This window comes from Rhopilema esculentum, unplaced genomic scaffold, assembly GCF_057945365.1.
Source record: "Rhopilema esculentum isolate cy_ngs unplaced genomic scaffold, ASM5794536v1 HiC_scaffold_31, whole genome shotgun sequence".
NCBI classification, from domain to species: Eukaryota; Metazoa; Cnidaria; class Scyphozoa; order Rhizostomeae; family Rhizostomatidae; genus Rhopilema; species Rhopilema esculentum.
The window spans coordinates 497,939-570,027 of NW_028300842.1; the positions used below are offsets into that span (position 1 = coordinate 497,939).

The following is a 72,089-nucleotide window of genomic DNA, read 5'->3' on the forward strand; positions in this document are numbered from 1 at the left end:
GGATGGACCTGGGCATGTTATTTCTAATTGAATTTCAAGTAAATTGACATTTCTATTGAAGAAAGATAAAAACATATAAATTCTAGTTTGCTGCCTCTTGAAACATGTATCTTAAAACTTTAATCAGCATTTTCTCAGAATAGTAATTTTGGAGTTTAGTGCAAAGAAATATTTTACCTCCTGATTATAACAAAACATGTCTATACACCACAAGAAAGCTCATACTTCAGAGAGAGGGCGTTATTTTTTACATTAGATAACTATTTGTCTTTATGATTGGCCTTGAAAAGGAGAGATGTATAGCCAAAAAAGTGAGATTTTGAAAAATGTGTTACAAAAAAGTACAAAATTAGAAAATTAAAATTTAAAGACCTTTGTGCAATCCTTTGATGTATCATTTTGGCTTATATGTTTAACAACAACTAAGAATAGCTTTCAATAAGCAAGGAATGTTTTTCCCTATTTGCAATAGCAGCTATAAGTTATTTTAAGAATTTTATTACATTTTTGTAAAAAGGGCAAAAAGTTACCTCAAGTCCCCAAATATTAACAGTGTAGCACTACAACAAAGATTTTAGAATTTGGATCACCTACTTTAATCATTTTTCAGACAAGGGATGAAAACTTAGGTCAAATTTATTTAGATTAAAAAGAAAGAAACAGGAATTGCAAGGAGCAGCAGAAAAGGGAAATTACTCTGGGACTTGCAATAATATAGGTAGTTGTTTAATATTGTTTTCTTTTAAATTGTTATTGTCATTGTAATTATCTTCTATTTGATTGTTAATTTGTCTTTCTTATTAATGTCTTCTATCTTTGTTAATCTGCATAGGCATAAAGACTTGTCATGGTTGTTGCTAGTTGATTAGATAATTGTCGCATTTGTTCCTGACCAATCGACTTGCCTGTAATGTTTGACTTCAATAGACCTGTTTTTTAACTAGATGTTTGGAAACAGATTCCAATATCTTGGAATAGTGCAGGGATCCGAGGAATAAAACGATGTCAAAATCAGATGTTTTATGTTGCCATTGAGTAATTGCCACAAAATGTGGAGCTTGCCACAAAAGATTGATCAAACAAACATTATCTAGCAAATGAAAATCTAAAGGTCTATTGTTTACCTTTCTTTCATTTTAGCCTGCCTATAATCAAGAGGAGTATAGTGAACTCGACAGTGGCCAAACCCTAGAGCAGATGAGTTTATCAAGGGATATCAGACCAGAATTGGTAGACCACAATTTGATTTCCTGGCTTGAGGCCGCTACTTATGAATTTTCGGCCATTATTAATTTTGCCTTCTGTTTTCTTCACCACAACACACAAGATTTTTGCTTGCAAGTTAGCAGCCAATAATATTCAACATGAACAGCAATTTCATCAATTCTGTTAATACGTTAAAAACTTTCATGAATAAGTCATCAATGAGTTCAAAGTAGAGGTACTTGATACTAAATGTATACACATTGAAACCTTTTAGAATCATTTCCAGTTTAAAGTATTTGCTAATTTTCTAATAAAGTTGAACTGTATTACTAATAAAGTATGCTCCAACTGATTCTTTTTATTGACATTCTCTTTTCAGGATGATGCCCTCACTCATGTTAGCTGTAACTGCACAGGGTCATGCAAGCGAAACTGCCAATGTAAAGTTGCTGCTGTCCACTACAAAGAAAATGTCTGCAGGTGTCCATTGCAGAAGTGTTCCCATCGACCCGAACAAAATGCAACAAACAGCAATGCAAATCAGGTGCAGGAAATAGTTTAATAATGCAACACATGTTTTATACACTTTTTTGGATACCTATATATTTGGGAGGGCAAATCTCTAAACTCTATGTCTAGAACTTTGATTTATTCTTCTATATTCATTACAGTGAATTTATTATTGAAATATACCCTCCATTGTACATTTATTAGACTTAATTTAATGAATCATTTGTGTCAAAAGGTAATGGTTTTAACATTTAGTATAACAAATCCTTATATTAATGTAGCAATTACTAGCAAAGAGAAGAAAACGACCTTACGAGCTGCAAGAGGAACACCAAGAAAGAGCAGAATCTGCTTATAATGAAGCAAAGGTATATAAAGGTATGTATAAAGGTATTTACAAAGCACAGAGACTTTATTTGTATATTCTGCTTTTTAAGCTGTTTCTCTAGTAAATTTTGACATCTTTTTCACCGTTTTAGCGATGTTCAAATAAGATGTACCTCTTAGTCAGCAGATTTTTTAAGCTGTCCTGAGCTTTTATGCTAACGGAAGAATGCCTCAGATAATATAGCCAAAAAAAGTTATTGACAAAAACCAAAGGAGTAAATAATGAGTAAAATGATGCAAAATGTTGCATAACTGAATTTTTTGAAGAAATTTGCTTTTCATCTATCTATGATTGTCTGCTCCTCAGGTTATGCCAGGGCTTACATTTTGAACGAAATAATAGATTCGAAAAGGACACTTAGCTTAAAGTATCTTTTACAGGAACAATGAAGCCGGTTAGAGAAGGATGATGTAATAAATCGCCTTTGTCTCATGGCCAAAATGTCCCCTCTACTTTGGAAGCGTGTCAGTGAAATGTCTGCCCAAATCGACATGTCCACTGTTTCTGAAGAGAGTCCTTTGTGGTGTGTCTGTGATGGATGCAGGGAGGTGCCTCTAGAAAAAGAGAGAGTTCGTTGTAAGAACAAAGAGTATGGGCACCAAAATCCACTCTTTGAGCACCATTTCTTGTTCGAGCCTACCCTAGAGTTGGCAATGCAGACCATCTCCATTACCCTTTTGACAGAAGCAACAATGCCTGTTGGCGGTTTACAGCTTACCACCAGTACTGTCTCTGGGCCTGGGGTAGGCTAGGAAAGCATAATAGGAAAGTGATTCGCTCCTGCTGTGTTTGGATGATAAGGGATAAATTTCCTGATCAAAATTCAAGCTACACTGGATTTTTTGATGTAGAGTTTAATCTGTAATTTTTCAGAATACATCAAATTACCTGCATTAAATTTCAAATTGTTTCATATTTGCACGTTTCACGTGTGGTGCAACAAGGTCAGTTGTGGGAGGGGCTGGCTTTGAAGCAATGTTTCTTGCCAATGCCTTGGTAGCTCTCCTTGCCACACCTGAATTCCTGTCCATATGTCGTCTCTACATGATTTTTGCTTGCAACTCTAAATAAGATTTTATGAATGTATAACAACTCAATACTACTTAACAAAAACTGAAATAGAAACTTTATTCCAATGATCCACCTATAGTATTCATCATTCAATTGTACATGACAACAATGTGTATTACAACAAAACCAGCAAAATTTGTTTTATCAACCAAGAAATAACTGTTATAAAAATCATGTATGCTGGATACTACCTTCCATATACAAATATGACTTAGGAACAGGAACTGGAACTGCATGCCACATCTTTGTCCTTTCACCCCATTTTCTAGCAAAAACTTGGGTACTATGTTTTCGCTTCAACTACGGTCTGTTTAGGTGTGCATTATAATCTAGGTATGCCAGCTCACATCTGGTAACAAAAGCATCATTCTTGTAACCAATTCGCTTACAACAGTACTCCAAGATCACATTGTGGAAAACCTATATGCATAAAAATAGTTTACACAAAATTTGCTGGCAGCATTGGATTAATGGTACAACATAAAACACATGGCAACTGCTTTAGCCTACCTCCAGTAATAAAGAATCTGCACTTAATTGATATTCTCTTCACTTCTACGGAAAAATGTTTATAAACACTTACGTCCAACATACCAGTATGCTTGTTCTGAACATGAATTTAATAAGATGCTATCCATGACTATCTCTCTAAGAGCTGACAAAGTATTACTGCCAGGCTCTAGCCACTTCTTCCCATTCAATGGTTCAATTATGTTGTCATGATCACAGTCCTGGTGGTCATCCCCAATGTGATGTAAGAGTCTGGTCCAAAGAAGGCGAAGTTTCACTTCATTGCTGTCACAATTGCCACAACAGTACCAGAAATGGTTCCTTATTGCTGAAATCCATGGCAAAAGCTCTTGATGGGCCTTCTTCTTTGCAACCTTTGAGAATGCATAAAAAATGTGATAGCTCTATCGTGACAATTATGCCATCATCACTGCAAAGACTACATGCACATTAGTGTATCCAGATAGAAAAATAAATTCTTTAAAGAAATCTCATACAATAGTTTCATTAAAATAAAGTTCAAAACTTTTTGCAAGATCCTAATTTGTCAACCCCTGTGTCAAATACCCCCACAAATAGTAAGATAGAAAAAAGCCCTGGTTTTTCAGTTGTTAGCCACATAGCTGCAAGATATGTTTTAGTCAAAAAACAGATCAAAAATTTACCTCAAACAGCTTAGAGGTAACTCTATTTGTTTTGTGCCAGACATCTTTACTGTGGAATATTCCTTTCAATGATGCATGTTTTGCTGAAAAGAGGCAACAAACAAAAAGGTCAGATCAGGACAATTTGAATAGACCCATAGCAAGAAAAAAGAATAGTTTACTTCATATTCTAACTGTAAGGTGATAATATTACCATAAAGGGTGTCTGAAATTACCCATTAGAGATGCAATGGTAGTATGTCCATCTGTGCACATTTCTTTGACTAATGGTCCTAGTATGTTTTTAAAAATGCATGCATCTAATCCAATGCATGCCTTTTAAAAACATATGGGCTTCCAGTGCTAGAGACTTTAAATTTACCTGAAAAAGACAATGAAATGTTAAACATGAGGTTTTAGGTTATTTGTTAGCATGAGTTGGCCTCAATGGGTCCAGCAAGCGACCACCTCTGTACTGTATTAAACACCTAAATTATGTATGATAAGCAAAGTCTCTGAAAAAATATGACACAGCTAAAAGATTAAGATTCTGCTTCTGATACTTCTGGAACTTCTTGTACTTCTAACGGGTACAATTTTTTCAGTGGTCGTTTAATATTAATGTTTCTGCCAGCGCTGTCCATGGTGACGAGTTCGGCTCCACATACTCCACCATCTTGACCGATAATAAGACGCATAATTTTTCCGAGTGCCCAGCTTTATCGGGGGATCTTGTCTTTGTGTATAATCACAATATCTCCGACTTGCGTGATTCTCTTCAACGATCCCTTTTTCAAACACGCGTGTTCATGCAATGCGGGTAAATATTCTTGTTTCCATCGAGCGAAAAAATGTTCCAATAATGTATTGAGATATTTGAGTCATTTTGTTAAGTGTTTCGGGCCCGATAGTTCCACGTCTTGCAAAATACTAGGCTTATCCAACAACCTGCGACCGACCACTAGACAAGAGGGGGTAAGCGGGGCCTCCCCAATATCGCTGCTAACAAACGTAAGAGGTCTCGAATTAAGCACACCTTCGGTCTCTATTAACACAGTTTCCAGTTCTTCGAACATGAGAAGAGCGTTACCGAGTGTTTTCTGCAAACAGCGTTTCGTTAGCTTCACCAAAATTTCGAAAAAACCGCCATACCAGCTCGCACATGGCAAGTTAAACTTCCAAGTAATATCACGACTTAAAATGTATCTCTGTACCATTTTATCAACAAATGTTTTACCGTTATCCGACTGTACACGCGTAGGTAAACAGGGGCGACCGTTTTAATACGCGTATAAATGAGTTTGCCGGTAAGTCAACGGCGAGTTCGAGATGAATTGCGCGAGTACTGGCACACGTAAACAGGGCAATGTAGCATTTATGTGTTTCATTTGAACCAGAGCAGATATTTTTGACGTACAACGGGCCCACGAAATCGACTGCAATGTTCGAAAATGCGACATCATCGCAAACTCGAAAACCCAGCAACGGCGGGGGCCCAAGGTATCGTAACATTTTTCCATTAACCTTTTGCATTGAAGGCATTTTGACAACAACGTTTTCACAGTCTGGCGACACTTACAAATCCAATACTTGGTTCGTATTTGTGTAAGAGTTTCGTTTGTATCATTATTCTTTACGATAAGGTGGTTTTTGCGAATGACCAGTTCCGTAAAATAGTGTTTTCTCGGTAAGAGCACAGGAAATTTTGTCGAAAATGGAATAGGTGCGTTATCTAGCCTACCACTTACACGGTAGACCTCTTGTTCATCTTTTATAACTTTCAAGTGGCGTTTCGTTTCAGAAAATTTCTTATCTAGTTCGAACGACTTTTGAATTGTACAATGCCATAATACCTTCGCACGGTCGAGGTCTTCAGAATCTATAATATCATCACCGCTACTCGCTATATCACCTCCCAAACGCTTTATAAACTTCAACACAATAGCAGTAATGCACAGGAGCTTGTCGTAACTGTTGTATCGCTTGCAATCAATTAACGCTGCAAGACTTTATTCTTTGTTTTCTGTCGAAACTGCGAGGATATTTCGTTCTATTGTTTCATCTTGAGTTACCAAAAGAATTTCATTTGACAAAGGCTCGAAAAATCTGGGCCAATTTTCAGGTGGCTCTAGTAGAAAAGCCGGACCACCAAACTATAGCTCGTTATTAATTAATTTCAAAGCAGAGCACCCTCTAGATGCATTGTTTCGTGTTTCAAAGGTGCAACCCTTGTTTTTGCGGCGACTAATCTTACAAATACTTGATCATCGAATGTGAGAAAGCGAATATAAACACAGGCTCCCAACGCAATTATGCTGCCATCTCCAAAGCCGTGAATTTCATTAGCTTTAACGTCATTCGGATTAATGCTTTTCATCAAAGACCTATCAAACTCTATAGATGAAACACTTGCTATTTCCTGAACAATCTGTTGAAATCGGATCGATATTTTAATTGGTAAACAATCGTCCCAGCCAATTTTAATTTTGCAAATCTCTTGAAATAATTGTTTTAACAACACGCAAGTAGGAGCGGCGATACCCAGCGGATCATGAAACGGCGCGATTGTACTAATAACGATGCGCTTCGTAACCCTTTCCTCCGCGGCGACATGAGCGAAAAAGATGAGGTTTAGAGCTAATTTATCTTTGTTCTGATCCCATGGAATACCCGAAACTTTTACGTTTTCATCTCGAATAACATGAGGTGGGGCTTTTTCCCTGTTTTCAAATGAAATGGCACCTTCATTTCCCGAAAGGTTTGCTTGATTTGACCGTTTTTCTTGTGTTTCTATTTTCCGCAAAATTTCACTATTATTTGAGGCAAATTTTCGAAAGTTAAATCCTCTGGCGATAAAACATTGTTTCAGTTTTTGATACATTCCAAAACATTCTTCCTCAGATGAGTAGGAAGACGCAAGATCATCAACGTAGATGGACGAAATGACATTTTCGATAAAAGTAGGATCAGAACTCATGGTTGAATTCAAATGATGTCTTAGCGTGGCATTTAAGATGTATGGCAAACAATTTAAACCAAATACCAATCCAGTAAATCGCAACGTGATTATTTCGGGACTTTCTGCATTACAGTCTTTTAACCAAAAAAAGCGTAAAAAGTCCCGCTGTTCTGGATCTATCGTGATGTTCAGAAATGCCTTCTGTATATACGAAATTAATGCTACATTGTGAGCGTGAAATCAAAGTAAAATATCGAACAACAATGGCACTAAATTAGGGCCTGACTCTAAACATTCGTTAAGACTGATTTCACCCGCTGCTTTAAAACTTGCGACGTAAACAATCCTCAATTTGGTTGTTTTCCTTTCTTCGCAAATTACTTCCCTATGTGGAATATAATGAACTGTACCTAACAGTTAAAGTTCCTCGTTAACAACTTCCACGATACTGGAATTGAGTTGTTCTTTTATTACATTATCGTATTGCAACAAAGTTTCGGGAGATTTATTCAAACGATTAACTAACGAATTCAATCTTCGTTTTGACACTTGAAAATTATCTGGAATTGTTGGGTGATCGGCTTTGAATGGTATGGAGACTTCAGAATGGAATGATATCTACCATCAATGAATTTAATTTTATTATCCAGTAACCCGTTTTCGATTTGTGAATCAGAAGAATTTTCCTTAATTCCCAATGTTTCGTGATCTCAAATTTTATGCAATTCTTGCTTCAATTCTTCATTAACTCCACTCGAAACAGTCTCTACTTTTAGCACGTGCGAAATAGTAATGTTAGAATAGAAAGCGCTCGAATTGTGCACAGGCACTGGGCCACTAAGAACGTACCCAAAACGAGTGAGAGTGGCAACAGGTCCAAACCCATACTCCACCCGTACAACGGAATCTAGCATGAAGGACCAGAAAAAATCATCTCCAATTCGCAGATTTATTTCTGTGTCTTCTAGGCCAGTATTTTGATCAGCTAGTTTCAGATTGCGTAAATGGGGGTAATACTCCTGAGCGAATTGAATGACTTGACTTGATAGGGGGCTGCAAATTACCTCTACCACATATGCGTAAATGTAAACATTTAGGTTATCGTCCCCTCGTACAGCTAATTGAACTACGTCACATTCCTTGAGAGTTCCTTGTTGATTTCCGAATTCTTTTATTAAGACGTTTTCGGTTTTAATCGTGGGAAGTTGAAGGCTATATCTTAGCGATATTGTAATGTATGTTCTCTGCGAACCAGCGTCTAAAATCAATCGAATTTTACGTGTGTTTACTTCGTTATCTACACTAAAAACACTTGATTGTGCTGTTTGTAACAGTACCGAATTTTTAGTCGGGTCTTGCGAAAGATATAATGTACTTACGTGTTCCGTTGTGTTGACACGCGGCGCTGTATCACCCCTTGACGCTTTGCTCGAGAAGACTTCTCGTTGATGTTACGCACGGAGTTCGAACTACAAATAGCGGCATGATGACTTTCTCCGCAATGAAAACATTTGCCCGTACTATGGCAATTTCGGCTCAAATGACCACTTCTTAAACACACGAAACATCTTTTCTTTTCGCGAAGGATATTTTTTCTCATTGTCGGAACCGTAACCGTGGCGCAACTTGCAGAAAAATGCTTTTTGTTGCAAAAAATGTCTTGCGTAGGATAAACATTTGAAACCAGCGTTGACTGATATCCTTGAGTTGCGGACGTTTTGAAATTTCTGAGCTTTTGTTCTTGCGTGTTTGTCGTTGAAGGTCTGCTTTTCGGTGCAAATGCACATTTTTCTCGTAGATTCAATTCATCACCAAACACACCCAGTAATTCATCCAATTCCCAACTATCAGGTAATTTTTGACCTAAAATGATGCGAAGACCTTGTGGAATTTTCGACATTATTATTGGTGATAATACTGTTACAAAACTGTGCGTATAAATTCCTATACCGCGCAAACTTTCGGCTTCCGTTTTATTGTATAAAGTACGTAATTTTCGTATGTGTTCGATCAACGATATTCTCGGTAAGTCCATCAAATTTTCAATATGTCTCGAAATTATGATCTGTTTATTACCAAAGCGCTTTTCTAATAATTCCAATGCTTCAACATAATTATAGGTAACCCCGCGATCGTTTCAGCGGCGTCTCCAGACAGTGAATTTTGGAGATATTTCATTTTCTCTACGTTGGCCAGCGAATTGTTCGCATTGATACTCGATTTAAAAGAATCCCAGAATGAAATCCATTGAGTTGGGTCTCCATTGAAGGACGTCAACGATAATTTTGGGAGTTTTACTTTCTGTGCAGGCAATTCTTCGCTGCGGTGTCGTCCTTGTAAGGGGGGCTGGTGTGGCTTGTCTTTTCAACAGTCGGTCAATTTGACACATTATTTCCTCAATTTCTTCGTCCAATTCAGCGTTTTCAACTATGAACTTTTCAATATCTTCATTTTCGGTTAGTAACTCTAGAATTTCGTTGTTAAGATTCTTTATATCTTCTTGTTTCTTCTGGATTGTAGTTTGAAATGACTTCAACTTGATCGCGGTCTCTTCGTCTACGTTTGTTCTGGGCGGCGTTAGAAGATCGCGTGTTTTCTTGATAGTGTTCTTCACAACAAGTTTATGTCCATTTTTTATTCTTACCTTCTTTTTTACGTCTTTAGCCATACCTTTCCCGGGTCACGGCACCAAATGTTGAATGTTTGACTATCTTGCAGACACCACTACAAGGCACAAACTGTAGAAGCTTATATCTGTAAGTAGTATACGAGGCTCAGCGTAATATGACCAAAGACGTCTAACATTAAAAACAAGGTTATAGTTAGTGTGATTATATATATCGTAAAATAAACTAAATGAATGGCTTACACAAGTCGATAGTATAATGTATAATTCGTAATCGCTATAAAAAACCGTTCTTTGAGTTCAAATGCGGCCACAACACTGCGTGACCGCTCCGTGTATCTTAGACTCTTGACTCCTTGCTCTCGACTGACCACAGGGGTCCGAAGTTATAACAAAAAGATAACAAAATCCAACATGGGGGAAGCATTATCACCTGAGCTGGCAATTAACTAGACTAACTTTTCTGACTCAACTTTTTGTGTAGACTACGAATCCGGATGTTGCTTTGGCGTTTAGGGGGGCGTTTTCTAGATATAGGAGTCAAAGCCCAAAAACACGCAATGTGACCTAATTTGACTGTATTTAATTATTGCACTTTAGAAAATGTTTAATTTTATCAAAAATTGGTTTCTTGATCAATGCTCTTTCAAATTTGGCCTTTTTCGGCATTGATGGGGGGGGGGGGCAATTACAGGGAAGGGGAATTTCACTATTACTGTATTCTTAGAGCGTTTAGTTTAAATTCGCTTTTTTCTTCTGATTTCTTTGCTTGCAAACAATAGCTCCACAATGTCCTCAGGATAGTAGAGTAGGGCTCCGTGAACCAATCAATTAACAGATCTTCTAACCAGCCGTGATTGGCAGGTTCTTCTTTGTTGATTGTGCTTTGTAAAGCTTGTCTTTATACTCTTGCTACAAAGTTTGCATGCTTTAAGTGTTTTTCGAGGCTGCTTTTACATGGGGGCAGCAGTGACCGACCAGTTACTTTGTTTTCCTTTTGAAAGGTCCACCAGAATATAGCATATCTTGCTTCATTCACTGACAGTAATCGTTTCTCTCCATACAGTGTGCAAACAAACCTTTCTAAGCCGAGTAACAAATGACCACTTGCACAATTTTTCTTGCCAAACTCTGAGAATATTTTTCGGAATTCTTTATCGCCTCGAAAAAGCGCTTCCAAAATGCAGGCTTTCCTTTTGCAAGAAGAATGAGATGTAGAAATTTCCTGAAAATGCGTGCAGGCCAAGGAGAGCTTGATTCCGCAATAAACATAGTGCAAAAGCATTTAGATCCAGAAGTCTCCTGTATTTTCTTCTTCTATACTCCATAAAGACATGCAAGTTGTTAGCCTCCTTGGCTAAAAGGATAACAAGAATATCATCATCTCCAGAGCGCACAATGCAAACTGTCTCCTGTCCCTTTTCATCCGTAGGACATGGTGAAATAGGTAGCAGATTTTGGTACCTGCGTTCCCATGGTTTGTGTTTGACTTTCCCACCCGAGTTACCCCTTTGCTCTCAATTTTAACATAAGAATTTTTTCTTGCAAAGTATATTGAGACTACTTATTGTTGCGCTAGAAATTCTCTGACGAAGGGGCTTGACCTTTCGATAGGGGGGCTAGGCAATTGGAGAGAAAGCATGGAATCCCAATTGCAAAAAGACGCACAATCGTTAAGATTATAACAGGACATGAATGTAACAGACAAAAAAGAACAGCTACTTAGAGCTTAATTAATATTCTTTTGTTGGGAACTCGCATTTATAACAAAATATCCCTAAAAAGACAAAGACGTATGTTGAGAAAGTTCTTTGAAGGTCTTTTTCCATGATTTTTTCACAACGCTGTAAACTTTTCTGAGTAATAAAAAAAGACTTCATGTAATCATTAAACAGAATAGGAACCATTACATGAAAGTTAGTACCTGAGACGGCACCATGGTTGCCGCAAAAGGTGGGAGAAATGTTCAAACCTTGATGCTTCCAGTTTTCTGGAAAATTCACTCACTAGAGACATTTTTACTACTTTACAATACAGTCTTATTCTAAAAATAAATATCCGTAGGTGGAAAGCTATTTGACGGTTTTAATCGATTTTCTGGTAGTCATTCTCATCATTCGCACATCCAAGGCTGAAAAATTGTAATGTGGAGTTTAGCTCCCAGTGGTTTCAGTTTGCAAATTAACGTTTGAAATATTAACATTCCAAGGAGCGAAGAGGAACAAATCAAAATGAAAATGAAAACAAATATATCATCGACTATTATTGATTTTTTTAACTAACGCCACCACCAAGTTAGCTGAGTAAGCACCAAAAATGCTGAATCTGCTGAGTTAAGAACAGATTCAGAACTCTTGGGGGGGAGGGGTGTTATCCATGTGTCTCAATGTGTCCATACATCAAAGTATTCGATTTTTGTAACTTTTATGACTGTGCTCCAGATAATTCTATGTTGAAGATAAAAATAACTTACAGAAATTTGTTCATTTCTTTACTCCGAAGATTTTTCAAGTTCTCACAATTTTTTTTCCAGATTAATTTTTGGCACCAGGTTTTTTGGCACTATGACTGGTTTTAATGCAGTATGTAGTAGCATCCTCTTGGCTGTTTGGCGTCTGTATCTTCAGTTGTTGCAAGGGCAAGAGGATTAGCTCTACTGTGGTTTTTTTTTCGCTCAAAATTAAAAAGGTACCTTCTTGATTTATCTTAAACTAATCTTCAATTAAACTCATATGATCTATCCCATAGAGGTTCATCTGGTTCTTGGTTAATATGTACTGCCTTTGTTTTTAAAATAATTGTTGGTTCTTTGTTTTTTAGGGGGGGGGGCTCTCTCTCGATTAGTTAACCTACTTAGAGAGCTCCTCCTCAATCAGTCAATCTTAAATTCAATCATGTAAAGTAATTTTTTTTAAATTGTTAGTTTTTAGTATGTAATGTGTCTTAGTTGTAGAGTTATGTGTATGAATTGTATTCGGGATTGATTAATAATGAATGAAATGAAATGAAATAAGTTAGAGCTTTGTCTATATCAACTGATCTCTTTTCTTTAAACGATGTTGAACAAGAAGTTTTCAAAACTTCTTATATTTCAAGAACATACGTAATTTGAAACTATTATCACTGTCTTTTTGTTTTCGTAAGATTACTACATCACCAGATAATAACAAAAATTACCAATTTTTTTAAAGTGTGAAAGTGGAAAACAGTCAAATTAGGTCAAATCACGTGTTTTTGGGCTTTGACCCCCCATATCTAGAAAATGCCCGCCTAAAGGCCAAAGCAACATCTGGATTCGTAATCTATATAAAAAGTTGAGTTAGAAAAAGTTAGTCTGGTTAATTGCCAGCTCAAGTGATAATGCTCCCCCTCTCACCTCTGGTCTATAGATATTCCGATATTTTTTTTCTGTAATGGTGTCACAATTGGAAATTACTGGCCTACCCTCAACCCCACTTAATCCCTTCTAAATCTTAGACAAATGGAAAATCTGCCTGGTTTCCCTCACAAAAAAAATTAGTCACTTCCTTTACCCTGGGTCCTCCACCCTTTACTCATTAATCCTTTAATTAACGGCCTTACCCAATTCTATTGTCGGGTCAACCTCAATCTTTTCATAAACGTGCCTATTGCCTAATTACCGGTTAACCTTTATTATATAGTCTCCCTGTACCAAACCAAAACCGCTAATCTCTTGTCCGCCTCCTTGATAACGATGCTCCTATCGCATTCAAGATTATTTAATGTATTGAGTTCAGAAGAGGAAATGTTACTGTGATACTTACCTTCTGTCTGGACAAACAGCATCTTCTTTTCCAGTTGAGAAAGATAGGATTCCACCAAAGAAACAGTATTTGAAGTCCAGCTGGACTTTGAATTAAAGACTATGTTTTTGATTCAGTGATGTCAAAATAAGCTGTTTTCAGCTTGTAGATGGGTGAATGGTAATTCTTTGAGGGTCATTCGTGCAGTTTGGCTTAGTCTTGTTGGAAGTAGCTTACACCCTTGAGAATTTTTCTTGTTTTCAGAAGTTGACAGTCCATTTCCAAGATGGCTGCTTTCAGAAACAGTGCAATGACCATCAAATTGCTTGGTGCATCAACATATATAACGCTGAAGATGTATTTTTCTGCCCCTATGATCACTAACTGTCAGTGGCTATTCAAATAATTCCATCATTGGGCAGAATTCAAAAATATATTTCTAAGCTGTAAAGCTTGTTATTGTTAGAAATTTTGCGGGAGATGTTCTGATTTTCAACCAATTCCGTTGTGCAATCTTCAATCTTCAATAGTTAACTCCTAAAGGCTATCCAACCAATCTGGAGAAAATGTTGCATTTGGTTTTGGTTCAACAAATCATAAATTAGGGATAACAAAGGCTAACAAAAGAGTAAAAATTGTCTCGAATAAGTCTATACTAGGGTCCATGTGTTGGTGGAGGCCACCTTTACCCACTGGCGTGGACTGTCACTGATACTTTGAATTTCTCTTCTCTCACGCAATTCATAATTTCTGGCGGTAGGCTATTCCAAATCCGAATCGTTCTTACGAAGAATTGATTTTTGAAAGCTTCAGAGTGGAGGCATTGGATTGTTTGATATTTGAGCGGATTTCTGGTTGAGGAAAGGACAATTTCTGGAAACGAGATGTTGAGCAAGTTGTTTCGAATTTTATTGAAGATTTGAAGGTCATGGATGCAGTGTTGGTGCACTAAAGAACAATGCTGAAATTTTAACAATGTTACAGTTCTAATTAACTTAAAATACAACATAAGGTTGACACAAGAAAATGTTTTGAATGGTATAGTTTCCTACTCAATGACCGATGCAAAAACGTTTGCCTATCATCCCACTTGAAAAATTGTGCATAAAAGTCACCACATTGTTGTTTGGATGCTAGGAAATTTCAGGATTGTTATTTAAAGGCCAATCTCTACTGACGCTTTTTTTCAGCTTTCTACTGGAAAATTCGCTTGATGAATAGTGGAAGTAGTTTCAACTTTTCGTTAAGCAAAATTAATCAAGGAAAACATAAGACAATAGAACATCATGATTTTCGCAATAGGCCTATGCAATATGTCGTTCTTACACTAACTGGAATTTAGTAGAAGCGAACCTGATTTGCAGTTACGTTCTTTACTGGGTAGAATAGGCAACAATTCTTTTTCACAGGGAAAAACAATTTACAAATGCTGACATCAGGTTGGTTGGTGTCAACCAAGAAGAATTAGAGCTGGAAACTTTTATCGATGATGCACAAGATCAGAGCAATGATGCAGATTCTATCCGGGAGAGACCTTAAATGTTGTTTGCATCCTGCCCCCAGTCACCAGGAATAACACCATTTGGACTATCTTGATCCACAAATGAATCTGGACAGTAACAATCAACACAAACCATAAGAAAGTTATGTAGGGACACTACAGCTTTTGTTACTGCAACAACTTTTTCTACTTTTGCAGTAATAGGATGGTGAAATACACAAAATCTACTGGCAGCAATTCCAAAGGGGTTATTTTATTATTCTTCTTGCAAGACTGAGACGGTAATTAAAGACTTTTTTGTCCAAGGAAAGATTGGTAAAGGGATACGGCTTCATCATATATCGCTTCAGTTTAAATGCATGGTTAGCGACAAAAATGAGTGGAAAAACACGGTTGGAATTGGAAATTGTTTCATCTTTGAGAATTGAAAGTAATTTATTTTCAATGGCATATCCCAGTTTGCTGTTCGTTTACACACTGCCATCACTCTGACGGCCACTATCACAGATGACAACTAGAGTAATTGTGTACCTTGCGTCACAAACACCCATAAGTACAATGCTGTGGGTCTTTTGTAGTTATAATAGTTGGAGCCCTCTCTTGGTAGGGCAAACATTTTTACATGTTTACCATCAATTCTTACATGTTTACATGTTTATCTACCCCCAACTACAGTTGGAAAATTCCAACAATTTCAAATTCAGCTGAAATTTTCTTTCAAACATTTTCAGACGGTATTTTTAAATACACTTGCTCGAGCAATCGTTCCCAAATTGCAAATTGCAATAGTTTCATGTACAATCCTGCCAACCGTAGTAGCACTCATTTTGAATTTTAGGCCAATTGTGCAATGTGCGTCCCCCGTAACTAAATATCGAAAAATTACTGCTAATCTCTGTTCTGGGTTTATAGGTTTTCTCAGCTGTGTGGAAGTTTATTTAAGATCTTTGCCAATAAGTCTGAGAAGATTTTCGAATGTTTCCGGTAGCATAGGAAAGTATTTGAAAAACAATTTGTGATCATGTAACTTTAATTCCCTAACAAGTGATTGGTATTCTCCTTTCTAATCTCTTTCTTTATATAATTTGCGCACCCAATATTTACATGTTTTTTTTAAAGCTTGATTTCTCCTCCAATGTAAATATAACTGAATTTTTCTTCTTCTCAAAAACAAAAATCGTAAAAGATCAGGCCGAGATACCATTTTTGTTCTAAGAATCTCGTGCGCGCTAGAATTTGTTGGAAACAGTGGAGATTGGAATGCAAGAAATTTTGTACGAACGCTACGAAACAAGCGTCAGTGAAGATTCGGCTTAATGTTTCATTTTCTACTAATAGTTTTGAAGAAAATAACAATGATATTTCGAAAAAACATTAACAATGCATTTCCTTTATGGCCCGTCCATAATAATTTTGTATTTTTATTATCTTCTCTTTCGTCAACTTTCCTCTCCCAGAAATAGAAATTTTTTGTGCTTTGCTTTGGGCAACTAAGTTGTTTAATACTGTTCCCATTCTCTTTGTCACATGATTAACACACTCTACCTTATTAATTTGAATGGCATCACCAGACACTTTCTTTTGCACAAGATTGTCATAGGTTTTGCTTGATTAATAAAATACCAATCAGTATCAATCAATAACTATCACCATCTGATAAAATTGTTGTGTATCTGAGTATGTGTTTTTGTTCTGACCTTTTCCAAATTCATTTCCATAGAATTGGAACACCCTGCATAGTTTTTTAAGCAATGTCCGAATGTTTTTCTAGCCAATCATCAAAGATTACATCCCCACTAGATGGAGCAAGTTGGCACTGCAGGCAAAAGTTTGATAGTATCTCATAATCAATGGGTAATCCTGTGAGGAGGTCAATGACAAGGCCTTAACTTCCCTCGTATTAATTTCAAATAGAGCACGCCAAGTTGCAACAGAACCGATTCTCTCACCCATGTACTGTTCAATGATTACATCTTCAAAAGTATCACAGACGAAAACACATTTTACAGGAAACCAACAAACATTGTAGATGACGATGAATCACAGTCTTGAAGAGAAACATTTTGGACAAAGCACTGTTGCCATCAATGTGCACATTGAGCTCTATTGCTCAACAAAACAGCAATCATCCTCAAAACATTCACATTCCTCATGAACATCTATTGACGCTTTTTAGTGCTGGTTGATGTATGGCTTTTCAGATGCTTCTGACCAAGGATTAGGCCCAGCGATTAGTTTGGAACTTGTGCAGTTTCTAACAAGTTACTCAAATAAGATTTTCTGTAAGAGCGCCTTCAGCCTCCTTGATAAGCATTTGAAACTCTGAACTTTGCCTTTCCCGTATCTAAAGCCACAGGAAAACGAATTCATCATAGATTGATAATATACGATTGTCTGAGTTACAGGTCCACAGTGGCCTATAATTTTTCTAACAGCCAATTAAAACACTCAGATAGCATAATAGGCTATAAGGCTGCTTCTAGGTGCAGGTAATAAATTGAATAGTTACCTAAAAAGGAGGATATTATTGGTGGAAAGAAGTTAATAATAAAATTCTTCACCATGTGAGCCATTTTTTGATAGATAGTCACATGATTTTGCGGCAAGAGAAACATGGTCAACGGCCTGAGAAGAAAGCCTACTTTCCGTTGATCGTTTCATGATTTCATTAAAACCTCCTTAGGTAGCATGTGCTAGAACTATAAAATTTTCATCAAAAAGAAGAGCTGACAAGTATTCAACTGCATTTTCTGGAATTTTCGTGAATAATTTAAGAAATTTCTAACTAAAAAAAAAATTAATTTTGACTAAAATATTTGATTTTTGACTTGCAACCTACCTTAACGCAATAATAGTTGTTGGTCGAAGCTGTTACGAACTTTCGAGAACAAGCCCTCTTTGCTTTCTGCCATGCTGATGAATGTACTGATGAGTACTGGTCAATATCAGGCTCTGACATCATTGGCCACATCACCAAAAAGGTTGTGGTGATGAACAAGCAGAAGCTGATATACCATCACTGGGAACTGAGTTCCAGAAAATAAAAGAAAGTAACCTAGACAAAGGCAAAATTCTTGAGACTGTCTGACGAAACATCATTTGGAATGATTTTAAGCGTGCCAGAGAAAGATACTTTTCATTTAGTTAAAAATTATCTAGGCAAGATGACTCTTATTAGAATTCTAATGTTTCGGACGTTTGTGATGTATCTTCTGATTCTTTGACTGAGCTTAGATTTACATTACACTCCCTATCTGCACAGTTAAATGAAGCAGGTGCAGGTTGTTTGCCTTTTCATCCCTATTTTCTATGTTGTTCGAAAATACCATATTATTGCGAAATGCATTGTCTGCAGAGGATATTTCTAATTCAATTTTGTTTTCCATGATCCATGTTATTAGAACGGCGTGTAAATAGTCATTATAATACAAAATGTTTCGTAGGTAGCGGAGCCTAACACATTTAGTTTCAGTAGCAGAAGCAGCTTTAAAAGACATTTGATCTTAGCAGAATTTTGTGTCATCTAAAGCTGCAAGACACATGATAAGAATAGTTGAGACACCACAACTATTGCCATCCTTTTGCAAGGGGAAATATGACCAGCACTTGCGAGCACATTGTGCCCATTAATTGGGTCAGATGATGCATTTAGTAGATGCATGGATATGATGGAGATTGAGGTGTCATCAAGTAACCCAACCCTCAAACATTTTGCAAGGAAAGAGGGCATCTCATCTGGAATGTCCCGAGTGAGAGAATAATGTGCATGTGTGTCTACAGAACCAATCTTCTGTCCATCATTGCAAAATACAGATGATTTCTCATTGCAAGCGAATAATATTGCAAAGGGCTTCTGGAAAAACATCAAAAACTCTATCTGCTCTCGCAATGTCGACGTGAAATGTTTGTTCTTTACTAAAAGAGGATTTTCCTCCTTCACAGTAAATGGTAACAATTCAGTCATACTTTCAGAGACTTCAATTGTAGAGCAATATCGATGAGGTAGGCTTCTGCGACACTTCACTTCGCAAAGATTTTCGTTGAATTTTGTTTTGTATCTGTTCTTCAGAAGGTCCAACTTCAATTTTTCCTTTAAAAACAAGAAAGCAAAGATGACTGAAATGAATGAGCAGGCAGTACTGCCATTGCAACCATTGATAGTATTCTGGGTAAATCTATCTTCGTACATCCCATACGCACTATTCTCCAAAAAATCCCATATGCACTATTCTTAGGGACAAATGAAAGGCTTTTGCGTTTTATATTGATTGCGCGGAAACTAGATTCAATGTCTTCATTGTCACCATTATCACCATCATTGCTATTGTCACCATCAATACCATCATCACCCTCAATGTTTTTGCTTTTTTGCAAATCGGCTGGTTGAATTTCCGATGGCTCTTGCCCTGCAGGTTCTGGTTCAACAAATGTGAAACCTGTATCCTCTGTGACTCCACTGACATGGGAAACGGTCTGGTACCCCTTTTGCAGCTCAAAAAATCAATGCCTTTGTTGAAAAATTGACAAAAGACCATCACCTCCTCCACTAGTAGAAACACTGTATCTTCTAGAACAATCCTTGTAATATAAAAAGCAAGAATTCAACCATTGAATTCACAAAAAGTTGTATCTTAGTCCTTGGATATAGCTATGCTTATAACTTAGAGATTTTCTTATTACTTAGAGATTCAAGCCATTTGTGTAGGATTTGTTGGTTTAGGAGTGTGAACTTATAACTTGATTTACAATGCCTTTAGACAAATCAAAGCGATCTTATGGAAAGGGCTGAATAGTGATCGAAGGGAACATGTGCCCCACAAAAGCAAATTCCACATATACTTGGATCAATAGGGTGCTTTCAGCATAAAGTGCAAGACTGAATTGTTTGGCATTCCATTGAGAATGTGACAAAGTTTTTATTTCAGCTTTGTAGTGTAAAAACAACATAGCCAGCATTAGGGTCAAGTATTTTCAAAAGTACCATTTGACTTACTCTTCTTCCCTGAGCTACTTCCCCAAAATCTTGACACCTCAGCTTCGCCTTGAAATGCTATTCAAGTTGACACAGGTATTATTTCAAGACACTGAGCGTTAAATGATTATGCACTCAATCCAATTTCTACAACTAATATGCATTAGGAAATTCCAATTTATTTTTTAAGTCTAATGGCAAATGGTAGTATCGAAATTTCTAAAATAAATTCCAATAAATCTTATCTAGACCCTTCTATAATAACAGGGAAGAGTTTGTAAAGCTAGATCAATGCAGAATCTTTTTGGGGTGGGCTGAGTCCCTCTAGATATTACTACTGAATAGAAGATGCAAAAGTTGTCATGCAGGCCCTTTTTGTCAAGGTTTCCAGAAGAGCTGATTCTTTCTTTGAGGAATGGAATCACTTTGTTGGCATAGAACATAGAATATAGGTTTTCCATCTCAAAGCTAAATGGTCCAGTCCTTCCTTGCATCTTTCGTCAAACATCCATGCACTGGACAACATGTCTCATAGTAGCAATCGGAACTGTAATAACAGGAGTTGTTCTGAATTTACATATTAAGAACATGGCAAGAAACAAGCATTTCATATAAAAAGGAAACACATTCCTGCACGGAAAAATGTGATAAAATTATAAATCCTGCTTCTTAAAACTCCGGGAAGGTAACTTAAATTAACAGTTTAATTTTTAGGTTTGGCGTATGGGTGTTTAATAAGTTTATGTTCAGTCAAGGATCAGGTATTTGAAAACACCAAATCAGGTAAGCAAAATATCAATAGTGGGAACATCAATACACTCTTTTGATATAGGAGGTAAAAAAACTAACGATGCAACTAAGGTTGCAAATGGTTTTTGCAGCAACAAGCAATTCCTTTGTTCAATTTTGCCTGGAGACCCCAACGTCCTATACACAAAAGAACTGACAAGAAATTCAATTTTTGGCCTGTGTCAAATCTAGAAGTCGAAAAATACCTTGAATCTATCAAGCAAAACAAGTCAACTGACATTGAAAATCTGCCTCTGTGTTTGTTAAAAGATGCTGCATGTACCGTCTCAGCTCCTCTGAAACACCTTATCAATCTTTTACTTCAACTTTTTGCTGCCGACTCTGAACATGCAAAAATTGTACCACGTACTACCTACATTCACGTCCTGCAGAATTTTACAGCTGAAACTAACCACCACCCAAACTGAAAGACTTGAATCATTTTATGAGCGCTCCACAAAAATAATAAAACGAAATTAGCCAACTGATTTTATTAATTTTATCCGTTAAAAATGCAAATGACATCAAAGCATGCAACTCCTCCGAAAATGCATAGACAAAGAAACGTGATATCTTTCAAGAGTATTTTGAAGTACAAGACCACAGAAAAGTTCAAGACAAGAAATAACCACTGCTTGCTTAAACTTCCCAGGATTAAGACTGAATATGCTCGCAAGTCTTTTTGCTTCATGGATGCTAAAATTTATAATGAACTGGCAATTGAAATCATGAAAACCGAATCCTTCAAGGACTATGATAAACTTTTAAACAGTTTTTAAAATGTATTAATTGTTTTTATCATCTCTGTAAATAGTTCATAACCAGTATCAATGCATTTTTTAAATTCAGGTAATCAAAGTACTTATGTAATGCACTTTTATCATTCTTGTAAATAGTTCATAATCAATATCAATGTAAGTTTGTTTTTAGCGATTTTCCTATAGCAGGTTGTCATCATTGGCTCTAATGATTTTTGTGGTAAGCCTCATTGTCAAAACGAGGTCTTTTTTGTGCCTATCGTTGACTAATACATGAAGCACTACACTCAAGAGGACTGGTCTTCCTAAACTTTCTGTGACCGATTTTTACAACGTGTCTCCGGAAGATAAGTTATCAGGTGAATTCTGCCTTAACTTACCTCAATTTCTTGTCATCATTCTGGTCACCTTTATTCTCTTGAAGATCATACTTTTTTCTATTAGCTTTAATAAGTGGTGTATTCGAAAGTTTATTTATATTTTTAAATTTCTCATCTGGCTTGAAATACATGAATCAATGTCACTGAGGATGAAATTTCTTCATCCATTGGAATGAATTTATTTGCTCATGGGCAAATTGCCATCATATTGTTATGACCTCATGCCACTAAAGCGCTTCACAAAGATAAAGAGGTTTATGCATTTTGTAGACAATGACATGTCAGAGGGACAAGCAGACACACTATTCAAGATAAACGCCATTATTGATGCAGTGCGGGATGAGTGTAGGAAGATTGATCCAGAGGAATTCCAGGCAGTGGATGAGCAAATCATTCCATCAAAAAACAAAATATTCAAAGATACGCCTGTACAACTCAAAGAAGCCCAAGAAGTGGGGCTTCAAGAATCTAGTTCGGGCAGGTGAATCTGCAATAATGTATGACTTTTTCATCTATGCTGAGGAGGATTCAAATGATGATCCACAATACAATTATCTCTCAAAAAGTGCCAAAGTTGCAAAGTTGTGTAAGTCACTGCCATGTCTCATGAATCATAAAGTTTTTTTTGATAATTGGTTCAGCACAATGGAACTGATGGGCTACATGAAGGATCAAGGGTTGTTGGATTAGGGACAATCAGAGCAAATTGCCTGCAAGATTATCCACTTCAATCAAATAAGGATCTAGAAAAAAATTATAGGGGTTCCATGGATTATAGGGTAGATGCTAATTCTGGCATTGTATCTTGTAATCATTGTATCTTGTAAAATTGGTGGACAATAGCACAGTGCTTTTGGTTTCCAAATATGTTGGCATAGAACCAATCTGTGCCATTGAGAGGTGGAGCAAAGAATCAAAGGCGGCTTCTTTACAGACAGCTAGGTGTGCCAGTTGTCCACAGCTGTTATAAATAGAAAGAAAGCACCCCAAGCCAGTAATTTAGGATGACCAACAAAATGCCCAAGCACGGAAGTAAATTCCCATGGAGGAAAGAGAGCAGCTAACTCCAATAGATGATATGTGATATGATGAAGCCGGATATTGGCCCCTTCCATCAGCTCATAAGAAGCCCTGCAGAGTTTGCCAGTCATACTCACGGATGACTTGTGAAATGGTAATTGGGTCATTCCATGCCAAGTGGTCCAGATTTTAATCAGGTCCCACATTCACCACCTCAGATTTTCATAAAACTCTGTCAAAATGTTTGTATATATAAGATAGCAACTTCCTGAAAATTCTAGCTTGATATCTTATACCATTAGAGAGATATGACCCTTATGATATGACACCGATTATGACAAAAGTGATATTTCAAAAGAAGAACTTGATTTGAGCATTGAAAAATTAGGATACTCAGCAATGAAGCTCATAGGACACATGGATAGAGTGGGTTACGGGGAAAGGAAACTTGCACAAATTGGCAACGCTGCCCAAGCAAAATTGGCTGATGCATTAGGATTAGATGTTGAGACCGATACAGTTGACACATCTGCACAGTGCTGCCAAAGTAAGCAGGATTTAGAAGCACTAATGAAGCTTATAAAAGCTAAGTTTGACATTTCCTTGGCTTCTGAGAAAGTAAAATCATTGACTTTGGTTCCTGATAGTTGGAGCATGGAAGCGTCCCAGGTATATTTCTTGACATCTCAAAGATCTGTAAAGAAGTAAAGAGAAATGAAAAAAAACCAACGGAATTTTAGTTGAACCTGGAGAAAGACAGGGAAGAGATATTAGCAATGATGTGAAGGGAAAAGTTCTGAATATTTACCTTTCTGATGAATTTTCCCGCATGTGTCCATGTAAAAAAGAATTTGTTTTCGTAAATGTTGATGGGACAAGGAGGCATTTTCAAAAAAGACTGCTACTTCTTAGTTTAAAGGAACTACATTTAGAGTTCATAAAAAGATTCGGTAGAAAGATTAGTCTTTCAAAATTTTGCGAATTTACAGGGGTTTCTGATTACAAAATGCTGCTGGAGAAAGTCGTTTGTGATACAACAAATCGTACCTGTATGCTTCATGGTTGCAACAACTGTTTTGGATCTTCTGCATTGAAGGAATACCTCAAAGAATTATTTGAACAGCATAGCATTGATAACGTCAATTTCAAACAATGGAAAAGTCCAACTCCGAAAGTTCTATATATCTGACTTCTCTTCATGTAGATGAATTTATTGATGAGGTTTGTAGCCAGTTAGACACCTTCATAGCAAAAAGTCAATCAGCCTACCTACAACATGTTAAAGCATCTTTGCAACCAGGCGATGCTCTTATATTACTGGACTTTGCAGAAAACTACAGCTTTTTAGTTTAGGATGCAATACAAGGGTCCCATTGAAACAATAGCAAAGCCACGCTTCATCCATTTGTTGTTCACCAGATGAAGGATAAAAAGGTTGTATCTCAAAGCTTTTGCATCATATGTAACAGTTTGCAGCATGATACAAACATGGTTCATTACTTCTTGCATGTTGTATATGTGTAAAACATTTAAAAACAAATGAAAGTCAGCTAAAGCGATGCATTTACTTCAGTGATGGTGCAGCATCACAATACAAGAACTATAAAAACTTTTCAAACATCTGCCATCATGAGAAAGACCATGGTGTACCAGCAGAGTGGCACTTATTCGCAACTTCACATGGGAAAAATCCATGCGATGGTGTTGGAGGAACTGTTGAGCGCCTAGTGTCCGGGGCAAGTTTGCAGCTAATAACAGATACCATTGATACTGCTGAAAAAATGTCAGTGGTATAAAATTATTTTATGCATCAAAGTCTGCTGTAGATACCCACTGCACACTTTTCAACTGGAGGCAAAATATTCAAGATGCACAGCAATTCCTGGAACCAGAAACCACCACGGTTTTCTAATAGTGCTAGTTTGGATTTCGTTTGTTTTGCATCCTGTATCCTGTAATTTTATCACCATTTGCACATTCGATTGTTTATTACTCATTTGTTTTCTAATTGCACCTTTAGATTCATTAACTATTTCTTTTGGGAATTTTAGTATCATTATTCAGTTTATGTAATTAATCTTGGGAGTAATATATTTTGTATTCACTATTATTATGTAAATTTACGTAGCTATGTAGCATTACAATTAGTTCTTTTTTAGTTATATTTTGGGCGTGTTACATTTAGAGTTAGTTGGAGTTGGAGTTGAAGTTGGAGATGGAATTACGGTTAAGAGTGTTAGGTTAAGTTTTAATATTTTGTATATTTAGGTTCTCAACGTTTTATAAATAGAGAGTTTCCGATCGCCGACGCAGCTACGACGGGGACGTTTGCGAGGCTTGGAACTAACGCGGTCAGAAAAAATCGCATACCCCCGTGATTGCTTCTCGTCCGGCCTACAACGCAAAATTCGAAAATTTCCGTCGGAGCAAGAACGCTGAGTTTGAAAGGTAAGAACTAATTGTTTTGGGTGTAATCGTTTCGAATTAAGATCTTTATGGCTCAGCAAAGCCGCAATTTACCTCTTCGAACTAAAAATAGGCCATTTTACCAAGTTTTCTTTTGTATTTCAGCCTTATCAATTCGACCTATTTCTGAAGGAAAATGGCAACTAAAGTGACACCAAAAGACATGGAAAGCCGGCCCTAATTCTTAGACACAATGCATTAAAAATAGTTGCAACTGCCTTGATGAACATTGTTTGTAGGTTTTATAAGTTATAGCTTTTTTAAACCTTTTTTTTGTAAGAAACAAAGTAAAAATTTGACTAAAGTTTTTTAATCACAAGAATGCTAGCTTCAGCATGTTCAGGAAGCTACAGTTTTCAGATTTATAGTATCAAAGGGGTTTTTTCCATTTTTGTATAGACAACTGAACTAATTCCTTGTCCTATGGATTAAATTTAGGTAGGATTTTCTTTACAGAAAGTACTATATGTATTCATTCTTTTATATATGGAACTTGCTTATGAAAGAAGTGCTGGGAATTCCCAAAAATTTAAATAACTTTATAGTATTCAAAGGAAAAGAATTTATAAAAATGGAGGGCTTGAAACATCTAAGTGTTGGCATGAAAATGTCCGACCTAAATAACTAAGATTTTTAAAAAATTCCACAAATTCTTCACAGCATTCTATTTCTCTCATTGTATGTAATTTATTTCATCTTTTATAACCTGTTGCTGTATTTTAAAAAATTTGTAGTATGTATGGATTTTTAAAAATGAAATGAACTGTAACTGAACAGCAAACTTCATCAGTCTCCTATCTCCTGTTTATGTGTTAAACCTTTTCTGCAGCCTGAATAATAAAGGACCCCAATGTATGAATAAATGACATGAAAATTTGGAAATTTAAAGGTATTATGAATCGAAAAATGATTTTAACCTAATCGATAGAACTCACTTTGCTTATTCGTACTGTGATATCCATTTGCTAAACTTTAATCGCGTTTATTCTGATAATTCACTCCAAACCCTCGATTTTGCTGCACTATGAACTTCAAAATGTGGCCTACTTCAAACGCGGTCAAACCGCTCTGCCCTAGTCTCCTGTGACGTAAAGTGTTTGACACATTCTCATTGCCTACGTAGCAAACAAGTCGTCAATACGACTACACCCACCATCAAATAAGCTTTGTTTCCTGAATTTTAGGTTCCAAAGTGCCCATATAACTAAATATACTTTTGAAAACGGAAACTGACCGTCCTTTGACTCATAACAACACCTCATCAATGTGAAAAGTTATCGATCAACCTAATATTGAGTCAGGGTATGAACGGTGGCTCTTTCTTCGTAAACAAACCGTGCTTGTTAAAAACATGTTTCGCTTTGTTTTCAGATTTATTTTAATTTACGTCTAAAGAGTCCAACCCCTATACTGACGTAATGTAAAGTTGTTCGTTCGCGTTGTTTTCTAGTACTTTGCTTACGTCATTAAAACGTTTTCACACAACAACTTACATATAAATATGAGGATATCCCGTCATTTCCAACATTGTGAAATAAAGGTTTCTAGGATAAGGTAAGGAAATTTACTACTTGAGCAAATAGGTTTAGCTGTGAAAAATTTGACATGGAAAAACAAAGTTCTAGAGGTGGAAAATATTGCTGCGCTGGCTTACCAAACAAAGAATCTTGCAAGAACAGTACTCAGATTCCGGGAGTTTCATTGCACCGTTTTCCTAAAAATCCTGCGATTCGCAAACAATGGACGAATTTTGTTCGACGATATCGCCTTGACTTCGACCCATCAGCCTATACAGCCGGCCCTTTTTTATGCTCGAGCCATTTTACAAGTGCATCATATACACACAGGGCGGCTACGAATCTTCCAGGTTTTGATACTGAGAATACAAAACGATTTCTCAATCGCGATGCAGTACCGACTATTTATGAACATGTATCGTCTAAAGCGCTGAATTCGGGAGAACCAAGTTGCAGAGAAAAACGAATGGCAAGTTCAATTATATTTATTTATTTTATTCTTCATTTTATTATCAGGTTACATTAGTTCATTTATTTAATTTTTTCGTTGTTCTAGTTTCCTTTGGTAAACTAAGGCGGGATTTAAGATCGGCCAATAATTTTTTGGTATAAAGCCCCTTTCCTATAAATATTTTAGGAAGTCTTTGTCTCTAGGCGTCACTGACGAAACTAAATTGTTGCTACTGGGGGGAAGGGGGGCATTGTGCGATGACCAGGGTCGTCGACAGCAGGCTCGGACCCAGGGGTGATCTACAAAACTGGGCCCCCCGAAAAAATGTTCTGTGGCCACGTCTCTAAGTCTCCCGGTGAACAAGGGAAACGCCTTTTTTAGGTACAATTGTTGAAAAAGGGGGCACAGGCCTTGGAAACTGGTTTGTTTTAGCGATTGTATCCTGTGTTTCTGTGCCTGTTTAATTGAAATATTTACTCGATCATAACTATCAACAGATTGTTAAAGAAGCGTGCTCCAAAGATTTCCCCACAGAAAAATCTACGGAATGCAATAAAGCCGAGCCGGTTGAGACGGAAAATGATCTAGAGATGGTACTTCCTGAAGCAGATTTTGACGCGCCTCCTGCAACAAGAGACATATACTGTGAAGTGAATTTAAACTGTTCGGGATGTAAGAGAAGCAAGAAAAAAAGGATTCTGTTGTTCAGAAAATACAAAAGAATCGCCACACGTGTTAAAAAGCTGCTCAACAAAAACAAAGAATTGAAGAAGGTACGTACACATTTTTAGACGACAGGAGTTTCTTGTAATTTCAAAACATGTTAGGAAAGAAGCTCGACAAGCAAGCACTTAGGAAAACTGTTGTTTTCAAAAAGTCGATATAACAATAAATAAAACTTTCTATGTAGAATAATTGAATCTATTCAGAAATTTTTTAACAATATTTTAATTTCTGAACAGAAGTACAACAAATTGCTGAAAGCAAACGACCTAGAAAATGACGAAGTTGACTTTGGAACAGAAAAAGACGAAACAGAAAGCATGCTTGAACCCGGAGAGCAAAACTCTGAAGAATCTGATTTTGGCTTTTCCGATGAATCTTCCGGTGAAAGCGAAGATGAGGGCATGGATGATGATGATGATGATTATGATATGGATGACAAAAGTGGTGATTATGATGATGATGATTACGATGACGATGATGAAAGAAAAAACATCCAATCAAACCGCATAAAGTATGTTATTTTTGCAAAAATATTTTGTACCTTTTTTAAGTTACTCAGTTCTTGTTGAAGCATTAGCAAAAGAAAAAATACGAAAAATGTCAATTTGCAGCACATAACAAATTTTCCCAGAATGACAAACTGAATCAATCCTATTCTTATGCACTCAACCAATTGAAGCCATAGATGAACGATCTAAAGAGCAAAAATGTTAAAAACTGTCAAAAATCAGAATTAGTTCATATTCTGCTGGTTAAACTTTTTCACTGCATCACTTTTTAGATTTGATCTGAAAACTCCAGTGGCAGAAGAGCCCAAGTTCATTGTGTTTTGCAGTATGCTGATGCAACTATTTTCAATGTTCTGCTTCAAGTGCAAAGTTGGCAAACCTGATGTTGAAATGGTCAAAAATGGCACCATGATAACTGTAAATCAAAACTGTGATCAATGTGGAAAGAAGTCCTTTACTTGGCAATCGCAGCCATTCATGCTTGGACGTTATCCCGCAGGAAATGTTCTGCTCAGTTTTGGCATACTAACTGCTGGTGCCTCGATAAGCAAAATCCTTCTGCTATTTAAGCATATGGGATTAGCAGCCTACAAAGCAAGGACCTACTTTCTGCATCAGCGCGAATTTCTGTTTCCTTCTGTCCTACATCATTGGGCAAATTACAAAACGCTCTTGACAGAAGAGATGAAATGCAAAAAGGAAGTGACAATTTGTGGTGATGCACGTTTTGATTCAATGGGGCACTCAGCAAAATATGGTGCTTACACAATTTTCTGCACGAATTTGAAAAAGATTGTTGACTTTGAACTTGTTCAGGTAAATTACTATGATTAACTGTTTTTTCAAGGTTATGTCAATTAATAAAACAAAAATCTATATAAACAATGCAGGTAAATTGAAGCTCTTTTTAGTAGATAAACCAAGTACACTACACCAATCAAACTTCAAGCTTACATGTACTTTAAAATTTCAGGCTAACGAAACAAAAGGAAATTCTTCCCAACAAATGGAATTACTTGGACTTCAAAGGTCAATCCAGAAATGCATTGATTCTGAGGTTCCTGTGTCGCAGTTTGTGTCAGATAGACACAGAGGTGTTGCTAAATGGTTAAGAGAGGAACATCCGGCTATTAAGCATTATTTTGATATCTGGCATATTGCCAGGACTCTAGCAAAAAATTTAATAAAGGCTGGGAATGAAAATAACTGCCAAATTATTAACAAATGGACTGCAACCATTCGTAACCATTTATACTGGTGTGCAACATCATCGAAACAAGGTTTTAGCCAATTGATCATTGCAAAGTGGAAATCGATAACTAACCACATACAAGACATACACACTCACGAGGATCCATTATTCAATACCTGCATCCACCAAACATTCGATCGAAAAAGGAAATGGATTAAAAATGGTATGTGAGAGAAAACATAATGCCTACAAGAAGTATTTAGACTATCTGGCAATGAAATAACTTTAATTTGGTAGTTAGATAGTTTTTACATGTCAACAAGGCCACAGATCCGCCCCTCCCTCCAGATATACATAGGTTTATGGTACCCTTAGTCAGTTAGAATTCAAGTGTTGGATCCTTATACTAGCAAATTTTGTTTATATACAATATTTAACAATATGTTTATATGCAATAATACAAGTAAAAGTTTCTGCACAAGAATTAAAAATCTGAAAACGTTCTTAAAGGTATTGTTTGCTTTTCTAATTTCAGGAACTACTGCATTTGACAAATTGAAACCTATACTGCTTGACACTAGACTTCTAAATGATATAAGAAGTATTTCAAGTGATGCTCAAACAAGTTGTTTGGAAGCCTTTCATGCCACACTCAATCATTGGCACCCTAAAATGATTCATTACCATTGGCTTGGAACCAAATGCAGGTATTTACATTTAAAATTAGAGATGGTGCAGCTAACAGATAATTTTTGGGACTATCATTCTAATTTTATTTGTTACTTGAGTGATTAAGAGTTGTTAGGCAGGTAAAAGTGATTTCTAGACATAAAGCTGACAACATATTGAAACTAATGTTTTTTTCAATAAATGTTGCATTGCTGAATAATATAAAACATTCAATCACAGCTCTTATCCATTCCATTTCTGAAATGTTTTCTCTTTATTTGCTTAGACACATACTCGCAATTTGTCATTTTAATGAGAATCTGTCAAGAGAGACCATGAAAACTGATGATGGGCAGGACATACTGGGTGTTTCGTTTCCCAAATACAAGCTTGGAGAAGAAGTTGTTAAACCAGTCCCTGTTCCACCTACATATGGTAAGTTTTAATAAGGTTTAATCTTTGACCTTAGATACTGAGAAAATGAAAGGCACTTTGAAAAAATCAGGTTTTAGATACTACAAATTTATATATTTTGTTTGATATTTACCATAACACTTATTTCATTTACTTCAAGACTACGTTAGAACCCTTCGCCAGATCTTGGTTTCAATTTCAAAAGAAGAAATGGCCACTATCTTGGCACAACATACCTCCATTGCACCTAAGCCACTGAACTCTCAATTCGAGAGTCGTATTTCGAAGGAAGAAGCAAAGGAGAAGTTCAGGAAAAGATCCTTTGTGATTACAACATTGAATCCACCAGGTAATGTTATTTTGATAGTTTCTTCATCAAATACTTTGCTAATTATTTGTACTTTGCTTATAAGCCCAATTATATAATAACTATTGGGGTAAGTGATGCAAGCTTCTTCTGTATTCGGAAATTTGATTAATGTTTTGCCAAAAAGATTAAGGGTGTCCCTTGAATTTCATGAAAAAGTTATGCAAATTATAAAAAATATAAAAACTAACATCATGACAATAGTATTATCACTTTTTTAGCTCAACAGCAAAAGACCATGATGGAGCAGGAGGCAAAAAAGGCCAGAGGAACAGAGAAGAAGAAAACCAGAAAAACTGGTCACTGTAGAACATGTGGAGAAACTATGCTTGGGCACTCTAAGCAAAAGTGTGTCAGCAAATAATTCAGTCTAAATATATATATATACAAACAATTATTATGTTAATTTTTGAAATAAAGTACTAATTCATATTAATCCATGTTCAGATTACATATTTAAATTTTGAAAATGAACATGCTAAGAGTAACATATTATATAAGCACTGATTACAAACTATTACATTTAGACATAATGTTACATCAATTTTCAATACATAAACATATATATTTTATTCAGAACATTAACATAATTTTATAAGAAACCAGGCAATAACCTCCTTTGTTAAAAGGATGTAAATAGATTCTAGAATACAGCAAAAAATACAAAGAATATATTTTTGTTTGTAACAATTCAGTGGAAATTGCCTGTTAATAATCATACAAAAAATATATTTTCTACAAGTTTTCAAGCAATTATTTTGAAAAACATCAAGCAAAGGTTTCTTTAAAAATAGGTGTGACCAACCATAAAAAGTGCTAGATACAAAGGGAGTTACTCTCTTTGAGCAGAATCTTTGTAGCCAGTTTTTTGATTGTTGGTGTTATATTTTTCTCTGATAAAATTGTATATACATGCAGTTAATGGTCTTGCTGTGTCCCAACCAAGGTATCCAAAGATCCACCTTACCAGATTTCTGTAAGCAACTGCACGCAGATATCTGCAAAAAGTGCACTATGTTACTAAGCAGACAGCAAAATGTCTTTCAACTAGTTTTGAGTAGTTTTTTCTGGTAATTTTTTAAAATTTAATTTTTTTAAATTTGATTATATAATGTGAAATAATCAGTTGTCCTTTAAAAATAAAATGTGTAGGATGAAAAGATTTTGAATAACTAAGTCTTGCTTTAACAAACTTTAACCCTATAAATTTAAAAATACTTACTCATTCTCAGATACACCAGCATGTTTTTTATATGGCTTTCCATTTTTTTGCTTTAAAAGTGGACCAACAATTTTTAACACTTCTTTGTTAACAAGTGCCTTGAAGTCTTCGTGTTCTGTAATGCAGCTTAGACTGTCAGAAAGTCCATCAAAAACCACTTTTCCATAGGCTGCATGGACCTCTCGGCAACAACGATACTCCCTAGCACTAACTAGTCTTCCAACACTGCATTTGTTGCAAGCACACCTTAATGAAAATGCTATGATGATTACTTATCAAAAATAGAAAGAGAATAATAAACATTGCATTTCCAAATTCTGTTATGTAGCTTGTAAATAATGCTAAATTACAATAAAAACCTGCAAATAAGAAACACAAATAAGTTGGCCTTTGTTTCTGATAATAAATGAATGTAATTCACTTTTTGGATCAAAACTAAATGTCAGTGTAGTGCTGAATGCTGAAATAAGAACTGCACAGCACCAAGTTTACTGCCATATAATTGATGAAGAGGGGTTTGCACAGATACCTTGCTTGAAGTTACTGTTCACATGGGAGCCTCTTTAAAAGTGCCATTCTCTGCAGACTGAGATATTTTTACTTATATGAAACATTGCATTTTTTAAGTTTCAGATATATCTTTATAGAGGACAAAAGTTATTGGCTTGTTTGCCTTGAACTCTTGACTTGGATTCAACTGTAGTTCTTCTGTAAATAAATCTCCCTATAGCCAGATATAATTGATATCTGAACATTCCTACTTTTCAAGTAAGGACACAGTGTCTATAGTTAGGTAAAAACATATTTTATATGTGAAACATGTTGACAACTTTTTGTAATACAAACTGCCTTTTATGATGCACTAATTGCAAAGATCGTGATGTGGATAAGAAATTGTTCCCTTTCTTACAAGTTTAGCCTGTCCCCTCTACTGGAATCCCACTACAGGCTGGTAGCTCCTGTTAAGTTTTTGGACTTTAAACATTTCTTATTGAGGGCTTGTTTTGTGGCTGCCCTTGAACTACTGTAAAATTTACAGTATACATTTAACAGACCAAAAATTAATTTAAAACAGAAATTTTTATAGTACTGAAGTATCATTTTCTTTCACCAAGCATTTGTATTTAGATATTCTCTCATGAAACATGCAAGCAAAATCCTGCATGCTGGTTACATTTGGAAATTATAACATTTGAATATATTGCATAAAGAAATTGTATGTTTATTGGTACATTTCTGGTAATATCATGCTCCATTTTCGATATACACTCTTTGTTATATGAGAACCAGTAAATTGCAGATCAGGATGGCTGCTATTAATTTTTCTAGAACTTTCAGAAGGTTATCAACAATACACATACTTGGAGTTTTCTATCGTGTGTGATAAGATAAATCTAAACTTGGTGGCTTTGAAAGCTTTTAAAAAGCTGTTTAATAGCTTGTAAGAAAAGGTGTTTTCCTTATCTGAAGTATTCTTCAAGAACTGGTTGCTGCAGATAGAAAAAAAGCTGATGTAGTGTTTCCAACGTTCACTTAAAATACGGAAGGCCATCGTGCAAATTTTTATTATGGTGCTCTAACAGAAGAGGCGTCTCTTTGCCGTCGATATCGCCCTCATCGTGCAATAAAAACAACATGTCGTCCATTTTTAGCTTGTTTGATTTTGGCGCCATTCTACGTCCCCGTCGTAAAATCGGAATCTCATTTTTCACATGTGCAGGAGGACGGAACGGCCGCGCTATTTCCAGGCCTCGCAAACGTCCCCGTCGTTGTTGCGTCGGCGATCGGAAACTCTCTAATGTGGCAAGATGGTTGTAAAAGATCTTGTCGGCATAAACTATGGATTTATAGGATAGGTATTGTTATGATATCGCGTGTGACGATTATTGTGGATTATTGTGGATTATTTGATATGTTTGAGAGGACAGTGCTTGAGAAAGACTGTGCCTGATATAAAGAGAACAATGGACGTTACAGGAGAACCGTAGAGAGACATTATATTTAAAGAGCCTTATTCGCGGAAAGATCGTTTGATCTGAAGAAAGACGTTTGAACATTATCATTGTGTCTATTTGTTTCTTTTCTCATTGATGGAAGGACCATTTAGTCTTGATGATAACAATAGGGTGGATACATTCTTTTGGCAAATAACCCTATTACATTTGCTGTCAGGTGTGGGATTTATATTCGAAACGATACTTGCAATACAGTATTCGAAGGTGCTGGAAACAGACCCGAACTCAATGCGACCAAACTCTGCTCGGACAAGCATTCAGTTATTCACTTACTAAAGGCAACACCTATATGTCATTGGAGCATACCATGGTGAATACCCTGAAACAGTATTTGAAGAATCTGTACGTGGAGAGAGCATGTATTTTATCAATGGAAGGTGACGAACAACTGTTCAAAGAGACGATAGTTCGTATACCCTAAATACCATACAGAGATGCATTTGGCTAACATTTATCTTACTGGACTTGTCATTTTAACACTAACGGACAGAACATTTCAGACAATCGTTTATTTATAGTATTTGTATATAGAATCGAGGACAATTCCTTTTTTCAAGATGGGGAGGTATGTTATAGTGCTAGTTTAGATTTCGTTTGTTTTGCATCCTGTAACCTTAGTAATTTTATCACCATTCCCACATTCGATTGTTTATAATTCCTTTTGTTATCTAATTGCACCTTTAGATTCATTAACTATTTCTTTTGGGATTTTTAGTATCATTATTCAGTTGATGTAATTAATCTTGGGAGTAGTATATTTTGTATTCACTATTATTATGTAAATTTACGTAGCTATGTAGCATCACAATTAGTTCTTGTTTAGTTATATTTTGGGCGTGTTACATTTAGAGTTAGTTTTAGTTGGAGTTGGAGATTGAATTTGGTTAAGAGCGATTAGGTTAAGTTTTGATATTTTGTATATTTAGGTTCTCGACGTTTCACTTATGTGGCAAGATGCTTGTAAAAGATCTTGTTGACATGAACTATGCTTTTTATGGAATACTTAGCAGGACGATTCAGATTATTGTGGATTATTTGATATATTTGAGAGGACAGTGCTTGAGAAAGACTGTGCCTGACATTAAGAGAACGAATCGATGTTACGGGACAATAGTAGAGAAACATTATATTCATAGAACCTTATTCCCGGAAAGATCGTTTGATCTGAAGAAAGACGTTTGAACATTATCATTGTGTCTATTTGTTTCTTTTCTCATTGATGGAAGGACCATTTAGTCTAAACGATAATGATAGGGTGGATACATTCTTTTGGCAAATTACACTACCACTATTTTGCAGAATAATATAACTTTTCACAGAATCTTTTGTTGTGAGTATTAAATTTTATCTCCCCCCCCCCCTCTCAACTTCCCAACCTGTGTCAAAGCCCGTGCTAGAAAGCTTTTTATTTCACAAAATGTTGGAAAACAACTTTCGACCATGGTTTCTTGTTAATGTCATACTGACTTTCTGGCCATTAAGGGCGACTAATGCTAGGGAAGGTTCGATAAAACAGTTATTTTTGATAAAAAATCGTTTTAAAAATTGCTTTGCAGCACACCCTTTGAAGTTACATAAAACACAGGAAATATCAATAGGAAAGCAAAAAGACTGATTAGCTTTATTCACAGCTTGGTTAAATTACAATAAATTTTCAGATTGCAGTATTTTACCACCACCCTGTCACAGCCATTTTGCATATCCGCCGAATAACCAAAAATTCATTAAATTTGAAGCCAAATAACCGAATAGGAATGAGTGAGGCCTAGTTTAAATGTCGCATTTCTGTCACATCAAATTAAATTAACCAAAGGTGTGTTTCGTATATTAGCAGCAGCTTATATTATTTCCAACAAATTGCGCATGCGTAAAAAAGCCTGTCACTTGGAGAAAATGGCAGCCACAAACAGTGCCTCGAATATCCCGTCTTTCAATTCTTTAAAATTAAATGATGAAATGCGCAAGATTAAAAAGAAAAAAGACATGAAGAAGAAAAGGCAATTCACAATGTTGATGAAGGCTGCACAACAAAGAAGGAAGCTTATTTTGTCAGCTTTTCTATCAATACTTTTTTGGCAAATCCGACCACCTTGTCGATTCCACAACAGAGAAGTCATTTTCAGCACACTACAGGTTGGTGGGAGAGTACAGTGATGCCAGGTTCAAAGAAACGCTAAGCATTTCAAAAGGAACATTTGTTTATAAACTTGATCAGATGATGCTAGAACTCGAAAGAATAAGCTTGAACAAGAGACCCTTACCTCCTGAGGCTGGCTATCTGCCTATACAAACTTTCAAGAGGAGATTACTATTTCACCATTGTCGAACTAACAGGTGTGGGTGAGGCAACAGTCTGCATAATTGTTATGGAAGTTTGTGCTGCGATAGTTCAGATTATGTGGGACTCTGAATTCCATGGCATATTCCCCCAAACTGAAGTAGAGTTAAGGAACTCAATGGTAGCCATAGAAGAACATTGGCAGTTTCCTTGTTCCTTTGCAGCAATATTTCAGCAGCAGCAATATGGATATTTCACCATATTTCAATAAAGTGCCCACATGGTCTACAAGAATCTCGGAAAGATCGTCACAACTTTAAGGGATTTTATTTCATTGTATTGATGGCATTAGTTGATGCAAAATTTAGATTCACATGGGCAAGCTGTGGTTTCACTGGCAATAACCAGGAATCCACAACATTTCAATCCACACATTTAACCAAAACAATTACTCTTGGAAACATCATACCGAAAATTGCTAAAGATGTTGGTAGTGTAAAAGCTCCTCCTCTCCTATTAGGTGATGGAGCTTTCCCATTTCGCTCCTGGTTGATGAAACCATACTCCAATGCTTTTCTGAGTCATGGCAAGAAGTATTTTAATTACCGATTAAGTAGAGCCAGGATGGTAACAGAAGGAGCCTTTGGGATACTAAAGGGACGATGGAGGGTCCTTCTTACGAAGTGTGCATGTGCTAAAACTACTGTAAAGAGCATGAATTTAGCATGCATTGTACTCCATAATGAAAAAATTAAATTAAGAGCAAATCAATACACCTTGCAAGGCAACTAATAGAATTGAAAAAAAAACAAATTTTCTCTCAGAAAGGGGTTACCACAAAAGTGCAGATTTGTCCTCAATATTAGCTGATGAAGGAATTGTTTCAACTCAGTTTTTTTATGTTCTTGATTTAACTGCCACTATCAGATCAACTGTTAATGTACCAGATACATTCAGAGAATTAGCAGTCAAACGGCTAATTGATATTTCACTGTGATTTGATTTCATTTATGTTGCATACAGGGTTCAAGAAACAAGTTGTGTTGTACGCTCTTGCTGAGAAGACAGAGACATACAAATTATTCTACTTGCCAATGAAGACCAAAACCTGCACATTCTGATTGAAATGGGACCAGCAAAGGCAGAAAGCTAATAGATCTTACACAATGTGAACTGTTGCCAGGACAAAAGCGACCACTTCTTGGACTTCATGCATTCACAGGAAATGATTACATTATATCTTTTTTCAGGAAAGGTAAAGTTTAGTGCTGGAAACTAATTTAGGATTGTAGAGTTCCTAGAAATCTTTTCAAAATTAGGAGAGGTGAATGATATTTCTGAGAATCTCATTGCTGAAAAAGAAAAAATCCTATGTTCCTTGTGCAGTGAAAAAAGGCTTACATGAGTTGATGATGCCTGAAGGAAGATATTTTGGAAGAATTTCACGAGAGATGAGAAGATGACAGACAATTAATCCATGGATGGATCGAGAGAATGGATTGAAGAATTCCGTCCATTCAAAAGGACTGTGTTCCTGCCACATAAAAGTTCTGTTGTATATGAATTTACGTGCCAGTGTGATTCTGGCTACGTAGGACGCACCACCCAAAGATTGGAGGATAGAATAAAACAAAATGTTCCATCTAATATTAGAAACAAAACCCATCCCCAAAGAGAACAGCCACTTCGGTCTTGCAAATCTAAAATTACAACTAAAACCTGCGATTCTGCCATCTGGCAGCATTTACTAGAAAACCCAGATTGTGCAAAAAGCTATAATGGCGATATGTTTCGGATTATTGGTAAAGCCTGATCGTCGTTCCACCTAGCAGTTTTGGAATCTATCTACATAAGCATGAAAAAACCGCTACTGTGTAGACAAAAGGAGTTCGTTTCACCTTAGGACTCCATTGGTAACATGCTCAATAGGCAAGCGGCACTGATTGGTCAACCTATAAAGTTATGTGCTTCGATCCACAACTGGGAATATATATTTCGTAGCGTATTTTCCTAGCAATCTATGTTCTGACGTTTTAAACTCTGAAGAGTGTCACACGAAAAGCTTTAGTTTACGAAATGTTTGCTTTTTGCAAAGCCATTTTCAAAGCCAATTTCAAGTTTTGTACCACCAAAAGATTGTTTAGACATTTAATCATTACCACCTTGTAAGAGTAGCATATTGCTCCATTTCAAATGAGCAAACTTTGTTGCAAGAGCGTGGAGACAAGCAAGCTGCGCAGCCCACAAGGGTCCAAGATGACCCAACAATGCATGGTTGGAAAGACAACTATTTATATGAATGGGTATCTGAGGCATATACCCAGAGAAAATTTGTGAGCTTCTGATCACCAAGGAAGAAATTGAACTAGATGCTGAAATGGCTGATTACGTGTCTTCTGATGAATAACTGGGACTTGGAAACTTTAGGTATTCGTGTTGATGAAGATGTTCATCAAAAGATTATCGATGATGTATCATTTAATGGTCAATGTTACTCAGTACGTTTGCCCTGGAAGGCAGAGAATATACTTTCAAATTATAATAGTCCATTAGTAAACTTGAAGAACCAGTTAAGAAAACTACACCAGACACCTGACATTTCAATGCAGTATGTTGCCCTAATTAAAGAGCAATTAGAATAAGGTTTTATTCCAGAAGTAACTAAAGATGATGTAGCTACTGATGTAGCCTATTTGCCTCATCAACCTGTTATACATGAAAAGGCAGAGACCACTAAGGTCAGGGTTGCTTATGATGCTTCGTGTAAAGACAGGTCAACTAAAACGTCTTTGCCTACATGCAGGCCCAGCTTTATATCCTCTTATGTTTGACATTCTGATAAGATTTTGTGAGCATCCTGTAGTTTTGGTAGATGACATTGAAAAGCCATTTTAAAATATTGAAGTGCACAGAAGAGATCGTGATTGCTTACGTTTTCTGTGGGTGAAGGATGTAAATGTAGATAACCCAGATATTGTAACATACTGATTTAACAGGGTTTTGTTTGGAGTAAATTCATCTCCTTTTTTGCTTAATGCCGTTATCAGGAACTATCTTGATAAGTATAAGGAAGAAGATCCACAATTTGTTGATTGTTTAACCAAATCATGACTTAGTGACATTTTGTAAGGATTCTAATGAGGCTTTTTCTTTGTATGAGAAGGGTGAACTGAGTATAAGCGAGGGCAGATTTAAACTTAGGAAATGGAAGACAAATGATGAAATGTTATCTAAGAAAGTACTAGAAAGTGAGAATGAGGGCCAATCAAGTATATCTAGTGTGGGGATTCACCAAAAGAAAGCAGATTCCATTTCTATTCAGGAAAATAAGAAGAGAGTATTAGTTTTACATGGGATAGAAAGGAGGATTTGTTAGAACTCAATTTCAATAAGATAGGGGAAAATAATGATAAGATTGTCCCAACAAAGCGAGGTATTCTGAGTATTTTAACTACTTTGTTTGATCCTTTAGGCCTGTTAAGCCCAGTAGCTGTAGTTGCCAAGATCCTATTTCAAGATTAATGTTTGCACAGAGTGGTGTGGAAGTAGAGATAATTAAAACTAGTTTACACGGATTTGGTGATGCCAGTGGGAAGCCATATTGTGCAGCCATATATATTGTTGTCCAAACTTCTAATGGTGTGTTTAGCAGGTTGATATGTTCCAAGACTAGAGTCGCACTCCTTAAGGGTTTGTCTATCCCTGGATTAGAGCTCATGGCAGCAAAAATCTTAACAATACTGATGGATTCAAACTAAGCTATGCTAACAAACTAAGATAGATGAAGTAAGATACTGGACTGACAGTATGACAGTTCTCTATTGGAACCAGAATAAGGGTAAGTGAAAGACATTTGTCCAGCACAGGGTTGACGAGATCCTTACGTTAACTAGATAAGATCAATGGAGCCATGTGGTAGGATTGTAGAACCCTGCAGATATAGGTTCGAGGGGTGTTTCCATTAGCAATCTTAATCAAAGAAGACTTTGGTGGTAAGGACCCCTATGGTTATCTGAAAGTATAGGAAGTGTGCCAAGTAATGTACTTGTTGAAGAGCCTATTGAAGCGAAAGAGGAACAAAAGTAAAGCTTATTATCTACCGAATGTTGCACCATTGCCAGATTTTAGAGTGAACGAAGTGCCACCCTTCAGCAAAATAGGTGTAAATTTTGCTCTTCCTTTGTATTGTAAGGGTGCAAGAAACAGCACAGCCACATTTCCTTGTTGTATAACAAGAGGTATACACCTTGAACTACAATCCTGGCAAAAAATAGCTGAGACTTTTTTTCAAAGAGTGAAGTCAAATGTCTAATTATTATATAACATGCGCTTGTAGCCCACTCCCGCTTCTCCCGATGTAAATGTTGGGTTTTATGATTGCTGTATAACTGGAGATGAATGCGAGCAGAATTATTCTCATCACAACATTGATTTGGGGGACGGGGGCTGTATGATTTGAAACTAGCTCAATTTTCTGCGAGTGTCTCAGCCTTTTTGGCCAGGGGTGGCTTCAACTAGGCTAGTTTTATACTTTTGAGTTAGAGAGTCTGTGTAAATCTGTTGCCTGTTCAGACTTTTCTTGGGTGCGTTTTTTTGTGACCTCTGCAAGGTAGAGTAATGAGTTGGATATTCTGGGTGGTGTAATCCTGTTTGCATGCAGGTTTTGTCGAGATAAGGAGACAGCTTTTTTTTTAAACTGTTTGCTATGATGATTTCGTGGTATCAAGAAATCATCAATTATCCCGTCTGAAGTGCACCTTGCGTCTCTTCCACTTTTGTTGCCGAACTAGTGGTTAAATTTCTGGCTCTTGCGAAGGAGCAAAAAGACCTTGGAAAGGTGGATCTTGCCAACTTTGTCTTAGGAAAACCCGCAAAATGCAGAAATGAGCTGACCAAGAGTATGTGGAAAATAAAAAATGCATCAGCTACTATTTTACGTAATACAATGTCACGAATGGCCATTGTCAGGGAAGCTCTTTTGGAACCTTGTGCCTATATGTGTGGTGGTTTGTGGCTAAACTGTGTCAGGGAGGTTTTAACAAACAATAGGGTAAATGCTTTCAGTTTTGTGGATGCTGTTGACAAAAAGTTGCGGCAAACATTGTAATATCATGGTTGTGGGTCCCGCCAACTGGAGAAAAAAATTCATGCTCAACCCCTTAAACGATATGCTCAGGGTATTTACTAATCCTGCTAGTACCAGCTATACATGGCTTGGCGCAGAGAATGCAGATGTCATCTTTCTGAATGACTTTCACTACTCACAGGAAATATTGGCCTGGCAAGATGTTGCTTCTTCTTGAGGGGCAATTATCCATTTTGCAGCCCCAAAGTCCACTTATGCCAAGGACATTATGTTCGATAGAGACATCCCCATCTTTGCAACTGGAAAAGAACTGATACAGTATCCTTGTGGTTACAACTGCACCAATGAGCGGGAGAATGAAATGATGGACTGTCGGTGGAGATACTTCAATTTTCACTGGCAAAATGAGGAATGAGACGTAAGAGTAATTACTAAATGCAAACGCTGCTTTGCAGAACTGTTAATGCTTGGCTCAGATACCTAGAAACTGTCAAGCAACTCTTTGAAAGTTGATAACTTTCAATTAGTTATTCTATAACTTAGTAGGTATTGATTACTTTCTAACTTTTTTATATTGAATACTTTCATACAAGAAAATTTAAATGATAATACCATTACATAGATAGGCTTTGATTAATATTTCGAGGTTCACTTATAGTAGTTTGTTCATTGGCACATTCCCATTGAGTATTGCAGGCCCCTGTTAAATTAAAATACGTGTGTCACTTCTGTTTTGTGATTGTGACATTCATGACGATCCACTAATGGTTCACCATCCAGTAATTATAGGTTTAAGTATGAATTCCAACAATTCACTAACGATTCATTAACGATTCACCACAAGTATATAAGGTTTACAGTATCCTTTATAAACTGTGGTGAACATTTGGTGAACCGTCAGAGCCTGTACTTAAGATAACAAAATTAACAAAATTTGGTGAACCTTCAGTGAATTGTTGCTGAACCGTTGGTGAATCACTGGTGAATTGTTGGTAGTTTCTTTTTTATTTGTGAGACACACAACTTCCACCTAATTTTGGCTTAAACTTGATAATCTTTTGCAAAACAGCCATTTTTGAGGTTTTGTTTTGAACAGAGGTAGTTCAATTTCAGACAGAATAATAATTTCATACAATGAACTGTTACAGATCAAAAAATACAAAATCTACATATACACGTTTACAAATCAATACTTGAGTCGTTCCCCTCTATTTCCAATAATTAGTTTCATTCTTTTGTTCATCAATTTTATGGAGTTTGTAGTTTTTAGGGGTATGTCTTTCATTTTACATCGTATTCTATTCTCAAATTCGTCCATTATTTCAACTTTGATGTTTCTTTCTATTGCAAAAAAGTTCTCTATTGGGTTCATATCTGGACTATGCGGTGGAACTGGCAAGAGAACTGAATTGATTCTTGTCATGGCCTCCCTTGATGCCATGCTGTTTTGAGAAGAATCTCCATCTTGAACCCAGATGCGAGATCCCTTCGCAGCCTCTTTGGCCATGTTCTGGAAGTGCTTGTCCAGAAAACCTGCAAAGTAGTTTCCGGTCATTTTTTGTATTGTTGGCATATTGTGACCCCTTTGTTGTAAGAGAGGGCAACTATCATCTTAATGTATTTCCCTCCTATTCCGCATGCCTGTCCTTTCGCAGCCTGGAGAGGTCCCTCTTTTTTCATTCCCATTACTCGACCAGCTGGTGCCATGGCCTGGCCTCGTGGGTTTCTTTTGTAAACGAAGCCAACCCCATCCAAATAGAAAGCAATTTTTGTTTCCACACATCTTTGGGGTAAAATTGAAGCATATTTCTGGCAAACTGGTCTGGCTGTTGTTTATCAGCTTCACTCAAAAGCCACTTTTTACGGGCCTGGAGAGAGAAATAACCATTTTATTAAGAAAATGTGAAACTGTTCTTCTCGCCACTCTTCCATCCAGTAGGTCTGCCCTGGCCATTAGTCATTTTACAGTCCAGTTTGCATTTTGCCTTTGTAATGTGCCTACCAGCCTAAGAATTTGTCGTTTATCTTTTCTTGATAGTTTTTCTGGTCGTCCATGTGTTCTTTTTTGTTTCTGTACAGGCTCCTTTTTTATTTGATTTGAGAAGCTAACAATACTGTATTTTTAACTTTTTTAACTTTTAACTCAATCACTCACTCATTCACTCATTCACTCACTCATTCACTCATTCACTCACTCATTCACTCACTCATTCACTCACTCATTCACTCACTCATTCACTCACTCATTCACTCACTCATTCACTCACTCATTCACTCACTCATTCACTCACTCATTCACTCACTCATTCACTCATTCACTCACTCATTCACTCACTCATTCACTCACTCATTCACTCACTCATTCACTCACTCATTCACTCACTCACTCATTCACTCACTCATTCACTCACTCATTCACTCACTCACGTGTTGAATAGGTTATTATTTTTCTTGTTTCAGGGCCAATATATGGCACACAAAATGATAAGGTAGATTTTTGTCGTAAATTGGAAGATTCTGTTTATTCGAAACCTTTGCTTTATAATGTTGTTTTACATTTGACCAGAAAGTAAGACAGTCAACTTCTTTATTGAAGTCTTATTTACCCAATCACTGTTCAGCAGTAAAGCGACTCACGAAAGCTAACTTCCTATCAACATCAACTATCAATATAATGGAGAAAAACCACATCGAATACAGGTAAACTGACGGTCTCTATCACTTGATGATTCAAAATGTATTTTTGCACCAAAGAGTTACTGATTATCAATGTTTGTACTATGTATTTCTCCAAATATTTGAGATGATGTCGTTTCTGCTTAATGATAACCCTGGAATTAAAATATCATCAAAATTGTGTAAGCCATCTGACTACTCTTAGTATTGTAAAAATGTCTACAAACATTTAATATTTTGGTTAATTATAGTTAAGAGCGGTTTTTGCACCATTGGAATCGTTCCCTCCTTACTAGTTGTTATACGACTGCTGCGGGGAAACGGATGCTTTTTTCACTAAGACAGGATCTCTCCTTCTGCAGACATTCTATGTACTCCATTGTCTTAGTCTGCTTCTCCAGGTCAATTGCCTAAGAAAGGAGAGGGTAGGGAAATAACCCCATGGCTCTGAAAGGCTTTTCAAGAGTTCTGAAAGCTATCTCAGATAACAGAGTGATTTATAAGCTTGATGTAGAATCTTGGGTCCTACCCCATTTTGATTAATACCATAGATATAATAGAGCTAGATAGCCTGCTCTATTGTTTCAGTCGGAGAATGGCAGTCCTCCTTAGTCTTTACTCCCTTCATGTAGCCATCAACCTCTGCCTGTCACTTCCTACCCTGTGTGATAAAATGTTGCATGTTGAGTTTTTGTTTGGACTTTTTTTCAAAATTTTTATTATGGGGGAAAATTCCCACCCCCTCCCACTTTTCAACCTCTGCTGGAGCCCATGGTTTAAATAAATGTTAGCTCCAAGTAGGTCACAAAGATTTTTATATTCTTTCAAGAATTTCAACCTCTTAGGGTCTATTAGCATGGCCTACTCCTGGAGAAATTGCTTGCCCAAATTGATGAATAAATTATGATTATTTTTGAAATTTGATTTATAAGCTTTTCTACACTAGATGTAAACTGTTCAAGTTTGTGATGTTAAAGTTTCTACACACGTTTCAATTATTTAGGAGTGTATATACAATACATGAACCAGTTAAATTTCAGATTTGAAAAATCTGTTGCTATTTGTGCCAAAACTAAAAATATGATGCTATAATCTGAGCAATTTTTAATAAAATTGTATTATATTTGTAATTTCTTGGCATAGCTCTCACCTGATTGACAAAATCTTGTCATGTGTTTTCAACCTCCTTTGGCAGAAAATATTGAGTGAATAAATACTTTTAAGAAAAATGGTTATATTACCTGATACTCTAAGCTGGTATTTGAGACATTGGAGTGTGTCTTGTGTGGAAAAAACACTTAGGAAAAAAAGGAATGCTTTGTCTGGATAATTTCTTAGGAACAGAACAACTAAAAAACAACTTTATTGCAGGGGCAGTTGTGATGGTAACTGTTTGTACAATGCAGCATCTGTGGCAATTACTGAACAAGAAGAATTGTCTCAGGGCACTTACTTCAGCAGAGCTTTATCTTAATGCTACCTACTATGCATCCTATCCCCTTTTTTGTATCTCTGCTAGCGACAGACAAGACCCCTGGTCTTATTAGCAGGTTTTTCCAATTGTCACATTCTTTTGAAATGAGTGATCTGGCAACATCGAATCACTTTGAGCATGGGCAATCTGCAAAAGTTGAAGCACTTAAAAATTGTCAGGTTAAGAGATGGAGCCCTTTTATATGCTTATTAGCTTTAGCTAGTGTCATCAGGATACCGATACACACATTGTATCCTCAAACTTGTGGCATGATATCTGGAAAATGTGCAGCCAACTTGTTTAATGCAATTTTTTATCCACGTTAAAGGCTTGATGGTAGCAATTCCCATATCCACTTGTTATGGTGTTTGAGGATTTTGAAAGACACATCAATCCAAATTTTAAACCCAATCATTTTGTGCCAGTTTTTGTTGGTGACAACTTTTCTCTGAATTCCAGTAATGCCACATCTAGACCTTCACAAACTCTTGATGTTGCAGCTTCAGGAGTGAAAGATGACAAATCCAAATCTTCTGTCACTGCCTCTTTATCTTCATCGAAACAAAGCAAGATCTGTTCTATTCATCAACTGAATCATCTGATAAAATTATTTTGCCTGAAGAAACTAGCTCTTCTCCTGTTTCTGTATTTAAAACAGACAGTGCATTGGAAACTGCGGTTACAAATTCCTATGATATTGGTTCTTTTTTGGTCAATCTTTAACAGCAGCTAAGAAGTATGGCCTTTGCAAAAATGTATGGGGACCAGATGCAAATTTTGTTTTTCCTTCCCATTCTATATATGTAAGTAAGTGGAACTTTTCTTTTTCTTGGCTTACTCTTGATGATGCACTTTGCCTTCCTTGTGTCATTTTTGGACGGAGGATTGGTGTAAATTCATCAAAAGTAGACAAACTGGTGAAAAGTCCTTTCACAAATTTGTCCTGTGCAGTTTCTAGATTTAAATCACATAGCAAATCTGATATCCACCTAACATCTTTATTAACAATGCAGACCTTTCTAAATGTAAAGCAATATAGAATCAAGTCCATTGACCAAATCAGCAATCAAGCTGTAGATGCTCTTGTCACAAAGAATAGTTTAAAGCTTGAACCAATTGTAAAGATGCAAGACAAAACTTTCTACTGCGAGGACACAGGGATGACTCAAGCTATTACAACAAGGAAGATACAGGGAATTTTCAAGGACTTCTTGATTTGAGAGTTGACAGCGATGATCTGGTTCTTAAAGAACATTTTGATACTGGTCCTAAAAACGCCGCATAAAGATCTAAAACTATTCAAAATGATATAATTTATTGTTCTGCAACCATCCTCAACAGTAAAATAATTTATGAAGTAAGGCATTCGAAATATTTGAGCATCTTAGCTTATGAAGTTTCTGTCTGTTCTATTAAGGAACAGATGCCTCTTGTGATCAGGTATGTAGACAGGAAGAACAACATCCAAGAAAGGTTTCTTAAATTTATACATTGTGACCAAGGTGTTACTGGAAAAGCTCTTACAGACAGGATACTTCATTGTTTGATCAACGAATTTAATCTGGAAATTCAAAACTGCCAGGATCATTTTAGCATCTTAGCTGATGAAGTTTCTGACTGTTCTAATAAGAAACAAATGCCTCTTGTGATCAGGTATGTAGACAGGGAGAAAAACATCCAAGAAAGGTTTCTTAAATTTATACATGGTGGTCAAGGTGTAACTGGGCAAGCTCTTATAGAGAAGATACTTGATTGTTTAGTCAACGGATTTAATCTGCATCATCATTCAAATGCTGTGATCAATGATGGGACTGGAAACATGGCTGGCAAGTATTCTGGAGTTTCTTCTGAAATCCTTAAATTGAATCATTTGCCTGTAAAGCTCTTGGATATTTGTGGTACCAGGTGGGTTATGCGTATTAATGGCCTGGCTACATTTCTCGAAATGTATGAAGCCATAGTTGAAACAATGTTACCCATCAGCCAAAAAAAAGATAGGGCTTGGAATTCATGAGCAGCTTATGCATCTTCTTTTTGGTCCATGCTAGTGAATTTCAACTTTCAAATGACCCTCACTGTTGTAAGAAACTGCCTTGATTATACTCAGACAGCCACTGTGCAGCTTCAAAGTGTGGAGGTCGATATCTTGTTGGCTTCAAATGGTAAAGACAACAATTACATATTTGTAAAAAGTCCAAAATGAAATTGAAACGTATCGTGGACAGTGACTTGAAGATGCTTGTGAAACAGCAGAGAAAGTTGAAGCACCAGTCATTGCCTATAGGGTCTGCAGTACACAAAGATTTAGAAATAATGCCCCATCTTCTGATGTATCCAGTCACTATAAGAGCAACATTTCTATTCCTTTCTTGGACCATCTACCACAGCAGTTTCTGTCAAGATTTTCAACTGAAAATTGTATCGCCGTAAATGGTCTTTCCATAGTTCCAGCTATCTTTAGGTCAACTTACAAAGAGAGCTCCGGAAACGATCCATTCTTGATGCTGAGTATCTAAGTACTGCAGAAAATTTACTGCAACCGAAAAAAGTCAAGGCAATATCTTCTAAATTTAAACATAGTAAGGAAAAAAAAAGTAAAAATACAACGTGTTGACAAGAAGTGGAAAATTGATTTGGAAAATTTTTGCACCCAGTATGCAGATGATCTTCGGGATGCCTCAAATCTTTCTTATGAAGTAGATAACTGTGAGTCTTTTTGGAGTCATGTACCAGATAACTTTCTGCCTGAAACAATTGCAGACATGATAAAGAAAACAAACACAATTTCTGTTCCCAAATTTCTACGGCACTGCAAATCTTAGCTGTTCTTCCTGTGACAAGGTGTAGCTGCAAAAGATCTGCATCAGCTATTTGGCTTCTTAAAACCCACACAAGAAGCACAATGTCCCAAGACCGCTTTAATGGACTCCCTAGCCTATATACAAAGATATAAAAATAAATACTCAGGAAGTAATTTGCTCGCAAGTGCAAGAGAAGACTTTCCCTCATCAACCTATTAAAATCTGACAATGATCTTGACAGCAATGATGAAGCAAGATATTCTGAAGTTTATTGATTTTATATGACATATTTGATAAGTAGTTTTCAATTTCATCTCTATTATCTGAGCTTATTGGTCTCTATTATCTGAGCTTATTAGTTCTGTCCAAAATTGCTTTTTGAGTTCAAAATATCGAGAAAATTATTCATTAGTAGAATAAAGTCACTTGTAGCTTTGCTATCTTGAAATCCTTTCATTTTGATGTTTCTTAGAAATGAAATAGCTGCTAAAAAAGAGTGGGACAGAGTTTGTGCAGCCACACTGACCTTCATTTTGTGGTTCTGCCACTTGACATGAACTGCTTTCAATTTGTTTCCCATGTGAAGATTATCCTTTTGCTGAACACGATGCAAAGCAATTATGTGTTCGCAGGAAATTCTTTCTCCACTTGGGTGGCAAAATATTTTCTAAATCACCATAGGCATTTCTGACAAGTTTAATCATATAGCATACATCTAATATAACATTGACTTTTCAGCTTGGCTTTGATGGATGATCAAAGGTGCAATCCAGTTTTTCAACATTACAGCCCAATTTGTTGGCCATACTTCTATGTTTTTGAGAACCATAAAAAATAACAGCATGAACTTCTGCTCCTTTCTGAATTAGCAGGTTAATGGCCTCAAAAATTATGTGTTGCAAAATATCTGCATTCAATATTTGCAAGCCAGAAGCTAGCAAAACAAGGGCATTTGATGCAACAAGAACAAGTAGCTCACCCTTTAAGTTCCCATAGTCCACATGGCCAGAAAATTTAAAGTTTCATTTGTCCCATTCAAGGGTTTTTTTTATTGCCACCTCATCAGCACTGAGAACACAGTCTTTTTAGCCTTCATTCACTTTTTGCTCCACCAAGTCAAGTGGTTATTGCAAAAAAATCCTGGCTCACATTCAACATTCACTGACCATGATCTCAGGGTTGATGGGTGTGGGAAATGTAGAGCTTTCCGGACGAATCTATAGGCACATGGACTATAAAAATGCAATGAAATGGCAAATTCTTTTATCTCATTTGAATATGAAGAACCCGATGACCTGTTTATATTCTTACTTCGTTTTTGAATAATGACAATGTCATGTGTCCAAAATTCTTCAAAAATTAATTTCCAGACTCTTCGGAGAGCTTTTTTTGTTGCTTTAATTTTGTAACCAAGGCTTCATTGGTTTTTTGTTTTCAGATATTTTTCCATCAAAGATTTTTGATAATTAAATTCTTTTTCTTTAATTGTTCTTGATACAATTTTTTTTCCTTTTCTTGAGGATGACTTTGTGGCATAATTATGATCCAATCTTGCTTGTTTTGAGCTGGGTATAGGAAGATCAACAGAACTGGATTGAATAATTCTTTTAGGGACAGATCATGGTGGTGTTACTTTTTTCTTTAAATGGTCAGGAAAATTAAAAACTGATGGAACAGCATCTTTTTTTAAGCATTTTATTTTCAATGAGGCAGCATCTGGTAAAGATGGGTCATATCGGTATTCAGTGGGAAGGCAAAAGTTCAAACAATTAATTACTGGTTAATAACATCTATAGGCACATGGACTATAAAAATGCAATGAAATGGCAAATTCTTTTATCTCATTTGAATATGAAGAACCCGATGACCTGTTTATATTCTTACTTCGTTTTTGAATAATGACAATGTCATGTGTCCAAAATTCTTCAAAAATTAATTTCCAGACTCTTCGGAGAGCTTTTTTTGTTGCTTTGATTTTGTAACCAAGGCTTCATTGGTTTTTTGTTTTCAGATATTTTTCCATCAAAGATTTTTGATAATTAAATTCTTTTTCTTTAATTGTTCTTGATACAATTTTTTTTCCTTTTCTTGAGGATGACTTTGTGGCATAATTATGATCCAATCTTGCTTGTTTTGAGCTGGGTATAGGAAGATCAACAGAACTGGATTGAATAATTCTTTTAGGGACAGATCATGGTGGTGTTACTTTTTTCTTTAAATGGTCAGGAAAATTAAAAACTGATGGAACAGCATCTTTTTTTAAGCATTTTATTTTCAATGAGGCAGCATCTGGTAAAGATGGGTCATATCGGTATTCAGTGGGAAGGCAAAAGTTCAAAGAATTAATTACTGGTTAATAACATTGATAAAATGATATGCCTTAATAAGTTACCAGTAGATACACCCGTAAACTGTCTTGTTGGGCCTTTGTTACAAAAACTCAAAGGAACCATTTAAATAGTCACTTTAGAGGGTTTACTAGATTTCTTCAGTCTGAAATGTGGGGTTCAACACATAGAAAGTTTTACCCGATCTAGTGCTCAAACACTATGAATTTAAAGAGTTTTAAGAAACTTGTTCTTTTTCTTCTAATTTTGATTATTACAAGAAAGGAAAATGCGGCAACAAAATCATGCTAAGAACAAACTGCACGATTTTCATAGCTTTGTTTAAGTCATTTTCCATGAGACCCCTTTTTTTTCTTGGCCTCCAATGTCCCAGCCAATACATAACTTTTCAGCCTTATTTTATGAGGAGGAGGCAGGAAAGCTTTTCGCCACAAATTTTGAAAATAAATTTATGGAAAATTTACAGAAAAATTCAAAAACAGAAATTTGGCAGAAAATTTCATGCAAACTCACTGCAAATATTGCAAAACAATATATCGACTGTTCTAAGAGTGCTGTTACCAGACTTCTTATTGAATGGTTAGTAGTTCTAGGGTACACGTGTGAACGCTGACTTTGCTTTTTCTTGCTTCAAGCTTTCCAAATTTTCTTCCAAATCTTCCACGTCTTCCCCTCTTCCGATTCCATCTTCTGTCCTTCCTTCTTCACCTGCGTTTGAAGTCATGCTTCTCGTCAATTGGCCTTCCTCTGTCCAAGTTTGTCCACGACAAAACTAGCCTCTGCTACCAAATGTTTGGAAGACTGTCCGCGAATTTTGATCCTTTAAGCCCGAAGGCTAAAAACTAACTAACTAACTACAAATACGAAACTAATTTATACTGTTAAAGATGTAAACAACTTTAAAATATTGTCACTAGTTTCATTGTCCATTACGCAAGGGATTAACAAATACTGTCCTCTAAAGACTCATTAACACTTTCTACCAACCAACCATTGTCCAATTCAACGCAAAACAACTTGCTCAAACAACTATTGTGTCCAAACGCGTAAACAAGTTTTTCGAATAACAATTATTGTTCCAATCAACAATTGCAAAAATGAAAGTATCACATGTTTGTCTTCTGAACAACTCTGGAATCAGGAATGCAGTTCCCAGATCCAGCCGAACAACTCTCTGGATAAGTCTATATACACTCAGAAATGGTGATCCACGATAAAATGCTTTAGCTGCTTTGTAAATGCCAGTTTTTTTCCAAAAAGAAGAGCTGCTACCATGGGGTTTATACCAACTTGCACAGGCAAGCTGAAATTGATCAATCTGACCTGTTCACTATGGAATTGAACCCTGTTTCATTAACCCTCCATCAAGCAAACTTGTTGAAAGTTTTTGAAAGATACTGCAGTCTATCTCCAAATAAATCTTTAAAACAGGACTGCCTCTAAATACATTTCATAATTTGTTATCTTCCTTTTCCTTTGTGGTGGAAGCATTTTTGGTGCAAGGAAATTGTAATCGCTTTCATGCATTTCAACAAACCTCTGGCAATTAAAAGTATTGTCCCCTTTGATACCTGGTGCTGATAGAAATTCATTAGCCCACATTCTTTCAATCTGCTGACCAATTGAAGATTGCTCTATAATGTCTGTTTCTGCCAACTTGAAAAGTGCTGGGGAATTCCTGTTGTGCAGCATTTCAAAGTTCAGTGGGCAAGGAATCAAATGCCAAACCAACAGAAAACTTCTGTTCAAGAACAAATGGTTCAAAAACATCTTTCTTGGTGTTCCTACTACTAATTGGCAAAGCTCCTAATGTTCCATTAGCCTTTCAGAAGCAAAGCACCAATAACCATGACATGGTCCAAACCATAGAAATAGGAGGACTAGAATGCGCGCTCTATTGTTTCCGCTCCAAAACCAAAGCCGATGCATGGGGAGGAAAGATGGCGGCAACAAGAGGGCAGAAGCAACTTCTCTGGAAATGTGGACAATTAACATTTTTGCTTCGGCTCAAATATCATCTCCCGCTGGTTGAAAAGGTAAGATGGTTGTATCAGATCTGTGAATCAAAGTTTTATTCATTTAACGTTTATAAATGAAATTATACGCACTTCACAGTTGTTTTAAGGTTATTTGTTATACTGAGCTGTATGGGCCTAGTCTGGCAATGTCATACTCCCTACCTGTTATTCTTCTTATACTTTATACTCTTTCATTTAAAAAGAAAGAAAGACAGCCTTTCTATGGAGTAATATTTAACAACATTTATCGGCAATAATGAATTCAAAGTTGATGCGATACCTTCACAAAAATTGACTAAGAACTTCTTAAAGAAGCCTTCCTTCCGACGAATTAATTTCTCTAATAACGGTGATACGACCATGTACTATTGCAAACTGTCTGTACTTTCTGTATTATTAGTTGATAAAACGAAAAATGAACTGACCAGCAAATGTTCAAAACAGTACAATTTTTTGACCAAATATTGATTTCCGTACCAATTTGTCGTTTTACTTGCAATCCATTTTTTTTATTATAAGGGAAGATAAACTCAAACATAATTTGACCTTATTAATCACCTAGAATCAAGTTCAAACCTTGAGTCTGGGTCAGAAGTTCATGGCATTTCCACTATCAATTAAGGCCAGGTTACTTTACAGCCACCTGGTACTCGATGTTGCCTCAATTATGACTGACCCAACTCAAGAAGAAAAAAGAATTTACTCATTGCTGAATAATTTGTCGTTGTCGACTTATTTCTTTTTGGTGTCTGACTTTTCTTTATTATTCTTTCAGTGTAAATGCGCCCAAACTGATGGAGGAAAAGAGTAAGATAAATTTCAACAATGTGTTTTATAATATTTGTTACATGGTCATCCCTCATGTGGCTGTCTAAAATATGGTTTTCGATGGAATGCTGTTGGATTGACAGAAAAGTGGTATTCTTTGTTTCTAAAAGCACAGAAGCTCTTATAACAGATATAACAGTATGATCTTTGATATAACAAATTTTGAGAAAGATGTCAACCTGCATAGCTCTTTTCTGGCTAATTTGTCCACAGTGGATACAACAGTGTAGACAGAGTTAGAAGGCATGCTCAAATTGCCATAGTTTTTGCAGAAAAGGAGTGATGCCTTGCTTTGATATTCATGGTCAGTTTCTAAATTATTAAACAATGCTTCTACACAATCAGAGCAATCAATAGACTGCAATAGCTGGCGAACTATGTAACAAGAAATATAATACATGATGTTTGAAGACATCAGAAGTCTTAAAACTGAAGGATCAATTCTGCCACTATCCAAATTGTGTTCTTGAAGAGCTACACAGTTTGCAGTGCTTGGAGCTTCGATCTTGTTTTTTAATAGTAAAGATCTCAATGCACACTTTAGTTGCAAAGCAAATGGATTGTTATTCCAGCCAAGACAACCTCGTTTCTTGGAAAAATACATTTCTGAGAAAATCGATGTGTTAGAATGTATTCGAATGGAGATATTTTTGCTAATGGCGAGAATTGATTGAGCAGAGATACAGATATCCATCACAAAACATTTTCTTGGGCCATGAATCAATGGAAGCCCAGAAAAGTTTATGGAATATTTTATGCCAGACTCTATTTAATTTAGGGTATTTTTGTCAATTTGCTTTTTTGTGTGTTTGCCAAATTTGCTTTTAGAATTAAGCATATCAAATCGATTACTCATCATTAAGATGATATCACTAGTTGCCTTTCTACCTTTGAAGTCATTTAGCTTCAAATTTCTTAGAAAAGTAATGGCAGCAGACAGAGTGACTTAAAGTTTGTGCTGCCACACTGACCTTCATCTTCTGGTTCTGCCAATTGACATGCCTAGTTTTTAATTTGTTTCCAAGATGAAGCACATCATTCTGCTGTGTTTTATATAGAGTTAGGACAAAATCCCATCAGATTTTATCCCCATTTGGTGTGCAAAATACTTTCATATCACTGAAAGCATTGCTGGTTGTTTAATCATGTGGCAGATGTCAAAGATGATGTAAACTTTTTCATTAGCATTCACTGAATGAGGAAATGAACCATCCAGTTTGTCAATATTACAACCAAAGTTCTTTGCAATCCCAATATTTTTAGCTGCACCATCAATGACAACTGCATGAACTTTTGAACCAATCTCACTAAGCATTTTAATAGTTTCCTTGATAAGTTGACAAAACATATGACAATTAAGCTTGTTTGTTAAAAAGTATGCAATGGGGGCATACCATGGCTGCTTAAGACCAGAAATCATTATGAATAGGGCATTGGTTGCAATATTATCAGGCTTTAAACAGCCATTATCAACATTGCCCACAAATTTTTGTTTTGTTGGGTCCCATTTGGTTTCCTCTCTTATGCTCATTTCATCAATGATTACCACACAGTCTCCTTGACCCTCTTTAACCTTTTCTCCAATGAAGCTCAAGAATTTTTGCAGAAAGCCTGGCTCACAGTCAACATGGGCAGCCCAGGCACGAATTTGGTCTCTTACCAAGGCATTGGCATTCATGAGGTCATTGATGCAGACACTGGCATATGTTTTCAACTCAAAATAAACATTGAAAACTGAGACAATAATTGATTGCAGCTCTAGGGCTATAAAAATTCAAAGTGATAGCAAACTCCTTATTTTGTCTGAATAAGATTATCTAGCATACATTTTGACCTTCATCTTGTGGCCCTGCCACTTGACATGCCTAGTTTTTACTTTGTTTCCAAGATGAAGCACATCATTCTGTTGTGTTTTATATAGAGCTAGGACAAATTCCCATGAGATTTTATCCCCATTTGGTGCGCAAAATACTTTCCTATCGCTGAAAGCATTGCGTGTTAGTTTAATCATGTGGCAGACGTCAAAGATGATGTAAACTTTTTCATTAGCATTCACTGGATGAGGAAATGAACCATCCAATTTGTCAATATTACAACAAAGTTTCTTTGCCATCCCAATATTTTTAGCTGCACTATCAAAGACAACTGCATGAGCTTTTGAACCAATCTCACTAAGCATTTTAAAAGTTTCCTTGATAAGTTGACAAAACATATCACAATTAAGGTTGTTTGTTAAAAAGTATGCAATGGGGGCATACCATGGCTACTTAAGACCAAAAATCATTATGAATAGGGCATTGGTTGCAATATTATCAGACTTTAAACAGCCATTATCAACATTGCCCACAAATTTTTGTTTTGTTGGGTCCCATTTGGTTTCCTCTCTTATGCTCATTTCATCAATGATTACCACACAGTTTCCTTGACCCTCTTTAACCTTTTCTCCAATGAAGCTCAAGAATTTTTGCAGAAAGCCTGGCTCACAGTCAACATGGGCAGCCCAGGCACGAATTTGGTCTCTTACCAAGGCATTGGCATTCATGAGGTCATTGATGCAGACACTGGCATATGTTTTCAACTCAAAATAAACATTGAAAACTGAGACAATAATTGATTGCAGCTCTAGGGCTCCCGTGGCAGATGTCAAAGATGATGTATACTTTTTCATTAGCATTCACTGGATGAGGAAATGAACCATCCAATTTGTCAATATTACAACCGAGTTTCTTTGCCATCCCAATATTTTTAGCTGAACCATCAAAGACAACTGCATGAACTTTTGAACCAATCTCACTAAGCATTTTAATAGTTTCCTTGATAAGTTGACAAAACATATCACAATTAAGGTTGTTTGTTAAAAAGTATGCAATGGGGCCATACCATGGCTACTTAAGACCAAAAATCATTATGAATAGGGCATTGGTTGCAATATTATCAGACTTTAAACAGCCATTATCAACATTGCCCACAAATTTTTGTTTTGTTGGGTCCCATTTGGTTTCCTCTCTCATGCTCATTTCATCAATGATTACCACACAGTCTCCTTGACCCTCTTTAACCTTTTCTCCAATGAAGCTCAAGAATTTTTGCAGAAAGCCTGGCTCACAGTCAACATGGGCAGCCCAGGCACGAATTTGGTCTCTTACCAAGGCATTGGCATTCATGAGGTCATTGATGCAGACACTGGCATATGTTTTCAACTCAAAATAAACATTGAAAACTGAGACAATAATTGATTGCAGCTCTAGGGCTCCCGTGGCAGATGTCAAAGATGATGTATACTTTTTCATTAGCATTCACTGGATGAGGAAATGAACCATCCAATTTGTCAATATTACAACCGAGTTTCTTTGCCATCCCAATATTTTTAGCTGAACCATCAAAGACAACTGCATGAACTTTTGAACCAATCTCACTAAGCATTTTAATAGTTTCCTTGATAAGTTGACAAAACATATCACAATTAAGCTTGTTTGTTAAAAAGTATGCAATGGGGGCATACCATGACTACTTAAGACCAGAAATCATTATGAATAGGGCATTGGTTGCAATATTATCAGGCTTTAAACAGCCATTATCAACATTGCCCACAAATTTTTGTTTTGTTGGGTCCCATTTGGTTTCCTCTCTTATGCTCATTTCATCAATGATTACCACACAGTTTCCTTGACCCTCTTTAACCTTTTCTCCAATGAAGCTCAAGAATTTTTGCAGAAAGCCTGGCTCACAGTCAACATGGGCAGCCCAGGCACGAATTTGGTCTCTTACCAAGGCATTGGCATTCATGAGGTCATTGATGCAGACACTGGCATATGTTTTGAACTCAAAATAAAGATTGAAAAACTGAGACAATAATTGATTGCAGCTCTAAGGCTATAAAAAATCAAAGTGATAGCAAACTCCTTAATTTTGTCTGAATAAGATGATCTAGCATACATTTTGACCTTCATCTTGTGGCCCTGCCACTTGACATGCCTAGTTTTTACTTTGTTTCCAAGATGAAGCACAACATTCTGTTGTGTTTTATATAGAGCTAGGAAAAATTCCCATGAGATTTTATCCCCATTTGGTGTGCAAAATACTTTCATATCACTGAAAGCATTGCGTGTTAGTTTGATCATGTGGCAGACGTCAAAGATGATGTAAACTTTTTCATTAGCATTCACTGGATGAGGAAATGAACCATCCAATTTGTCAATATTACAACCAAGTTTCTTTGCCATCCCAATATTTTTAGCTGCACCATCAAAGACAACTGCATGAACTTTTGAACCAATCTCACTAAGCATTTTAATAGTTTCCTTGATAAGTTGACAAAACATATCACAATTAAGGTTGTTTGTTAAAAAGTATGCAATGGGGGCATACCATGACTACTTAAGACCAGAAATCATTATGAATAGGGCATTGGTTGCAATATTATCAGGCTTTAAACAGCCATTATCAACATTGCCCACAAATTTTTGTTTGTTGGGTCCCATTTGGTTTCCTCTCTCATGCTCATTTCATCAATGATTACCACACAGTTTCCTTGACCCTCTTTAACCTATTCTCCAATGAAGCTCAAGAATTTTTGCAGAAAGCCTGGCTCACAGTCAACATGGGCAGCCCAGGCACGAATTTGGTCTCTTACCAAGGCATTGGCATTCATGAGGTCATTGATGCAGACACTGGCATATGTTTTCAACTCAAAATAAACATTGAAAACTGAGACAATAATTGATTGCAGCTCTAGGGCTATAAAAATTCAAAGTGATAGCAAACTCCTTAATTTTGTCTGAATAAGATTATCTAGCATACATTTTGACCTTCATCTTGTGGCCCTGCCACTTGACATGCCTAGTTTTTACTTTGTTTCCAAGATGAAGCACATCATTCTGTTGTGTTTTATATAGAGCTAGGACAAATTCCCATGAGATTTTATCCCCATTTGGTGCGCAAAATACTTTCCTATCACTGAAAGCATTGCGTGTTAGTTTAATCATGTGGCAGACGTCAAAGATGATGTAAACTTTTTCATTAGCATTCACTGGATGAGGAAATGAACCATCCAATTTGTCAATATTACAACCAAGTTTCTTTGCCAACCCAATATTTTTAGCTGCACTATCAAAGACAACTGCATGAGCTTTTAAACCAATCTCACTAAGCATTTTAATAGTTTCCTTGATAAGTTGACAAAACATATCACAATTAGGGTTGTTTGTTAAAAAGTATGCAATGGGGGCATACCATGGCTACTTAAGACCAAAAATCATTATGAATAGGGCATTGGTTGCAATATTATCAGACTTTAAACAGCCATTATCAACATTGCCCACAAATTTTTGTTTTGTTGGGTCCCATTTGGTTTCCTCTCTCATGCTCATTTCATCAATGATTACCACACAGTCTCCTTGACCCTCTTTAACCTTTTCTCCAATGAAGCTCAAGAATTTTTGCAGAAAGCCTGGCTCACAGTCAACATGGGCAGCCCAGGCACGAATTTGGTCTCTTACCAAGGCATTGGCATTCATGAGGTCATTGATGGAGACACTGGCATATGTTTTCAACTCAAAATAAACATTGAAAACTGAGACAATAATTGATTGCAGCTCTAGAGCTCCCGTGGCAGATGTCAAAGATGATGTATACTTTTTCATTAGCATTCACTGGATGAGGAAATGAACCATCCAATTTGTCAATATTACAACCGAGTTTCTTTGCCATCCCAATATTTTTAGCTGAACCATCAAAGACAACTGCATGAACTTTTGAACCAATCTCACTAAGCATTTTAATAGTTTCCTTGATAAGTTGACAAAACATATCACAATTAAGCTTGTTTGTTAAAAAGTATGCAATGGGGGCATACCATGACTACTTAAGACCAGAAATCATTATGAATAGGGCATTGGTTGCAATATTATCAGGCTTTAAACAGCCATTATCAACATTGCCCACAAATTTTTGTTTTGTTGGGTCCCATTTGGTTTCCTCTCTTATGCTCATTTCATCAATGATTACCACACAGTTTCCTTGACCCTCTTTAACCTTTTCTCCAATGAAGCTCAAGAATTTTTGCAGAAAGCCTGGCTCACAGTCAACATGGGCAGCCCAGGCACGAATTTGGTCTCTTACCCAGGCATTGGCATTCATGAGGTCATTGATGCAGACACTGGCATATGTTTTGAACTCAAAATAAACATTGAAAAACTGAGACAATAATTGATTGCAGCTCTAGGGCTATAAAAAATCAAAGTGATAGCAAACTCCTTAATTTTGTCTGAATAAGATGATCTAGCATACATTTTGTTTTTTTTTCATTTTTGAACGATTTTGTTGCCATGTGACCAAAATTGGAAACCATGGCTTTGGTGCTTTCTTCTGATAAAAGCTTGGTTTGATTCAGCTCAAGCATAAGGCCCTTGGTGGTTTTTTGCTTCCTTAAATTTGTCCTTCTTAAGTTTTGAATTTGTTGGTCTTTCTTTTTCAAACGGTTTTGAAGTCCCGTGTGATCTTGCATCTTAGGGCGTTTTGTGGACTTAATTTGTTCTTTTGTGGGAAGATCCTCAGTCACCACTTCACGCTTTGTGGGGTTTCTTTTTATTACAGTCTTCCTTTTTAAATGTTCAGGGAAGTTGAAGATTGATGGGACAGCAATTTTTTTCCCAAGGACTGGGAATAAGGTCTGCTTGAAGAGTATGCAAAGTCAGAATCTGTGAAATGAATTCCACAAAGGTATGAATTCGATGTTGGCACCCATTTGTCACGCTTAACAGCTTTAAGCCATTTCTTAAACAATTCTTATTTGTTTTGTCTGCCTTTGCAGCTTTTGCTCTGGATCTGCCGCACACATCTGTACGATGTTGAAGTATGAAAGGCGCAAGAGTTCTGAATACCAAACATAATTTCTTGTAGATATTTCTTTTGCTTCCGCTGCATTTTTAGCATTTTGAAACTGTTTCGCCTGTTTTCGGACATTTTAATTGGTACAACTGGCAACAACAAAATTTTCGTTTGTGAAATAACGCACAACCCAAAGATTGTGGGATAAGATAAAACGGCATGTTCCTTCCAACATACAAAACAAAACTGCCCCTCAAAGAGAACAGCCTCCTCGATCTTGTAGGTCAAAGAACACTGTTAAAACAAGTGATTCTGCCATCGGTCAATATCTTTTAGACAACCCAGATTGTGCAAAACTCTATATTGACGACATGTTTCAGATAATTGGCAGAGCCCGGTCGTCCTTCTATCTAGCAGTTTTGGAGTCAATCTACATAAAAATGAAAAAGCTGTCATTGTGTAGACAAAAGGAGTTTGTTTTCTCTTTTGGGCTCCATTGGTAATCTTTCTTTAGGCTCGCGGCACTGATTGGACAGCTATACCGGTCTTGTGCTTTCGTTTTTCTGATTGGCCTATTTCGATACACAACTGGGTATATATTTTCCATCATGTTCTTTCGGAACCTTATTCTGACTTTTTTGCTCTGAGCAGTGTCAGACGAAAAAGCTTTAAGTATGTCCTAAAATGTTTGCTTTTTTTAGAGCCATTTTCAAATGTCATGTTATTTTCTTGATCTATTAAATCCATGAGGGTACTAAAGCATCATTATAAAAAATCGTGTGTGACCAGTGGCATGATGTAAGAACAAATACGTATTAGCAAAAAGAATGCTTGGAAAAGTACAGTGTGACCGCGGCCCAATACATTTTTGCTTTGGGATTCAGCAGTCAAACTGCCATGGTAAATTACATGGTAAATCATAACCTCATCATCCAAAGCTAAGGCATCATTTGCAGAATCATCAGCCCCTTTAAATGTCACAAGTTATTAATTATCAATAGGCTTTCCAGCATATCTACACCCAGTGGCAGGCACCTGGGGGGAAGGGGGGTTTGCTCCTAATACTTTAGATGACAATGGTCTTTTGTTATAAAACAATAGGATAATGTGACGTCATATAACTAAAACAATAGGCCTGCCCCCAATTTTTGACAAAGTCTCAGCCTCTGATCTAAACTTGCATCTATAGGCGGGTTTACACGAATAACCGGTTAACCAAAAAATTGAAAAAACGAGCAGACAAGAAAGGAAATGTTTAACAGAATTTTCAAATCTGCAGTGAACGTCAGCTAAATTTACTTTAAAATAAGATTCTCAATGTTTATCATTGTTCAATTTGAATCCAAGGTGACTATCTCTATTATAGCATTTTGTTCAATTCTTGTTCAATTGTGATGCTGTTTTAAGATATAATTGCAGGCCACCCTCAAAGCCCCCCTGTTTATTCTGAATCCAACACTAAGTGTTCCAACAATAAATTCCTGTTAGCCGTTATTGGTCCATGTTCTTGCTTAGACATATATCATCAGAAAATTTTTTAAGAATCAAAATTCCTAAATAATTATGTTGATTCATAAAAGAATTAATGACTCCTCTTCCAAACTCCAAAGAGTTATAGAGTTATTATGCAGTTCTATACATTTGAGGTCCACATATCACATCTTCGTCACAATTAGCTTTTGAAACACTGCAGGAACAAAGCAGTTAAGAAATAGAAAGATAAAAAACAGCCAAGTTTCGTGCATCAGAAAGGAATCTTACTCTAACAACAAATTAACAAAATACAATTTACGGACAACAGCTGATCTATATAACTTTAGTCCTTTTCTCCACTGTCAAGTTTTTTCTTGTTTCATCATTTGATTTAACGCCAGCATAAATACCATAAATTTCGGTTTCAAGGTCTGAGAATCACATTTGCGTAATAATTATTGATTGAAACGGTCTTTGATCTAGATGAAGAACAGTAACAATTATGAAGATGTTTTTCCTTTGTCAAAGCAAATAGGAAAATCGATATATAGTCGTAATGATTTGAAAAAATTTCAGAAATAAAGGTTCGCGGCGAGTCTAGCCACCCCTATTAGTGACCTGTTTTTGGTGTAATTTCATCAAATTAAGCATTAAATCATTTGAAAATTGTTGTTGTTAAGAGAGCAATGCAGCAAATAAATTTTCCTTTAAGCACAAAACTATGAAGGTGGTAAAACATTAAGAGAAACACATTCACGTTGGATCTAGCGACCGTTTCTTAGTGACTGGTTTTTAGTGGAATTTTATCCAAATAAGCAAAAATCATTTGAAATTATTTCTAGAATGTTTCATTTACAATTCCTAAAATGTTGTCAAAGCTAGAAATAATTTTAACTCAAGGGGTAGGCAAATCATATTTGTCTCGGTGGGAAAATCACAGAAAAAAGTGAAATTTTAATCAAAAATACTCACTTGTTGTACCAAGACGTCAGCGAATCCCATCGTTCATCTGGAAAGAAGCAAAGAAGCTGATTAGGGAAAATTGCTGCAAAGGATTGATAAAAAAAGCTAAGGAGACTCACCTGAGATTGAGAGAACCCACTACTGACTGTAGCTGTAGCACAGAACAGAACTGTCTTCGAGAAGCATGTTTTTTGGCCTTATGAACCCCCCTCCCTTTAAAAAGAATCTGATCACACATTCAGTGGGGGACTGGGATAAAACTTTGCTATTTTATTCTAATAACCCTGACGCACATTTCCAGAAAGAGCAAACATGCAATCTCAAGTTTTGGAAAGTTATGTAGGGAAATGTCAAATCCTGCGCCATCAGCCTTTTTTCTGTTATCATGGTTGAATTCTGGGATTTGACAGACGTGTTTTGCTGAGTTTATTCTACAGGGAGCTGTATTTTGACGGGAAAACTATTGCAAAGAGTTTTGAATCTGTGATGGATTGGCAACAGGTATTTTCACGTGCATCGATACTGTAAACTCTAGTCATAGAAACACAAAATGTTGCATGGGGGGTTGTAGCTGGATGAAGCAGAATGTTAATACCCACGGGGCTTTGATTACAATTTTCACATGTTTTGGTCGAAATTTAAATGGAGTGAAAACAACTAGAGTTTACTGTATCAATAATTTATAGCATAGTTTAGAGGCCTAGGCCACTTTTCTGTCTTTAGTAAAATCGATTTTCGAGTTTTTAATAATTCAAATAGGACCATTTATAAGGCCCCAGCTACAAATTTCTTGTTGAATTTGTAGGCACGATTCTCCAGCGTCCAGGTTGTCTTCTTCCACAATTTCATCATCGGTAATGTCATCATCTTCGTGCGCATTCGACGTTGGAGTTTCTTTGATGTCTGGATTGAAGATAGATTCCTTTGCTGTTGAGGCTAGGGTCTTCATGGCCTTGAGAATCTCCTCACTGCAAACTGTACATGCCCGTTTCTCTTCACCTGACAAGCATTCAGTGTGGAAGGAGTGCCCACATGTCTGGAACAATATGATCCTGTATCGTGCATTCTCAATACACACCTTGAGCTTGTAAATGAGCTGATTTTGCATTAATCGTTTAAATTATTTGAATTGAAAAACTTGAGTGACGGATTTTTGAAATGGCTTAGGTTTATGGGTTTTCTCATTACTTTTTTACTGAATTTTGGAACAACTTTATTCGACCTTCCAATTTCGTAAAACATTGATATTATTTTAAAATCTGCTATTTTCTTAGATTTTTATACTGTTCACCGACTTTCTAGGATTACCCTTTAATTATAGAAATTTCGATCACAAACAATTGCTGTGTTTGCATGAAGCAGCATGGAGGCGATTTGGGAGTTTTTTGGTGTGGATCAAGTTGGCTTCTTATTTGCAAGTTGTGTGCATGGACGACCTTCTTGCGATCATGTTGCAACAATTGAACGAGTACTTGAAAATTAGTAGCTAATGGTGAAGCACAAAGCTATACAGATGCAACACTCTAGATGTTATGTTTGCAAGGCAGTCTTAGAGCACATGAATCATCCATTTAAGGAGTTTAGTCCCTTTTATAAAAAATTTCTTCATTTTTTGAGAAAATAACTTCATTTTTGCAGTGAAGAAAGTCTTAAATGCCAAAATCATAATTTCAACAAAATTTTAATTAAATATGGAAATGAAACAAAATGGCAGCAAAAACAATAGACAAAAAGCGTTCATTACTTCTGGCAACTGTTTTCAACAAGTATAAGAATAAGAAGGCTGATTTCTATATAATTATACTGAGATGCTCTAGTATGTGCATGAGGTATTCAAAACCTATAGTCCAGAAGACAAAGGGGGAGCATTACCACTCGAAGAGGGACTTTACCAGACTAACTTTATGGGCACCGACACAAAGATTCTTTGCCTTTTGGGCAGAGATCATGCTGAGGATTGTTGGTATTTGAGGAAATATGGTACAAACCAGCTAAAGCGCCGTTACTATCAAGGTTGCCTTTACTTTTTCTAATAGCATGTCTATAATAGTTCTGCATTTTGTCTATTAGTTTCTCTGTTAATCTTCCGCTCCCTCCAATAATTTACCATCACCTAACTTTTTCTTTCCATAACTCGCTTTCAGCTTGCAAAGTCGTGAGCCCAACCTTTTTTGCACATGTCCTACACATTATTTTTTTTCAATTGAGATGTGCTCACCATATGGTTTTGCGTTTGAAACACAGCTAAAAGTAGAGGAGTCTCCATCTCCAATATAAGCAATGTACCTTAACCCATACCTCTCCTCTGAACGTTTAAAAATGTCTAATACTCCAGCAACTTCCAGTTGACCTGATGAACCTGAGTGATCCTTTGTACAAGAAGATGCATGCTAGATTTTCCAATTCATGTACTTTTTGGATGCCTTGTCCAAATTACCTTGTGCATCACAACCTTAACATTTTTTTTATTTCACTTCATAGTCAAGCACCTTCCCGGATGAAATAGAAATTGCTGACACAATCCCATTTAGAGAAAAATGTTCTGGTTTCTGCCAAGATCCATTAAAACTTGCTGCTATGCCATCCTTCCTTCATCTTGACCTCTTCAGCAGCCTGCTTCATACTTTTAGATGCAACATCTACAAATGCTCTATGCAGTTGACTTACATACAATGCTGTTGTAACTTTTCTGTGTCATCGGTTTAGCCATCTTCATGATGGTTGCAAAATCAACAAGACCTTTGTACCCTACACCAATTTCTTGAAAAGCCATTATTGTTCGAACATTTACCTCCATGTTGTTCTTGGACTTGCCATCAATTTTTGCATAGCTTGAAGTGTTGAACTTTTGACTCCAACAGCATTTAGGACAGTCAAGAACGAGGCATTTGCTGAAACCAAACTTTTTATGAAGTGCTTTGCACAACTACAACCCAGGTTCTTTGCAACTCGGGCAACAAAGAACTGACAACATGTCAAAAAGTTTCAGCAAGTCAAACATAAAAAACCTTCCAAACTCTGAAAAAGACTTTTTTCCTCTGATTGAGCTTCAATCATTGGCCCAAGCTTCTTTCCTGGTGAAGATTGGGTTCCAGTTTCATTTCTACTTACTGGAGTTTGTTGGTCGCTCTGTTGTGGCCTAACTTCGTCACGGTCGCTTCCACTGGATACTTCACCTGTGCTCTCTAATACCAAACGCTGTATTTTAGCAGCAGGTACTTATCTAGTATTTTTTCCTTTCCTTTTCTTTTTTCTAGTTCTGTTTCATGGATTTCCCATAGTTTTCAAAGATTTCGTTGTAAAATAATCGAGAGAAGTTATGATAAGGTGAGCAATAAAAGGAGCGTGAAGAACAGGAGAGTCACTTCATCTAAGACCCCTGAACCTCCCTTTAATGCAATCTCTCACTCAAAGCATCCAATTCAATTACAGTTTTTAAGGCTAGCGTGGAGAGACCATTTTTGGGGGCCGGTAAGAATCAATATTGTGTTACTAGGGGCGTTTGTAAGGAAACATTTCTGTGTCGCTCATAATAAATCGTGTTTTAGGCAGAAATATTCCAAAAATTTTAGCAAAATGCTACATTTTTTAAAAGAGAAAGGTTTAATTGTTAGAAAACGGGAACATTTTTTTCCAAAAAATCTCACAATAGGGACCAAGCCCTTAGGAGCAAGTGTCAAACTGGCTAGCAATTAGAATTTAGTTTGTCATTTTGTTTTAGAAATAAGGAGCGAAATGACCACCTTGATATCACTAATCAAAGAGACAGTAGGCCAAACGAATAGAAGGGTGTGTAGTGAAAGTCAGTTGACTGCTGCTGATGTTATACCCTCAGCGGTAGCAAATGGGAATCAGTTTTCCAGCTTTTCAAACGGCAATCAGTTTGCCATACCTTCATTTGGAGATCAGTTCTCTGATTTACAAAACTTAACTACGGAAATGGAGATGGGTGTACCTTCAGCACTTAATCCTTCATCACAGACTGCCTTGAGAAGTTTTTCAACAAACCTGACAGAGGGAACTTTTATTCCTACTTACAGCAATGCAGAGTTTGCGCTTTTGCATGTCTCGCAGTCAGGACCTGAACAGCACTCAGTTAAATTACAGTTTGTTGAGGATGTGTCTTTGGGTCCAAGCATTTCAACAGTTTGTGCTAAGTATGTTGAAGACCGCTGTAGGTAACGTATCATCGCCTCAAAGCTTGTAAAATCCCGATCTTTGGGCTCAGTTGCCTAAAGGTCAGAAGGAGCACGATAAACGACTCCAATCCGCCCAAGGTTTGCTGGCCAAGGGCTTAACAGGGGTTATCAAGATGAAAGAAACTCTCCTCCAATTCAACACCAATCAGGATAAGTTCCCTAGCTTGTTCAAGGAGCTGAATGAAAAACGTGATGCCTGTGTTGCTATTCTGGGCAATGCTTACCTTGAAACATCATTTCGGCAAAGAGACATGTTGAAATCGGCATTAAACCCAGGATTTCACTCTCTTTGCAGCAGAAAAACCCCCATAACGAATTACCTTTTCGGGGACAATATCCTTGAAGCAGCCAAGACAATTCCATCAACTTAAAAAATGACAAGGTCAATCGATCCCTCATGCTCCTCTTCCACGTCGACTTCACGTTCACCCTACGAAACTCAAGCCATCAATTCACTCGCCCTCACCAACCTTCCACCAGTTATTTAAACTACAGAGGCCAAACGAACAATTCATGGCAATCCTGCAACAAAACCGACACATGGCACCAATCCAACAATATACACCTTTTTCAAAGAATCACCAAAAGTAACAAAAGAACCGCCGGTAACTGGTAGAACTAAATGTTTTCTTAAAAATTGGAACACACTTACTAATAATCAAATCGTTCTAAACCTTGTAAGAGGCATTCGCATTGACTTCTTCGTCAAAAGTTAATTCCTTAACCAATTCAGTTTGGTGATGCTGAACGTAACTGCATAAAATTCAAATCTTACTTTGCAAAGGGGCTACCATTCCCATTTATCCAAACACATCTAAATTTTTATCCAATATTTTTACGAGACCTAAGAAGTCTAGAGGATTGCATACTATCATCAATTTAAAAAGAATTAACAGACATGTAAAAAAGTTTATTTCAAGATGGAACATATTCCCACCTTATTACCCCTGCTGAAATGCAACGCATTCATGGCCTCAATTGATTTACAAGATGCATGTTTTTCTTTACCTATTGCAAAACGATGTCACAAATACCTATGTTTTATGTGGCAATCCTTTTTTACTAAAGTATTCAATAGAGAAAATTTCTCTCCAGTGATAGTTGAGTCCTTTCAGTCAGCTTCAACATAATCAGTTATGCAATGGGCCTGTTGCATGGAGCAGCACAAAAACGGGAGATACCATTACCATATGGCAGTGCTCCTGGACAAAGCGCAAAGGAGGATCAGAGTTAAGCAGCATATCCAACAGCGATATGGTATTGTTGTGAATTGTTCTGACCATGCAGGCTATCATTCAGCTTTCACATGCATGATGAAGGAAGATGTGGCTGTTCTAAAAAGTCCAAATCACCCTGCTGTTCCAATTCAACCCAGAACTGCTGATACCACAAGGGCAAGGGCAGGGAAGGGCCGTAAAAGTATCAAAAGGGCTAAACGCCTTTCCAATAGTGAAGTCGCAAAAATTGTTTTGCAAAAAAAATATGTGCTTGAATTGATGTCTTTTCAAGCTTCCAAAAATTACAACTTAATATGCTCGCAAATCGTTTCATTTCATGGCAGCAAAAATTTACAATGTTTGGTGTTGAGGATAAAAAAGTTATATTTTTGAATGACTTCAGGTCGTCTACAGTTATACTGCAATGGCATGACATGTTGTTATTGTTGGAAGGCCATGTTGTCCGTTTTGCTGCACCAAAACAACGTACAACCAGGACATTGAATTTTGCAGAGACACACCAATCTTTGCAACAGCAAAAGCCCCAATATCTTTTGTCAAGGGTTCCATCATAAACGACCAAGCAACGGAGATGATGAATGTTCGATGGCGTATTTTCTCTTTCAGGCATCATGAGATATAATGCCAGAAAACTGTTCCTTCCTGTGGACATTGTTTTGCAACAATGCTCCTTTATTGACAGCATTGATTATCACATGACTATCCTTCGCAGTTTGGTGCTCTGTAAATCAACTTTGCAAACAATGACGACTCAGAACGATCAACACAAGGGTCTACACTTTATTTTGTTCAGAATACCCCATATTCTATGAAGCATTTTCCTAGTAAAGGTAACCAAAATTCGTGGAATGTTTCCCTATGTACGTTGCTATGTACTTTAGAAGAAATACCTACCAACAAGCACAACAAAATTGCAGGTGGCAAAAGGACTGCAAGACATCGAAGAAAAATGACTGGAGTAAAAGTAAACCACAGTAAAAAGAATCCTTTAGCTGTGAATCTCCTTGTAGCCAAAGTCAAACTGCGAAGGGCAAAAGAAAGGAAAATCAGAGTTAAGCAGCATATCCAACAGCAATATGGTATTGTTGTGAATTTTTCTGACCATGCAGGCTATCATTCAGCTTTCACATGTATGATGAAGGAAGATGTGGCTGTTCTAAAAAGTCCAAATCACCCTGCTGTTCCAATTCAACCCAGAACTGCTGATACCACAAGGGCAAGGGCAGGGAAGGGCCGTAAAAGTATCAAAAGGGCTAAACGCCTTTCCAATAGTGAAGCCGCAAAAATTGTTTTGCAAAAAAAATATGTGATTGAATTGATGTCTTTTCAAGCTTCCAAAAATTACAACTTAACTTGCTCGCAAATCGTTTCATTTCATGGCAGCAAAAATTTACAATGTTTGATGTTGAGGATAAAAAAGTTATATTTTTGAATGACTTCAGGTCGTCTACAGTTATACTGCAATGGCATGACATTTTGTTATTGTTGGAAGGCCATGTTGTCCATTTTGCTGCACCAAAACAACGTACAAACAGGACATTGAATTTTGCAGAGACACACCAATCTTTGCAACAGCAAAAGCCCCAATATCTTTTGTCAAGGGTTCCATCATAAACGACCAAGCAACGGAGATGATGAATGTTCGATGGCGTATTTTCTCTTTCAGGCATCATGAGATATAATGCCAGAAAACTGTTCCTTCCTGTGGACATTGTTTTGCAACAATGCTCCTTTATTGACAGCATTGATTATCACATGACTATCCTTCGCAGTTTGGTGCTCTGTAAATCAACTTGGCAAACAATGACGACTCAGAACGATCAACACAAGGGTCTACACTTTATTTTGTTCAGAATACCCCATAATCTATGAAGCATTTTCCTAGTAAAGGTAACCAAAATTCGTGGAATGTTTCCCTATGTACGTTGCTATGTACTTTAGAAGAAATACCTACCAACAAGCACAACAAAATTGCAGGTGGCAAAAGGACTGCAAGACATCGAAGAAAAATGACAGGAGTAAAAGTAAACCACAGTAAAAAGAATCCTTTAGCTGTGAATCTCCTTGTAGCCAAAGTCAAACTGCGAAGGGCAAAAGAAAGGAAAATCAGAGTTAAGCAGCATATCCAACAGCAATATGGTATTGTTGTGAATTTTTCTGACCATGCAGGCTATCATTCAGCTTTCACATGTATGATGAAGGAAGATGTGGCTGTTCTAAAAAGTCCAAATCACCCTGCTGTTCCAATTCAACCCAGAACTGCTGATACCACAAGGGCAAGGGCAGGGAAGGGCCGTAAAAGTATCAAAAGGGCTAAACGCCTTTCCAATAGCGAAGTTGCAAAAATTGTTTTGCGAAATAAAATCCGTGCTCGAATTGATCTTCTGGCCCTTGCAAAACGTTAGTCACAACAGGGGGATACCCTGTTGTATGATTTTGTTTTGAACAGGAGTGAGAAGAAGCTGAAGGATCTTGTTGCCACAAGGTTGAGACAAGTGAAGATAAAATTCAGCATTCTATACTGTTCAGACTTTAAATCCTCCAACAGCAAATACCCACTCCATGTAAAGTAGGTAAAGGCAAATGGCCAAAATGTGCCATCGAAATAGTGAACAAAAATTCAATGGAAAGAGCTGTATTCTCTAATGCAATTATGAAGCTCCTTTTAATGGGTCGTGGAAAGGGCCGTAACATTTACATTTGTGGCCCCACCAACTGCGGGAAAACTTTCTTCCTTGACCCCTTACAAGTCATTTTTGACACTTATCTCTCGCCTGCAACTTGCTCCTAAGCATGGCTTGCTTTTGAGAATAAAGAAGTAACCTTTTTGAATGACTTCAGGTGGTCTCCTGTCATACTGCCATGGCATGACATGTTATTGTTGGAAGGCTATGTTGTCCATTTTGCTGCACCAAAAACAAAGTACAACCAGGACATTGAATTCTGCAGAGACACGCCAATCTTTGCAACAGCAATATCTTTTGTTAAGGGTTCCATCAAAGACAATCGAGAATCGGAGATGATGAATGTTTGATGGCGTATCAATTTGACACGCAATGCCAGAAAACAGTTTCTTCCTGTGGACGTTGTTTCGCAAAAATGCTCCTTCACTGACAGCATTGATTATCACATGACTATCCGTCACAGTTTTATGCTCCGTAAATAAATGTTGTAAAGAATGACGACTCGCAATGATCTACACAACGATCTACACTTTCTTTTATTCTTCTATG

General features: G+C 36.7%; 4 protein-coding genes and 2 pseudogenes across 6 annotated transcripts; 4 read left to right on the forward strand and 2 right to left on the reverse strand.

Annotated features, from left to right (window-relative positions):
* Positions 1-3,031: 3,031 nt before the first annotated feature.
* On the reverse strand, positions 3,032-13,836 carry LOC135682929 (uncharacterized). Of its 2 annotated transcripts, none has more exons than XM_089115475.1 (4): positions 13,700-13,836; positions 4,351-4,433; positions 3,759-4,059; positions 3,032-3,167 (listed from the first exon to the last, which is right to left on the reverse strand). In XM_089115475.1, exons 1-4 carry the CDS (start codon positions 13,719-13,721, stop codon positions 3,145-3,147), a joined length of 429 nt encoding a protein of 142 aa, XP_088971601.1. In that variant the 5' UTR covers positions 13,722-13,836; the 3' UTR covers positions 3,032-3,144. The 2 variants fall into 2 exon arrangements, with proteins under 2 accessions (XP_088971601.1, XP_088971600.1); XM_089115474.1 differs by lacking the exon at positions 13,700-13,836 and adding an exon at positions 4,566-4,706.
* On the reverse strand, positions 7,999-9,323 carry LOC148957386 (uncharacterized; annotated as a pseudogene).
* A 10,091-nt stretch (positions 13,837-23,927) lies between the features above and the next one.
* On the forward strand, positions 23,928-25,171 carry LOC148957387 (uncharacterized; annotated as a pseudogene).
* A 1,998-nt stretch (positions 25,172-27,169) lies between these two features.
* On the forward strand, positions 27,170-31,773 carry LOC135693128 (uncharacterized). 2 transcript variants are annotated; one of them, XM_089115447.1, is made up of 9 exons: positions 27,170-27,550; positions 28,030-28,305; positions 28,495-28,769; positions 29,040-29,583; positions 29,741-30,182; positions 30,495-30,666; positions 30,915-31,063; positions 31,203-31,391; positions 31,631-31,773. In XM_089115447.1, the coding sequence occupies exons 1-9, from the start codon at positions 27,170-27,172 to the stop codon at positions 31,771-31,773; spliced, it is 2,571 nt and encodes an 856-aa protein (XP_088971573.1). The 2 variants fall into 2 exon arrangements, with proteins under 2 accessions (XP_088971573.1, XP_088971574.1); XM_089115448.1 differs by lacking the exon at positions 31,203-31,391.
* Positions 31,774-35,203: 3,430 nt separating this feature from the next.
* Positions 35,204-37,716, forward strand: LOC148957388 (uncharacterized). The gene is made up of 2 exons (XM_089115444.1): positions 35,204-35,211; positions 37,086-37,716. The coding sequence occupies exons 1-2, from the start codon at positions 35,204-35,206 to the stop codon at positions 37,714-37,716; spliced, it is 639 nt and encodes a 212-aa protein (XP_088971570.1).
* A 9,564-nt stretch (positions 37,717-47,280) lies between these two features.
* On the forward strand, positions 47,281-49,108 carry LOC135694297 (52 kDa repressor of the inhibitor of the protein kinase; the record flags this gene model as incomplete). The annotated part of the gene is given in 2 exon segments (XM_089115445.1): positions 47,281-48,352; positions 48,387-49,108. Coding segments are annotated over 2 exon segments (1,362 nt in total), but the record flags the coding sequence as incomplete, so codon positions are not given.
* Positions 49,109-72,089: the final 22,981 nt, after the last annotated feature.

What these genes read in the sequence shown, in the direction of transcription:
- LOC135682929 (XM_089115474.1), bottom strand. Translation starts at nt 4,605, where the DNA reads ATGTGCACAGATGGACATACTACCATTGCATCTCTAATGG. An exon ending in TACCATTGCATCTCTAATGG is followed by an intron (nt 4,434 to 4,565) that starts GTAATTTCAGAC and finishes GCCTCTTTTCAG; the next exon opens with CAAAACATGCATCATTGAAA. An exon ending in TTACCTCTAAGCTGTTTGAG is followed by an intron (nt 4,060 to 4,350) that starts GTAAATTTTTGA and finishes GCATTCTCAAAG; the next exon opens with GTTGCAAAGAAGAAGGCCCA.
- LOC135693128 (XM_089115447.1), top strand. Translation starts at nt 27,170, where the DNA reads ATGGAAAAACAAAGTTCTAGAGGTGGAAAATATTGCTGCGCTGGCTTA. An exon ending in ATCCAATCAAACCGCATAAA is followed by an intron (nt 28,770 to 29,039) that starts GTATGTTATTTT and finishes ATCACTTTTTAG; the next exon opens with ATTTGATCTGAAAACTCCAG. An exon ending in TGGCTTGGAACCAAATGCAG is followed by an intron (nt 30,667 to 30,914) that starts GTATTTACATTT and finishes TTATTTGCTTAG; the next exon opens with ACACATACTCGCAATTTGTC.